Source organism: Telopea speciosissima, chromosome 2, assembly GCF_018873765.1.
Source record: "Telopea speciosissima isolate NSW1024214 ecotype Mountain lineage chromosome 2, Tspe_v1, whole genome shotgun sequence".
NCBI classification, from domain to species: Eukaryota; Viridiplantae; Streptophyta; class Magnoliopsida; order Proteales; family Proteaceae; genus Telopea; species Telopea speciosissima.
The window spans coordinates 47,548,636-47,620,724 of NC_057917.1; the positions used below are offsets into that span (position 1 = coordinate 47,548,636).

The 72,089-nt window shown below is 39.7% G+C and overlaps 1 protein-coding gene across 1 annotated transcript; it reads right to left on the reverse strand.

Moving 5' to 3' along the window:
- Nucleotides 1–9,511: 9,511 nt before the first annotated feature.
- Nucleotides 9,512–34,094, reverse strand: LOC122649569 (pyrroline-5-carboxylate reductase-like). The gene is made up of 7 exons (XM_043842767.1): nucleotides 33,855–34,094; nucleotides 32,969–33,017; nucleotides 24,802–24,893; nucleotides 19,151–19,223; nucleotides 10,385–10,505; nucleotides 10,033–10,138; nucleotides 9,512–9,864 (listed from the first exon to the last, which is right to left on the reverse strand). The coding sequence occupies exons 1-7, from the start codon at nucleotides 34,074–34,076 to the stop codon at nucleotides 9,676–9,678; spliced, it is 852 nt and encodes a 283-aa protein (XP_043698702.1). The 5' UTR covers nucleotides 34,077–34,094; the 3' UTR covers nucleotides 9,512–9,675.
- Between the last annotated feature and the right edge of the window lie 37,995 nt (nucleotides 34,095–72,089).

Genomic DNA, 72,089 nt, shown 5'->3' on the forward strand with positions numbered 1-72,089 from the left:
AATTTCACAACAAGCACGTCAATCCCAAACATGGGTTTGTAAGTATGGGCGCTAAGTTTATCAAGTTCTAAGTTGGCCCATAAATCAAGGACCGCATATTGGCAAAATGGGCCCAAGATGAGATTATGAATAATCAGGCCGATTAAGAATAAAGTCAACAAAGTGTCGGTTTGATTCTCAAACAATATTACAGTTCATGTGTTGTCACCTACATGTTGGGCTCTAAATCCTTACATGATGCATGTTGGTTTAAGGATACTAGAACATAAAAGTGTTCCCTTAGCAAGGTGCTCATATATACCTATCACCACTCCTACAAGTAAGATGATCAAATGGTACAGCGGTGCAAACCTCTTTAATATACCAAAAGGTACGGTGTTAAGAGTTGTGGTTTCACTACGGGTAAGTGTGAGGACAATGACATGGCGAGGGATCTCCATGTGCCCTCCACTTCATCCCTCATTGGGGAGAAGAGAGAGGTGAATGGAATGTTGGAAGTCGCCACCTAGAGGTGGGTCTAGGACCCAGGATTGTAATGTAATGACTCTCATAAAATGCCCTTTTGGGGACTGATCGATCCATTGGTCTGGGTACGGTTCAAGTTACGATCCAAGAAATGTATTAGGCACCCCAGTCCACCCAGATTTGCCGATTTTTCTATTGCTAGGCAAAATTGGGTAGGATTATAACATGATTTTGGAGATAAATAAAGTACAAGAAAACTATAGAAAAGTAAAATACAAGGATGAAGGGAAGAAGCACATACCTAGAGGTTTGGCTGTAGGGCAAGAGTTAGTATACCAGAAAGAAAAGAATAAAAAGCTCAAAGGCCTATACAACCTAAGCATGATTGACACTACTATAAACACAATGGTACGATAAGTATATAAAATTGAAAATAATGGTTTGATATATGTGTGTGATGAGGCATGGGATTTGAGAACAAAGCATAAAACATGCATATGCAAAAAAAGGATTAATACGTATGTATGCATCAGGGAATCTTATACTACAGGGGATGAAGATCATAAGAATATGTATGCATGGTATGTGATACAACATGAAAGTGATAACGACAACAAAGAGTATGTGTGATCACCATCTATAGAAATGGGATCACTTTCCTCTGGAGATGCAAAACGAGAGTTAAGCGAAAACACCGTAAGGAGTGAAGAAGAACCTACCTAATTGGATGAGGATTGAAACAATAGTGTGGAGGTTTCCCTTTCGTAACTCAGAAGATTTGTACGTTGAGCAAGCATTGCTGCTTATGGTGGCTTTTCTTGTCTCTTTGTATACGAATACTTCATTGTCAAGTCGAGATCACTGGGTGGATGTCTTGGAGCTTTGATCTTGAAGTTCAAAGTGGGATTGTGACACTCAAGAGGTGGGAGAAGTAATAGACTAATGCCATGTGAGGGGCCAAAGGCTAGAACTCAAAGTTGTTAAATAAGGGAACATTCTCTATGATCAGGGGCCAAGCAAGGTTCATATGAAGTGCATGTAACCCTCCTCAACGTGAGAGGGGGTGTATTTATAGATGTAAAGGGGTGTGTGTACTCCCAAATTCGTGTAGGGTCCCTCAGGTTAATCTGGATCGTCCAAAGTTGGGGTCTTTGCATCGACGATGGGTGTAGAATCAAGGTTATGCCAATGTGGGATAGGCAAGTGTTTAGTTGCCTTAGGAAACATTTTTGGGGCATAAGGGAGCCAAGATTGAGATCCAAAGTGCCAAAAATAGGCTTGATCATGAAAGGAATCGAGACCGAAGCTAAACATGGTTTGAAGGGTTTGGAGGCTTTGGTTTGGACTCCAGCAAGGGGAATCGACGATCAGTAAACAGATTCAGGCATTACACACTGATGCTACATCTATAGATACACCGGCTCTAGGCCTTAGATGGTGCTCATCACCATTATGGGAAACCTCTGGGGGAAAAACAAGATGAGGTATCTACAGTAAGCCGCATGTTTACACACCGAGCCCAGGGTTACGCCATGAGGTGTAAGAATGGGGTTAAACCATGCGTTGTTGGCATGACCAACGGTGTGTGTGATAGTGTATGCAATACATGATGCAAGTTAGTGCATGAAGTTAGCATCCAAAAGCACACAATAAAAGAAAAAAACATGTTATAACAATACATCATATATTCTAAATAGATCAAAAGTCTGACCTATTTTACAAAAATAAAAGGTATTCCCCAGTGGAGATGCCACTGTGAGAACAAATGACAATGGCGTGGAATCACCACGTGTCCTCCACCTCATCCCTCTTTGGGGGGAAAGAGAGAGGTAAAAGAATATGTGTAGGAGTCGCCACCTAGAGGAGGGTCTAGGACCCAAGATTGTAATGTAATGATTCACATGAAAGGCCCTTCTAGGGACTAAAGGTCTGTTAGTCTGGGTACGAGTCAAGTTACAGTCCGGGGAAGGTATTAGGCATCCCAATCTGCCCGGACTTGCTGGTCTTTCTATTACTTAGCAGAGTAGGGTTATAGCATGCTTTTGGGGAGATAATGTAAAATACAGAAATAAGAAAAAATAAAGATTAAAGGTACTATGGGAAGTAGAGGACATACCTGGAGGTTTGGTTGCAAGACAAGGGTTAGTATACAAGAAAGTAAAACAAAACCTATGACATGGAAAGCATACTGATAGCAACAACGGTGAGATGGAACTAAGCATGAAGAGCATGAGATGCATGGTGGAATAAAGGGATGGAAAAAAACTCTAAAGCAATTAAGTCCTAAACCACATACATGCTATGGGTTAAATTAAGATAAGGGAATATAGAAACTACACATACATAGCACAACGACAAATATACAAGAATTAAACCAAGGATGCATGAAAGGGGTATGCAAAGCACATAGGGATATATAGACTTATAACATTAACAAAATGAGGGAAGTCTTAGACTACGAGGGATGGGGATCATAGATTGATGCATGCATGTGGAATACAACAAGAGAGGGGATATGTGATCACCATCTAGGGAGACGGGATCACACTCTATTGGAGATGCAAAATGAAGGAGATGATAAAAATTTAATTAAAATGCAAAGGGGGTGTACCTAGTTGGAAGTAGATAAAAAAATAGAGGTATGGAGGTTTCCCTTTTGTGACTCAGGAGATTCATACATGGAGCAAGTATCACCGCTTATGATGGCTTCTCTTGTCTCCTTGTAAGCGACATTTCGTTGTCAAGCACCAAAATCACCAAGTAGATAACTCTTAGGCTATGATCTTGAAGTTTCAAGTGTAGGAATTCAAGTGGCAATAGCTATGAAGGCAATGGACTCAGGCCAACAGGAGGACTAAAGACCAAGGGCTCAAGATCAAGAACAATTGAACAATTGAGTAGGGGCCCTTCTCAACGTGAGAGGGGCTATATTTACAGATGTAGAGGAGTGTGTGCACTCCCGAATTCGTGTAAGGATGTTGGGTTTGATCCGGATCGTTGAAAAGGGTTGTCTTTGCATCGACGGTGGGGTGTTTAGTTAAGATAATGGCCAATGGGGTGTGGGCAAGTGATTTATTGCCAAAATATGAGTTTCTTGGTGCCTAAGCAAGCCAATATACGTATCCAAGTTGCCAAAATTGGGCTTGGTCGTGAAAGAAATCGAAATCAGAGCTAAACATAACAAGTTTGGGCTTCTTGGATTTGCACAAGGTCAACATTGAATTGGGGTCGAGTCGACATCCGAGGCTAGGTCGAAATCGAGTGATTGTCGATGAACAATACTCAACATCGAGGGAGAGGGTTCGGATGTCGGAGCAAATTTTTTGAATGTTGAAGCAGGATAGACAGTAGGAATACTCTGCTCAATAGTGAGTAGAGAGGGCTCGATGTCAATGTCGACTCGAGGTCTCTGACTGTTGACCTAGGCTTCGGTGTTGACAGGGATGAATTTGGGCTATTTGGACTAGGTTCTGTGCTGGGTCAGGCTGGTTCCAAGGGGTTTGAGTTAGGGCTAGCCTTTCCAGGGGATCTTGGAGGGCTTAGAGGCTCTGGTTTTGGGCTTCGATAAGGAGTATCGACAATCAGTAAACGGATTCGAGTAGTACGCACTGACGCTACATCTACAAATACAACGACTCTATGCCTTGAGGGTTCACATCATCGTCACGGGAAACCTTCGGGGGGAGAGACAAAATGAGGTGTGTACACACTCTCTCTCTCTCTCTCTCTCTCTCTCTCTCTCTCTCACACAAAGCCCTCCCCATTTATAGATTCCTAGCCTGCCCCTCCCATATGCCAGAATTAGTACTTGGGCCTCATGGGAAACCCTTCCCCATGATGATTACTTAACAAATAAATTTGGAAAAGGTGGATTTCCTTAATAGGCTTATGGTGGAATTCTAACGGGAAACTACTTAGAGGGACCCATTCAATGATGACTAAACGACAGGTCTATGCCATGGCTTTCTCTATTCTTCGATGTAGTATAACAGGACGAAGAGTCATTTGAAAATGCAATTTTGGGATAAAATACAAGCAAATTAGGGTGCTAGACACCAGCAACTAAGGACAAATGTATACATGCCATGGATGTTGCCATTCTTTTTTAGAGGCATACAATGCTTTGAATCTTTTGAAATTTAGAAAACTCATTGGGTATTTGAAGCAAGGTTTGTGGCAACATATCATAGTTACTTGTAAATTCCAAATTCTCATTGATGGGTTTTTAACTCAAATTGATAGAGCACTTGGAACACAAGCATGTGTCAAGCATGTTCCAAGGGGATGGTGGTTCGAATCCACTAAGACCATTTTTATGTAACAAGACAATTTTAAATTTAGCTCTAATTATGTTCAATAATATGTTTTGATTTTAGATTTATATACACTTTCTTAAACATAAAATTTCTTTAGTCGAAACCACCAAACATATAGGAAACACCCTCCCCAAAGTCATAGTTAATACCACCTCCTGAAGCTTCTCTCTTTATTTTCTAGTTGCTGAAGTTTAGAACTTGCCACTTGGACTGTGTAATAATTTTAATAGTAATTTAATACAAATGCCTATATTTTCCCCAATTGCAAAGGTGTAATGACATTTTCATAATTATTTTAGGAAAGGGGAATTTTTATGACGTTTTTTTAATTATTGGCTATAGTGTCTTGGATGGTAATGGCATTTACAAAATTATTTGGGTTAATTATGAAGGTAATTACATAGGGAAGCAAATGATCATTGCTCAACTTGTCTTTTAGCCATGCCATTCACCAGTTCTCATGGTATTACAATGGTAATGGCATTTCTGTAATATTTGATTATTTTGGTAAAAAAATGTTTTAGAACAGGTTTTACAAAACAAATCAGGAGATGTTTTTCTGTTCTGAAAATGTTTTTGGAACAAGTTTACCAAACACCATTTTAGAGGGAAAAAACGTGTTTTCAGAATAGAAACGGAAAAAAATGATAAAGGTAAAAAACAACGTTTCTAGAACAAAAGTGTTACCAGACGGACTCGAAGTGTTTATCTCTCTATCTTCTTTTTTTCCCCCCCTTAAGCCTTATTTTAAGGGAAAGTGTTTCTTGCTCGGGAGCAGCAAGAAACACCCACTCACAGTCCTCTATGGTATATATAAGGGGGGGGGGGGGGCATGGAGGTCATTACACAATCGGAGAGGAGATAGGAGAAATAGGGGTCAGGAGGCGTAAGGTATGCTCCTAGACAGAAAACATTATCCCTTATTTTAATTATGGGGAGGGTTCTTTCCGTCTGAGGCATTTCCAATGCCTATTGTTTATTCATTTTCTAAACAGAGAGAAAATAATAAAAAACATTTATGTGAGAGGGCGTAGGAAATGCCTTAGGCTCAAAGAGATTTTTCCTTTATTAATAACAAAAGTAACGTGTATATCCGCCATTCAACGGTCCTAAAAGTCGGTTAACCTTTTGGAATTGGTGTGTGGTTTGTGTGATTACACTTTCATTAAAAAAAAACAGAAGGCTGCTTTTGTTTCAGTATAAAATATTATACGGGAGTATAATTATTATTTAGGAAAATTTATGTCTACCACCCCTGTATTTTCAAACAATTCTCTCTACCATCTTTGGGATTTCAAAAATTGCATCCATACCCCTGAGTACTAATTTTGTTAGTTTTGGAAGGAAATGAAAATTTTGCCCTTTCTTATATATAAATAAACCTACCCCACCCAACCCTTGTTACAACGACCTTCCATTATTGTGCCGGCAACCACCTAATGCTCCGGCGGACATTGCAGGCATCTCCAAAGACTTCCTCTCTTCTTCTATTTTTTTCTCTTCTCCTCTCCTCTTTGTTCCGTCCATCCCCTCCTGATAAATACAATGATTGTTGGAGATCAACTCCAACTCTAGACCCCACTCTCAATCTTCAGCTCAAAAATCATCCAAATCCAAATTCAGAAACCACAAGAACAACAAAAACAACAACAACCAGAGCATACAACAGAAGGCTTCAACCAGGTAATCGACGATGAAAAGCTTTGAATCTAAGGGTTGGTGGTGGGAGAAGCAACTGAAGAGAAACAAGAAAATGACAAATTGGTAATTATGGAAGGCATGCAGTAGAAATTAGAACACGAAAGGTTGGAGACCAAAAGGATAGTTCGCATATGAAATCCAATTTCAGATACTCTATCCAACTCTAATGCTAATTGTCGATTCAAAATCCGAAAACCTAACCATAAACCTGAACCAACCATTTCAAGGGCTATGGCGTGATAAATCAGACCTTTCAATATTTGCTTGTAATTAAACTTTTGAAGCAAAAATCTGAATACATAATGGATTAAATCAGGATGGGTAAACCTTTCCTGTTTGTAGCAAAAGCATGTGCGAAGCTCTCGAATCCCAACTACTCTGAAATAATTCCTACCCATTTTGGTCTGATATATTCGTCCAAACAGCCGTGGTAAATATGTGCGCACCGTTATGTAGAGATCGTTCTTTACCATCTCTCCTTCAGTCTTCTATGCAACACACTACAGACACAGAGACGGAGAGAGAGAGAGAGAGAGAACGTGCTTACAGAGACCATCGGAGAAGCTCTTTGTGTTTGGCGATGGCGAGCTCTTTGTTTTGTGATGGGGTCGGCGATGGTGAGCTTTGTGTTCGGCTTTCCCTTTTGAGGCGATGGTGTTTCAAACAACTGGGGGTAAATATGTAAAAGCATCTCTATTAAAGATATTATGGGCATTTAGTTAATATTTGGGCGATGATATCATCACTTAACCGTTCTCATCTAACAGTAGGGTATGCTTATAAGAATCTTTCAAAATATAGGAGAGGTTTATGAAATAGATGAAATACCAGGGGTGGTAGACATAAATTTTCCTTTTATGTATTTTTGGTGGGGGGAGGAAAATCAACGCCTGCTATTGTGGGGAACTTAAACCCTTAAAGCTTTTTTGTTTCCTTAGGGTTGGAAAAGAATAAAAACCACTATATGAAAAGATAAGACTATACATCATTAGTTATAACATATTATTTTCTAGTTCTATCAAAAAAAGAAACATATTATTTTCTAGATTTTTAGAACTTCTAGCAGTTACAGCAAGATCATTTGCAACAAAAATAAAAGCCCAATCCTTCTTAGTAATACACACATTTTTAAATGTGTTTAAAATGGCTTGGATATTCCATAAAACAGTAAAAAATTCCCATGGCCACTGCAATCAGTCCAGATGTCAATATAAACATTTCCCAAGGCTCCTCCTATCCTTAAAAGTTTTTTTTTTTTTTTTTTTTTTTTTTTTTTTCTGATGATAAAGAAAATTTGTATTAAGAGGAAACCATGTACATAGACTTAGTTAAGCAAGCGGTTCCTTAAAGCTGTTACAGTATGATATCTTACTGTTCCACTAAACGGTGCCAATTATGAAGCTGAAGCTGACATTTTCACGCAATGCCACTAGATTTAATCAAACTAGAACCACCACAAATGATAATCAATCATGCAGAGACGCATCTCTCATTGTCGACGAGTATAAAATGAATCAGAAGCCAAGCTCAGGCAAGAAATTCCCGGGATCTGAACTGATAGAGGAGCAGAGCTAGGGGTTTAATAGAAACTCAAAAATGAAGTAAAAGAATATTGCAGCAAAATTATAAAGGATAAAGTAAAGAATGATCATATCAGAGCTGGTTTGGGAATAGGTCCAATATATTATAGGCTACGAGAAAGTCGTTTGAGATCACATGGTCATGATCAACAAAGGCATTTGGATGCTCTAGTACGGAAGAATGATTTAATGCAAATGAAGGAAAAAAGAGTTTGAGGCAGATCTAAAATATCTTTAGGAAGAGTGTTGAGGAAAGACATGCATTGCTTAAGCAGAATATAAAGAATGACCTCGAATAAAGCAGATTGGAGGGCAAGGTTGAGTTGTTTAAATATCATATAACCCAATAGCACTAAAAACCCTTTTCATCATATCCTACACCTTCTCACAATGATTTTTTATTCATTTTTGCAGGAAAAAAAGTCGCTCCATTGTGACCAAATGGTCACGGGTTTGGGTCTGAAAACAGCCTCTCTGTGAAAACAAAGGTAAGGATGCTTACATTATGAGCCTCCCCAGACCCCGCAATTGCCGGGGCCTCGTGCACTGGAACACCCTCTTTTTTTGAAGGAGAAAAAATAATAATAACAATTATGTGACCGGGCGTAGGGACAAAGCAAAAGCTGATAAACGTAAACTTGTGTTGTCTACAAGAAGGAAATTTGGTCTTAGTATAAGCAATAGGCCTAGAGGCTAACCATATTAATTTAAAACGTAGAATAGCAATGTTCAACCTAGTTAGAACCTATGGAGAACTCTGCTTGGAAGTCATTATTTCACAAGCACAACACCTGATGTGTAGAAAAGCTTTCCCAGTCAATTTTTTTTTTTAGGTAAGACTTCCTAGTCAATTCTTGCATGCGTATCTGACTACTTTCTTTTTTTTAATGATAAAAAACCAAAATATTACCAATCGAAACTTGTTGGCAGCTAGCTCTAGCAATAATTCCTTCAAAAATGAGATTTTTCATCTAAAAAGGCATAGAAGAATATACAAAAACATTGTTTGATTGTTGAACCATTTTGGCTAGGTTAGAAGCGGCCACCGAACAAAAAGGATCCTTCTTAAACCTGAAGTAACAGTTAGGCACATTATAAACTTTGTGTCAATAGAAGCAATGTAGACTACTTACTCATCCTGAAATCATTTTTCACTCGCTGTTTGCTATACGTTCAAAAACACTGGTGGGAGTTGGAACTGAAAAGTTGTGTAGCATGCAATGCTGCATGGAAGTAGGGGAGGATCACTTACAGAGAAGATAGGCTCGGAGTATAGTTTACTATGAAGCTGAAATGTGATAGATTCAGTCCATATCACTCATAATATGTCCTGCCAAAAGATGACTAAGCTCAATGAATTTGCCAATTACTTGCTGTAAAATCTAATGTCACAAACATGTTCTTCGCCTTGAATGACTACATAGGAGACACACTTCCAGATACTTCGGCTGACAGGTGACTATCATTTTATCCGATGATTACCTATAAATTTGTTTTTCACAAACAATACGACAAAACTAACCTTTAAATGATTTGTATTCCAAATAATCGATAGCTCTGTCCATATGATACCAGTAAAAAAAGGATGATCTACACTTAAAAAAAGAATATCATTAGTTCTGAGAAAGTTCTCGGCCACGTTTTGCAGCAGCTACAATGGCATTCATCAAGATCCCACGAAAGCCACCCTTCTCCAACTCGTGAATTCCAGCAATTGTGGTCCCCCCAGGTGATGCGACATCATCTTTTAGCTGACCTGGATGCTTACCTGTGTGGATGGCCATAGATGCTGCTCCCAGAACCTACAGAAACATACAGACCAATTGCCCTATACATTATAACATCATGAAATTATACAAATTCTGTCATGCAATTTTTTACCACAAGAAAAGGGAGGTGCTTTGAAGTCACAAGAGTAGAATGGTACATTGTTGAAAGGATAGACTCCTTGGGATACTAATTAAACTTACAGTCTGAGAAGCCAAACCCCGTGCCAGATCACGTGGTAGACCAGCAGCTACTCCTCCATCAGCCATAGCATCTATTGCTAGAAATATGTATGCTGGGCCACTACCACTGAAAATTTACAGTAACAATAATTTAATTAGCATATCCTTTTTTATATTCTCACATGAATACACACATGCATGCACGTCCACACGAACACACGGAAAAAATGCACAAACAAACACATGCAATACATATAAAGCTCCTTTACATCCAATCTCCAAAGAAAAATAAACAAACAAATGAACTAAAAGATATCCAGCAATCCAGTATGGACACTCAGTGATACTTCCAATGTACTATGGTGCCATATACCTCAAGCCAGTGATTGCATCAAACAATTTCTCATTGGCTGTCCATATCTTGCCAATTGCTCCAAACATAGTAGCAACTAGTTCTCCATCTTCTTTTGTTGCAGTTTCCCCTAAGCTCATAACTGAATAAATGCAAGTATTGTATCAGAGCTCCATTAAATTCTAGTAAAGTAGGGGTAGAAACAGAATAATTAAGAATGATGACCAAAAGATGCTACAAATTTATCATCAGATGTAAGCAAATGAAATGGTGAGGAACTTTTCAGCTGTGTTTGAGACACATTAGACTAAAACTCAAGCCAAACTGATGCAAATAAGTCACTTAGGAGTGCTTATTTTATTGGGAATAAGCCTTAGGTTGGGTTATATATGTGTTGAGCCTTGATCCCATGGGTTTATTTTGTAATTGGCCAATTTAATGAGCCTAAAATATGGGTAGAAAGTAGGAAAACGGGATTTACTTCATTAGTTTAGTTAGAGTCCTATTTTGAGTCTGTTTTCTTTATTATTTCACTTTCCTAGTCAATTTAGGATACCTTATTAGTTAGGGTAAAGTACACGTACCCCCCTAGAATGCACCCAATATTCCTCGTACCCCCCTAAGCGGCTCAATATTCCACGTACCACCCCTGCTTTACACCCCAAATGCCATTTAAGTCCACACCAGGTATTAAATGCTATAAAATGACCAAACTACCCTTTCTTCTATCTTTTCTAAAATTTAAAAAGACCTAATTGCCCTGACGTATTTGCTAAAATTTGAAAAGACTAAAATGCCCTCATCTTCCCCAAATCATCATCTTGTTTTACATACCCACCACCACCACCCCCACCCACCATTAACACCATCACCATCCCACCGTGAAGCCCCACCTTACTGTCTCTCCTCCCCTCCTCTACTTCCTCACCTCAAGCTCTCAATTTTCAGCGCTGACTCTTCCAACCTCAAGCTTGCCTGCTCGAGATCTCCTACCGCCTGCAACTCGCCATCGCCATCTAGGGTTAGTTATTTTGCTTTTTTCTGCTGCTTTTTCTTCTTTCTTTTTTTCACTGTATAATCCGTAATCTCTCAGAGGCATCTTCGAAATCCCTTAATTTGATTTTTTTTGGTAATTAAACCCGTTCTGGTTTTTGATTCATGGAAACAATAATCGATTAGAGTCGGAATCCGGGGGGGGTTTTCTCTGATCAGTGTTCTTTATGGCAGGAAATTATTTCATTCTTCTCTCACTTTTCACTCTGAGCTTGGGAGTCTCATGGTCGGCAGCGAGGGTCCCGATTATACCCGCAGGTGAATGGAGATCGATTCAAGCAAGGCAAAATCCGGTGGTGATGGAAGGAACGGAGAGAGAAGGCCCTATTTTCAGGGACCTAAGGCGCTATTACTGCGAGTATTGTGGCATTTGCGGGTCCAAAAAGTCGCTGATCACCTCGCATCACCTTTTTCTCCTTCTCTGCTCTTTAAGTTGAAAGCTCATGAAAATTTTACATTTTCTCCGTGTTGGTTGGTCTTGGGTTGGTTTATCCTTGTTACATTCCTGTGGTATGATTTGCTGCTGGGATTACTGTATTTGTGGTTAAGTTTCAATTCACTGTTCATTCTTGTTGGTGAAGAGGGTGTAATCAAGGGTTTTGATTGGGAATGGAAGTTCATAGCAGCTCTTATACTTCTCTCCAACTCAACGAGAGGTGAGGAAGTAGAGGAGGGGAGGAGAGACAGTGAGGTGGGGCTTCACGATGGGATGGTGATGGTGTTAATGGTGGGGGGTGGTGGTGGCGGTGGTGGTGGTGGGTATGTAAAACAAGATGATGATTTGGGGAAGATGAGGGCATTTTAGTCTTTTTAAATTTTAGCAAATAGGTCAGGACAATTAGTTCTTTTCAAATTTTAGAAAATATAGAAGAAAGGGTAGTTTGGTCATTTTATAGCATTTAATACCGGGTGTGGACTTAAATGGCATTTGGGGTGTAAAGCAGGGGTGGTACGTGGAATATTGAGGGGTGGTAGGTGGAATATTGAGCCGCTTAGAGGGGTACGAGGAATATTGGGTGCATTCTAGGGGGGTATGTGTACTTTACCCAATTAAAGGATTGGGTTAGGCCTTTCCTTTTTAGTGTCTAAGTCTATTTTTGAGTCTTCTATACAAGTTTGTAACGGAGACCAGCATTATACACGAATTTGAATGAATAGAAAAGTTGGTTATGCAAAGTTGAAATTCTGAGATAGGATAGGTGAGATGCCCATTCCCTTCCATCGGTTCTTGAATCCAAACCCTAATTTTGTTCAAATCGATCTCAAGAGTGCTACAAGCAACTGGGATTTTTTTCAACTGATTGTCACATCGATTTCTTAAAGATTACCACATCAAGATCATTGCTGCTTCAATAGGTTACAAATTTATGGGTTTTTATTTGTTACTTCAACTAAGGAAATTGTTCCCTCATTTGAGTTCCCATTGTTCTCTTGGTTCCCTCATATGATTTCTTGTTTATTGGAGGGTTTTCTATTTGATCCTTCCTGAGATTAGACCTATTTTGGTTCTAGTCTTACATTATTTAGTATCAGAGCCTATCGTGGCCAGCCACGAAGATGTTAAATTCAGTCATTGCGGGTATGGAAGCTAACCTCGATGTATAAATTTGCGAGCCTCAGGTCAATGATGATTGGGCAATCAATGCAGCCCTTGATGCTAACAATGATGATGACCTCTTGGATGATGATATTGAAGAGATCTATGAAGTCAATGTGGTGAATAGAATTTTGGTTACAAAAGCAAAATGTGAGGATTGGTGCCGACATTGTATTTTGTATACTTTAATGGTTAGTGGACCTTTGACATCACAGACGGATCGTGGATAGTAGAAGCTATGAAAATGTTGTATCTCAAACCTTTGTCATAGCAGGAAAGTTGAAAATAGAGGCTCATCCACAAACTTACAAAGTTTCTCTTCTCAACAACACTTAGGAGGTAAATCAACGATGTTCGACACTGCTGAAATTGAGAGAATATGAAGAAGATGTTTGGTGCGACATCATACCCATGGTATTGACTAATGTCTTACTTGGATGACCATGGATGTATGACAATAATGTGCTGGTGGGAGGTATCAAGAAACATTGTTTCTTTGCTTTCAAGGGAAAACCATTGGTATTTAATCCACTCAACATACCAGCCATGAAACTAAAATTGAAGGTTGCCAAAGCCAAGCGCCAACAACTGTTGAAGCCTATTCTTGAGAAGTAACCAGGAAAGGAGGAATGCAAAAGTTTAGCAGCAAACCAGTGCAATCACGAGTAAAGGACAGCATGTTGAAAAGATGTTACTAGTATTACCTTACACGGAGTTCTTCACAGCTAGTGAAGAATCAGATGTAGCACCTTTACAGAAAGAGTTCGAGTCTGAAGCTGAAATGGTTGCCGGCACATATGTGGATGATCCCATGGATACATTTGTGGCTGTTGAAGCTGAGCACGTGGAGTTTGTTATTCCCTCGAAATACCTTGAAGAACGCCCTCCTTGTCAATACGATTGCATTTGTATTATCAGGGAGCTGCCTGAATTTTGCTGTGGATTAAATACGGGTGTACCCCACGTGAAGATTAGTCCCCAACTAACCAAAACTCGTGGTCGAGTTTTTTTTAAGCAAGGGAGAATTGATGAATATAAGCCACTTAGAGGGGCTTATTTTATTGGAAATATAAGCCTTAAGTTGGGTTATGTATGTGTTGGGCCTTTGATCTCATGGGTTTATTTTGTAATTGGCCAATTTAATGAGCCTAAAATATGGATAGAAAGTAAGAAAACGGGACTTATTTCATTAGTTTAGTTAGAGTCTTATTTTGAGTCTGTTTTCTTTATTATTTCACTTTCCAAGTCAATTTAGGATACCTTATTAGTTAAGGATTGGGTTAGGCCTATCCTTTTTAGTGTCTAAGTCTATTTTTGAGTCTTCTATACAAGTTTGTAACGGAGACCAGCATTGTACACGAATTTGAATGAATAGAAAAGTTGTTTATGCAATGTTGAAATCCTGAGATAGGATAGGTGAGATGCCCATTCCATTCCATTCCCTCATTCCCTTCCATCGGTTCTTGAATCCAAACCCTAATTTTGTTCAAATCGATCTCAAGAGTGCTACAAGCTACTGGGATTTTTTTTCAACTGATTGTCACATCGATTTCTTGAAGATTACCACATCAAGATCATTGCTGCTTCAACAGGTTATATTTGTTATTTCAACCAAGGAAATTGTTCCCTCATTTGAGTTCCCATTGTTCTCTTGGTTCCCTCGTATGATTTCTTGTTTATTGGAGGCTTTTCTATTTGATCCTGCCTGGGATTAGACCTATTTTGGTTCTTGATGTAGATTCTAGCCAGAAGAAGAAACTTAAGAAGAACCAAGGTGGTTCGAGTCAGCTTCATGTGGACCAGCTTGGACCAGTTCAAACCAGCCAAGAAGACCATCTCGAGCCAGCCAGCTGACCTTCAAGAAGAGGCTTTTGTGGGCCACAATTTTGATAGGAGATCATCTCCAACTGCCTAGTTGCTAATTTATTTAGTTTCTATTTTAGTGTCTGTCCTTGTTTGTTTTAGAAGGCAGAGCTATAAAGCCTAGTAGTTTTTTATTCTAGTTTCCTTCTATTTCAGTTAGGGTTTAGTAGTTTCTATTTCCCTACTTGCTAATTTCAGATTAGTTTCTATTTTTATTGTAAGCTTGCCTACGCTAAATAGGCCCCTTATTGTAAGGAAGGAACAGATTTGGAGAATAAGAATTTGTGGCCAAACTTGCCATCAGTTATGGGAAAAATTCCATGTATCAACAGCTGAGATAGCTGTGAGTGAGAGACCCAGGCTGAGAGAGCCATTCCCCTACCCCCCCCCCCCTTTCTCTTCTATCTTCTCCTCCATTGCAATCGATCCCCTGTTGTGTTGCTGCTACCCTGTGATCAATACTAATGCTGTGAAGACTCAATCGAAGGTTGCAAACAACTCCACAATCCAAGGCTGTTGCTGCTACTGCCTCCTCCATTCGAGTGAAGACTGCTGCTGCTCCTGGACTTGAGTTCCTGCTGCAACTTCAAGGCTGCATGTCTCCACCTTCATCCATCGAAATCTGCTGGGTTTTGGAGCATAGAACCACACCACCAACCCCTTCATCCGATCCCCACTTCTAGCCCATTCCATTGGCTAGAATCCTCCATATTCACAGACCTTCTATTTTCATTCCCTCTTCATAACTTCACTTCGTCCATCAAAATTACACCAAATTTGCTGCAGATCATCTACTCCACAAGGCCTCCACTTGATCCTCATTGGAGCCCAAACAAAGTGCTGGTTTGTGAGATAACTCATAACCTTCTATTTTGGTGTTGCTGCCATATCTTCCAATTCAATCATCAGAATCAAGTGCGACTTTCAGCAGTGCTTCTACTCTATATAAGCACCACTCAACCTGAGTTTGGTTCTCTTCTAATGGCTGGTTTGGTTTTTATCCACTGATTTCTACTTTCTAATTTTGAGACCTGCTGATAACTTGTGATCTGGTCACCCTATTCTGTTCCTGTTTGGAGGGTTTGCTGAATACTCTTGGACCTGCACTCGACCTTGCTATCAGCCCTATTGAGTGGCTGGATTTTGGACTACAACCTAGGCTTACATCTGAGTTTAGGCCCTTGCTTAAACCCTGCTGTTGGGGTTATGTTAGTTGACTGCTGTGAATTATTGTGGGTGCCCTTGGAACCATAGTACTATATCTCGCGATATATCGGTATCTCGGGCCTACCGAGATATCGCGAAATATGACCGAGATATTGCATTTTTTCTGCAATATTTCGGGGGTCCATCTCGGGGGGTATTTGGCCATATCTAGGCCTGAAACTTCATGGACAGCCTTATTTAAGCTTAATAAACACATTTAAACCATAAAATTGTAAAAATGTGAATTCAAATTGGTGTTTTGGACTTGCACCCTTGATTGACATACGGTCGCCGACCCTAATGTATAAATAGTTAAATACACATAGATTAGGCAGTTAATATTTAATAATAGTATTTAACTTCATCACATATCAAGTTAAAGCCAATACACATTGATGAGTGCCATGATTCTCATAAACTCCATAATATTCAATAACTCGCTTAAAGCCTTAAAGGCAATACACTAAGTGTCAAAGTTAGTAAGTCACAAGACTCGCAACTCGCAAGTCACAACTCACAAGTTCATAGATCAATGAAATCACAACTTAAGTTACAAATTACAAGTGCTAAACTGCTAATAGTAGTTGCTGTGCCTCCCTGGATCAATCCCACTCATGCCTCGCTGGAGTCGACGTCCATTGCTCTCTGTTTGAAAGACATATGTGGACCACGGTATAGAATCGGAGAAGAAACGAGTGTAATCATCCACAAGTGTCACGTAAATGGAATCATCAACATACTGTAGGTAACCTATCCTAGGATATAAACTAGGGTTACCAATCGATCCAGTCCGTGAAGAAGATGATCCACTGTGATATGATGTTGGCGCCGGCGCAAGAGGCGATGGCATTGGCTGCATGTATGGCTGGTGAGGTTGGTAGCTAGGTCCGCTAGGGTATGCAAAAATGTTATCTACAAAAGATGATCCAGTATGTCCCTCGGACTAGGACTGGTAGTCATAGTCCCCTACCCCACTAAACTGCCCATATGATGATGATCCATATCCATATCCACCGTAAGGTTGTGATGCACCATAATCCGATGCCAATGGAGTGGTATGTGCGAAAATTAAAATAATTATTTAAGAGCAGAAAAATAAATCCGACACCGTGAAGCTGTAGATCGGCCATTGGTGTCTAACATATATTTAATTCATTACCATCTAAGTCATATTACCCCTAATTATTTCCTATTTTAATTGTAGGAAAATGAATTTTTAAAACCAGAAAATTAAAAAAAAAAAATACATATGGAAAAAAAATTTCGACGCCGTGAGGCTATAGATCGGCCTCCGGTGTCTAACATATATTAATATCATCACTATCCAACAAAATTTGTACATAGTCTTTTCAAAAAAATAGTTTTAGAGGAATAGAATTTACCTTAAATAGTGGAAAAAGGCTTGGATGATGAGCTTAGATGACCCTCCGATGAGTTTACCGGCGAAAATCCGACAACAATGTGCTTGAACAATGGCTAGAGTGTTGGATGAGAGCTTGGAAGAGTGGAAAATAGGCAAAAGACTGAAATTCCTTAGCAAATGCAGCTCTCGGTCGAAATATGGACCGAAATCTGCGAAATATTGTATTAAAGCCCCCCTTCACGTGACACTTTAAGCCAAAATACCATATTTCGTCGATATCTCGTGAGATATCGAGATATCGTCGATATCTCACGATATCTCATGAGATATCGATGAAATATGGTATTTTTTCATTTCGACCTGATTTCGCATCTCGGTAAGCTCGAGATATACGAAATTAAGCGATATTTCGGCGAAATATCGCGAGATTTTGAACCATGCTTGGAACTAATTTAGGTAATTTAGTCTTACAGTACAAACCCTATCCCAACTACTTGGGCACAGCTTACATGAATCCTACTCTGCAATTTCCCTCAATGGAACCATTTGTTAAATCGTAACCCCATAATAAGACAGCTAGAAGCCATGCTCTATGGGACCTAATTAGGTCAAGAAACTTGAAGGACAGCCTATTTTAGGTTCTATAAAACTGGTGGAACCCTTGTTTTTTAAAAATCACACCCAAAATGGTAGTTTGACCCTAGTTGGTAGTGTACTCTGTATATATATACTGATATGACCAATTCCATAGAATCTTTAGCATTCAAACACATATAATTCAAGTAAAACAGCTTAAATAAGCAATAGGAATGAATTTCCATACTTCAAGTAAAACCCTTTGCTTGTTAAAAATCCACTTATTCCAAGCCTGGTTGTGTAAGATTTGGTCAAAAAAATCAGCATTTGGGAGGTTTTTGTGCATTCACAGTTGAAACTTGTAACCCACAGAGACAGACGAGACTGGTTGAAATTTCGACCAAGTCTCGCCAGGTTGAGCCTTTTATATCAAGTGGATGGTAACAGTTTTGACCGATGCGAGATGTCAAAATTTTGACCAAAACCTTGTTGATTCCCTAGCTCGCTTGTGGTTTCGACTCGGAAACACACAAAATAAAAAAAAGAGATAAAAACCGAGATCCCGGCGAGACCTGGAACCATGGTTGCAGTTGATTCAAAATAAATGTATTCAAGGGATCCTAGGAAGAGCAACAATAGGTGTCCTTGTACTTAGATTAGGTTTCTAAGTCTTAGTCCTAGTTTTTAGCTGTAATTCTATTATGATTCCTAGTTGTAATTGGAGTTATTGGTTGTAAGTTAAACCTATAAATAAAGCTATGGGACAGCAGGCTGATCAATTCAATCATAAGTTTTCTCTCCTGTCCCTCTTCTCCATTCTCCTTCTCCATCTCCACTCTTCACTCTCTCGGTTCTGGAATTCTAGGGCTCTGCCCTGCTACATTAATCATATTAAAATTTTCACTTCTCTAATAATAAAAATGAAAAGTAATGTCCAGGTTAATCATGAGAGTATCATATTTTTTATGTGCAATACAATTGAGAAATCAGTGAATATTAAACTAAAAGAAAGAAATTCAATAATAGCCCAATATTCTGCTAGTCAGTTATGTTAATTAAGAAACTGAAGATTGCAGAATGCTTGAAATCAAATGACAAGTCAGAGATGTATTCACAAGAAAACTGTTACCTGATGCTGCCTCACCAACAGCAGCAGGAGTATTTGGCATCACCCTAATAAATCGACTACAACCAGCCCATTCCTAGATGAAACACAGCCAATTTTCTTTGATAAGATGAATACTAATAGGTTAAGTTCTAAGAAACATAAACAGGATAATCTAAAATTAGAATTCTAAACAAAAGGCAATGGAATGACATAAAGCAAATGAGTGATGTGAGGAGAGAAATTAGATGGGACAAAAAGAAAAAAAGAAATTTCACAAAGGGGTATTGAAAGTCCATGAAGAGCTTACATATTCTCACATATAATACCTAAAACTGAAAAGTATTCCGACAGTGAACATTTTCATTTTTTTAAATAAATAAAAAATATTGCACCCCCATCGGCAAATGTCAAGATACACAAATATGAAGGATATGTTTGGTTATCAACAAAGTGCAAGTGTGAAAAAATGGGGAAAGAAAAGTTTTTTCCGACGTTCTCACATTTTCCACGTGTGGGGTTGTTTGGAGAATTTATGCGTTGATATTTGAACTTAACAACATTGTCTTACATTATCTCAAATGTTTCTGTCATAAAATAAGAAAGAAATGGTCAAACTTTAAAAAAAAGAGATTGTGAAAGTCAAGAAGGAATCGGTCATTGTGATGCAGTTGCATTAGACAATAATGGAGGCCTACGTGCAAGCCCGCGAGGCTCATAATGAGCTTATGGCAGTCCAATGGGCTGAAATTGACCTTTAGGTAATTATATTGTAGGTTGGGCCTAAATTATATGCCCACAAAGTGGAGATAAAGTTAATTCAAGGGATTAGAAGTTAAGTGTTTCAATTATATTAGAATACTTAATAGATAAATAGAGTTTTGTTTTGAGTTTATTTATTTAATTGAGTGTATTAGAGTGATTATGAGTCCGTTTGAGTCAATTTAGGAATTTTAGAAGGTCTTTATATACGCAACACACACACACACACACACACACACACACACACACACACACACACCATAAAATAGAGATGATTTGAGTAAAGAATATGAGTTTTTTATTTAAGAGTATTGCTGTTGTTGAGCATTGATTACTGGATTGGCATCCCAAACCTGATTTCTTTCTCTTCTCTTTTGTTCTGTTCTCATCTCTTCTTCCACCCAAAAAGATCGATCTCATCTCTTTTTCCTCCCCTTCCATTGATCTGATTTCTTCAAGTAACAACGTAACTGTTTCTTTTATCTCAAAGCTGATCATAAATTTGATCATTGAGTCTGCTCGCATATTACATAATTTGGTATCAGAGCAAACCTAGCCATGGATTCTTTTGTGTTCAAGATTAGACCTCTCTTGCCCAATGGAAAGCTTGCTATTTACTCATTAATGAAAGGGCAAAGTGACAATTTCGTCTCGCGGTATATGGTGGACATGTTATTAAAGGCCAACAAAATTATCATTGACTTTGAAGATGATGTTTCTATTGAAATTTCAATTTCTCCATATTTTAATGGTTCTTATTGCGAGGTATTTGATTCTTCGAAACACATCATCAGAGTTGGTCGACAATGTTTGGACGATTGACAGGGTGTTCTCGATCCTGAAGCAAATTTATGTATGTTAAAGCCCTCTGATGTAGATCACAAGTCCAAATGTATACCCGCAGGAATAAGCCCCAAAAACCAGCCCAGCAAGTTTGTGGATTGACTGCTGTGAGAGGCAGGCAGGTCAAATGATGTGGCAAGTTTTTGTTTGTTTGATGGAGCATCACCTAAGGCAGCCCCAGCCCAGAGAGAATCATGAAGAAGATAAGAGACCAAGAGGTCCAAGACAGAAATTTTATCAAAAAAAAATCTGTTCACATGAACAGTACCCGAGTAACTGTTCACGTGAACAGTGATTTAAGGGCACATATGGACAGCTTTGTTCCTATATTTTGTTTAGCTATGTTAGTTTACCTTGTTTCTATTTTCCAGTTTGGTTGTAATAGGAGATTAGATAATTTCTAAATTCAGTTTTAGCAAGTTAGTACTAGTTTCTAATTTCAGATTTATAAAATAGGCTTAGCTTTTATTTAGAAGTCTTTACTTTCTTAAGTTTCTATTTCAGTTCTTTGTTTCCTTTTAGTTAGATTTAGTTTCTATTTTCATTTGGTTTCTATTTTTGAGACTTTCTATTTGTGAAGCTTAGGCCAAGCTATAAATAGGCCCCATCAGTTGTACTTGAATCAGAATTGAATAATAGAATTTTGAGGCCAGGCTTGTCATCGGTTATTGGAGAACATTCCCTGTTCAAGAGCTGGGATGCTGTGGGTGAGAGACCCAGGGCTGAGATAGCCCATCCCCTACCCCCTTCTTCTATCTCCTTTCTTTGTATCCCTTTATGTTCTCTATTCATATGTAATAGAAAAAAAAACAACAAAAAAAAAAAAAGAGTTTTAGTTATTTAATTCGTTCCTTATCATGTCGATTTCTGCATTACCCTCCCATGTACAACGCAATTTCGTTTTGAAAGGGTTGCAACATGATAACTTCTTAAAACTAATCGATTATGGTGTGAAAGGGTCGCAACATGATAACTCCTTAAAACTAATCGAAGTGGTACCAATAATGCAACCACAGGAAGAGGTCCATGCAAGAGGAAAACCGCTCTGATGTGGAACAACAAGAAACGGTCAAGGGAGACGAGACGGTTACTGTGGGTAAGGGAACAACAAACTCTACTACAGCAACGGCCGTTCATATTGAGTTTGCTATCCTCCACATATTTCAAGACAGAGATTCAACATCAAAACTTCATAGTTTGGATTTCGTTCAAGTTGCTGACAAGGAGCAGCAAGCCCCCCTTAGAGTGCTTTTTATTTCTGTCCTACAAAACACAAGGGTGAGTTTTGCTCAATACTAAGGGAGTTAATGCAGTTGCATTAGAAATTAATCCCGTATGGAGGCCTATGCACAAGCTTGGGAGACTCATATGGTCCTTGGGCAGTCCAATGGGCTGAAATTGACCTTTGGGTAGTTATATTATAAGTTGGGCCTTTTATATTTTTGGGTTTCATTGTAATGAGTCTAATTTATAAGCCGATAAAGTTAGTACAAGGTTTTAGCAGTTAAGTACAATGTTTGAGATAGATTAGAATACTTAATAGCTAGATAAAGCTTTGATTTGATTTTAAATACTTTATTGAGTGAATTAGAGTGATTAGGAGCCCTTTATGAGTCAAATTAGGAATTTGCCACCTTTCCTTTATTACAACTTTTTAGCACAAGCAAACATCAAAATTGGAAAATACCTAGTTTTCTTCCATTTTACTTCATTTCTTTATACTCTCCTACACTTTCATTGCCTCACACTCTCTAATGTTGTCTTGACAATCAAATACAGCCTAAGAGAAAATGTCATCAAATCTTGTTGGAAACTTTATGGTTTCATAGCAATATAAGCATATATGCACTAAAATCGATAGTCTGTATTTCACATACAATGTGTTAAAGAAGTTTTTTTTTTTTTTTTTTTTTTGGGGGGGGGATGTTTTTCCCCTTTCTTTGGTGGAGGGGGAAACATTAAGGTAGATGCAAAGAGCAGACAGTCCATAGGTAGTAAAAATATTATCTGTTTCAACAGCAATACCTTTAGACCAACTAAGATATTCCAGAGCATATCTTTGGGCTACTCGTGACTCTTAAAAAACATATTGTAGCAACAAGATACATCAACAGAAAGATAAAGTATCGACCCGTCCATATTCAGCTATTTTGAGGTTGCTATAGTGAACTACATTTAATGACTCATGAAAATGGCACATAAATTAGCGGAGAAAAAAAGGTCATAGTCTGATGAGCTATGTGGGCAAGGCATGAACAATGGCCTTGAAAGTGAAATTGAAGGTGCATGATAACCAAATAACCAATTATCCATAATAAAAATTTTAAAAAAAAAAATTCACGATGTTGCATGTGGAAGACTAGATTATCAAGCCAGACAATACCTATGGTTGATGGACACTCATATGGGTAAAACTAAGTTATGGGTGAACTGATGTGGAAGTTCTGATCTAAATTAGTATACCCATGTTTTTTTTTTAAACTTAATACTTGTTAGTATACCCATGATTCGCTGCTTTATTATCAATTTCTTATCCATTCAACAATTGGTTATTGTTTATATTAAGTTTTTCATTCATGATGTGTCTGACACTTCAGTAATCAACTAGAAACTTGATCAAAGGATTAGTAGTTTAAGGTTTGACAATGGGATCTGCACAGCAAGCTGGAAGATAGAAATGGTATGTATTAAGGCGGGTGAGGTAATCATCTGACCTCTTACTAACATTCTGCTGCTTGGGATTTTAATATTTCTTGTTAGTAGGGTAATTATTAAGCAACGGAAAAAGAGTAGTAGTTAGCATTTGGATCATTGATTTGGATTCTTGTTCATTTTTCAGAAGGAAAAGTTAGTTGCTGAATAGAAATGATAAGTTAATCGTAGTATGATGAAACCTACTTGCATAAAAACAGAATTTGACGCTACAATTTAAGTACCACTAAATATAAATATATAACTGTTAAAAAAACTCTGATACCCTATTACCGGGAAGAAAAAAAATTTTGATGCCCTCATATAATAGGATTGGATAAAGAAAACCTAAGATCCTCAAGTCATTTGGGATGAACAAAGAAGAGAACCCTCTGGCTTTCTATTGTTTGCAGAGGAGGAAGGTGCACTCTCTCGTGACACGTCACCCCTATAAAGTATTTCATACCCCTAACTTTTTGCCCTTATTCTTTTTTCTCCAGCACCATGTTGTGGGTTTCTATTTTGCAATTTTAATATTTTCCCAGTAATTTTAAAAGTGAAAGCATCCTATATGTACCGAGGTCATTCTGACATGTATATCTGTAACTTAAAAAAAAGGGCGTACCCAGTGCACGAGGCTCCCGCCACTGCAGGGTCTGGGGAGGGTCATAATGTACGTAAACCTTACCCCTGCTTTCGCAGAGAGGCTGTTTCCAGAGTCAAACCCGTGACCACTTGGTCACAATCGAGCAACCTTTACCGTTGCACCAAGGCCCACCCTCTATACATGCATATCTGTAACTACAAGAAGAAAAAGAGAGAACAAGTATAGGTATAAACAAAAAAAATCTTGTTATTTTAATGTAAGTTTATTCCTTTACCAGAAAGTTCAATACCATCAGTACAGGTTTTTCTCACTGTTAGATAGAATGCAACTCAAGAAACTTAACTAATCCTAACCCCAACTACCTGCGATTGGCTACGCTTCTGTTCCACAACCCCAATCTATTAAGGGAAACCTCAAAAGGAGAAAAGCATAAAACTAATGGCACTAAAGGTGGATGATTCATAGAGCAATCAAATTTCCAACATAGTGATACTGAAATCCTCCATGTAAGAGAATGAAGCTTTCACAAATACATAAATATAGCATATCCACTCTCATCTACAGAAATAAGGTTTGAGATACCAATTAAAACCATGGAGACATATCTTTTCTGACATTTAATATGGTGTCCTCATGGCATATGTAAGAAACCCTTCTACTATTTGAACAAGGGGCACAGAAAGGGTTTACAGGAAAGTTAAATAGGGTACCAATTATCACAGTACTTTGAAAATCCTCATAAACAAGAAAAAAAAAATCATGCCATGCACACCTGCAAATCGCTCAGGGTGGTTCCTGCAGCAACTGAAACCAAAAGTTTCTTCTTTGAAAGCGCCGGCTTCAACTGTAAAACCACATCCTTAACTGCAATTGCAAAAAAACTCATACTATAAGTAGGCAAAAGAAAGGTCAAAATAGTGCTCTATAGGACATTTTCACCTAATTGGTTATTATAAAATTTAATACCAATTCCTTATCATTTCTGGTCTGAATTGGCATATTCTGGGAAGTATCATCTAATAATGGCTATATCATTCCACTAGGGAAATGAGGAAGATTCTTTGGAGGCTAATGTTCTGGCCAGGTTGGGGTTTATTGGGAGGAAAGGAATCAAGTTTTTTAGGACACAAGAAGTGCAAAACAGGAATTGACAGATCTAATCATTACCCAAGCTGCTTATGTGGTAAGTCTTTTGAAGATCTCAAAGGCATCAGAGGTGATGAGATCACTAAAATGCTTCATGGAGATTGTGAATATATGGTCCCCTCTGATGCAGGTTTCCAGCAGAAAGTAGAGGAAGAAAATATTTTCCCTCAATTTGGTTTGGTTCACCTGGTTCAATCCCTCACGAGTCACGATTCAAGATTGATTCAAGTTAGACTCAATTTTAACATAAGTATTTTTGGTTATCTATAAGCCTGAATATGAGGGATTTGAGTCTTATACAAGATTAGGTGTTAATTTCTATTTTATCAAGTTTCTATTTCCTGATTCTGAGTCTGTCCAAGGGCGTACCCAGTGCACAAGGCTCCCACCACTGCGGGGTCTGGGGAGGGTCATATGTATGCAGCCTTACCCCTGTTTTCACAGAGAGGCTGTTTCCAGACTCAAACCCGTGACCACTTGGTCACAATGGAGCAACCTTTACCGTTGCACCAAGGCCTGCCCTCCCTGAGTCTGTCCAAGGCAAGGTTATAAACACATGTACAAGGCTAGGCCCTCACACACGATTTGAGTAATGAAAGTTGGCTTTTGCCTTTAGTTCTGTGGTGGTTCAGACCTCCCTGCTATGGTGATTCAGTAGGATCTTGGTGGTGATTCCTGAACACATATATCCTTCTTGTCTTATCTTTTCTTCTTTCTTTTTCTACTAATCTTTCACTGGTTCAGATCAGTTTTTGTGTTCTTCTCCGTCCTGCGAATGTCTGCTTCTTATACTTGCTAATTCTGATTCGTCTTCATGGTCACCAACCTGTTAACCAAGTCTTTTGTTTCATTGTTCCTTAGTTTCTAATCTGGTGTACTGTTTCTAGTCTCAGGTTCAGCCATTGATTTCAGGTAAGACCATTGCTGTTCTGTTTTCTGAAGTCCTGACTGAAACTGATTGATCTTCCAATTCTGTTTCTACAGCTGTTTCAGTTTCTATTTTATGTTCTTCATTAGTTTCTGTTAGAAGTTGTCATAATAAGGGGGAGGGAAGTCCCTCGGGGGTGTTTTGGTCTTTTGGTGTATGCCCTATTGCCTATTGTCAATCGTATTATTTATTTGAATGAATAGGGGCTGTCATAGGTACGGCTGTGACCCCCATCAAGTTACAGTAATTCTCTCCTCTTCCTTCTCTCTTCTTCTTCCTCTCTTCTTCTTCTTTCTTCTTATGTTACTACATGGTATCAGAGCTGGATCGATAGGGACTGGTTTACACTTACAAAGATCAGTCATTCTCTGTTTGATCAAGGCTCTACAATGGCTGTAATCTGCTTCGACAAGTTGATTGGTTTGTAGGTCTTTTCAGGCTCTCGTTGGAAGGGGTGCAGCACCCTATGCTGTTTTTGATGCGTGCCTAGAGACTAGTTCGAGTTTATATGAAGAACTAGGTCTGATTTGTTTGTGGTTTTGATGAAGAATATTGAGCAGTGATTTTCTATGGTGAGTTGGTTTATGGTTTTTTAGAGGTGAGTCACGATTTTTTTTTTAATTGGTGACCTATTTGTTGGCTGTCCCTGTGGTTTGTGAGAATGGTTGAAACCAAGACTACCGTGGCTGACATCTCAGCTTCTCATCGTATTATTGATCGCAAATTAGAAGGAATATCAAATTTCCAGCAATGGAAGAAGGTTGTTCGATTAGCTTTGATTGGCCGTGATCAACAGGATCATTTAACTAAACCAAAACCTGATGGAGATACCACATGGGGCACTATTGATGCAAGGATTTTGAGCCAGATGCTAAATTCAATGGAAAATCAGATTGCAGATTTGGTGACTCATATTGATATAGTTAAGGAACTATGGGAATATTTGAATGTCCTATACTCTGGACAAGTTAACCTGTCTCGTATATATGATTTGTCACAGGCGTTCTATAAAGTGGATCAAAAGAATCTCAATGTTACCCAATATTTTGCTGACTTCAAACGCTTGTAGGAGCTCAATTCTGTCCTTCCTATTTCATCGGATGTGCAAGCAATGCAAAACCAGTGAGAACAGCTTGCGGTTATGGTATTTTTGGGAGGCCTTCGTAAGGAGTTTGAATCAGTGAGGTCTCAGATTCTCGGTGGGGATAAGGTCACCACTCTTTCTGAAACTTTTTCTCGAGTTTTACGTACTTCTCGTGAGAGCAGCCAAGAGCCCACCAATGCTGAAAATTCTGCTCTCGCTTCTTTTCCACCAAACCGTGGTCCTACAGGAGGGTCAAGCAATAGTGGTGGTGGTGGTCGGGGTCGTGGGACTGGTACTAGTAAGGCTCCTACGACTGGTGCTTTGGAGACTTCAGGACAGGTGAGGACCTGTCATCATTGTGGTAAACCTAGCAACATTCAGCGCTTTTGTTGGAAACTAAGTGGTAAGCCACCTCAATTTGCCAACTCGGTCAGTAGTGATTCGGGTGTTTCTTCTCCTTCCAAGCCCGAGGGTAAGACTGTGACGATGTATGATGAAGATTATGAGCACTTTACTCAATTTCAGAATTCCCAGTCTTCTCAGTTCTCCGCTGCTACTCTTGTTCAGACAGGTAATGCTACTGCATGCCTCTCATCCACTTCTCGTCCCTGGATCATTGATTCAAGTGCTTCGGACCATATGACTGGGGTTCCAGGTATTTTTCCTCATTTCGTGAGTCTTCTTCCAATGTTGTGTTAGCTGATGGGTCTTTAGCTCAGGTTCGGGGTACAAGCACTGTGCATGCTACCTCAACTTTGTCATTATCCTCTGTTTCTTATTTGCCTAAGTTTCCATATAATTTGTTATCTGTTCACAAGTTTACCAAAGCTCATAACTGTTCTGTCACTTTTTTCCCTGGCTATTGTGTATTTCAGGATCTCAAGTCGAAGAAGACGATTGGTAGAGGCCGTGAATCTGGGGGGCTATATCTGCTTGAAGACACATCCTCTGTGGCATGTTCGAGTGTGGCGCTTCCTCATCAGATTCATTGTCGTTTTGGTCATCCATCCTTGGAGAGTTTGAAACATTTGGATCATCGTTTTAAGTCTTTGTCTAGTCTTGATTGTGAGTCATGTCAGTTTGGGAAACTTCACCGTGTAAGTTATCCCCCTAGAGTCAATAAACGGGCTGCCCACTTTTTTGCTCTTGTTCATTCTGATGTATAGGGCCCTTGTCCGGGTGTTTCTCAGTTAGGCTTTCGTTATTTTGTTACATTTGTTGATGATTATTCAAGAGTTACCTGGATTTATTTAATGAAGAATCGTTCTGAGTTATTCTCCCTTTTTTGTGCTTTTGTTCTTGAAATTTAGAATCAGTTTAATACTTCGTTAAAAGTTCTTCGTAGTGATAATGTTAAAGAATATTTTTCTGCTCCTTTCACTTCATTTATGGTTCAGCATGGCATTATTCATCAGTCCTCTTGTGCGGACACACCACAACAAAATGATGTGGCCGAAAGGAAAAACAGGCATTTAATGGAAATCACTCGATCTCTTTTGTTTGAGATGAAAGTGGCTAAAAGTTTTTGGGATGATGCAGTATTGACAGCGTGTTATCTTATTAACCGTTTGCCGTCTTCAGTTTTGTGTGGGGGTATTCCATATTCTTTATTGTTTCCTTCGCAACCTTTGTTTGCTTTACGCCCACGTATTTTTGGGTGTGTTTGTTTTATTCAGGATCATCGTCCTGGTCGTTCTAAGTTGGATCCTAGAGCTCTTAAATGTCTTTTTGTGGGGTATTCTAAAACTCAAAAGGGTTATCGTTGTTACTCTTTTGATTTAAAGAAATACTTTGTTACTGTCGATGTCAAATTCTTTGAGTCCACTCCATTTGTGGAGTCTTTGTTACCCTCTTCTGACTTGGACAATGATCTGCCCCTGTATGTTGTCGAGCAATCTTCCCCTTTGCAGGATCCTTTGCCAGCAGCGCCACCTCAGGCTCCGCCACCTGTTGTGTTTCACCGTCGCTCACATGATGAGCCGACACCTCGCATTTCAGCCCTTGACAAATATAGCAAACGGTTCGCTACCTCTACCACGTCTTCTTCGCCTCCAGATCCGGGTCCTCCAATAGGTAATTCCTCTTCGCCACCTGCTCCAGTTATTTCTAATTTAGATGTTCCTATTGCTTTTCGTAAGGGTGTTCGGAGTTGTACCCAGCCCCCTATCTCTAACTTTATGTCCTATTCTGGTTTGTCCTCTAATTTTGTTGCTTGTCTATCCACTATTGAGAGTCATCCTATTCCTAAGTCTATTACAAAAGCCTTGTCTGACCCTGGGTGGAGGACTGCTATGACTAAGGAATTATCTGCGCTGAAGGAAATCAGATATGGGAACTTGTTTCTTTACCCTTTGGTAATTCTGCAATTGGCTGCCAGTGGATTTTTGTGGTGAAGGTTAATGCTAATGGCTCTGTGGCTCGGTTGAAGGCCCGTCTTGTTGCTAAGGGATATGCACAGGTCTATGGTATAGACTATTTGGATACTTTTTCCCCTGTTGCGAAACTTACTTCGGTTCGCATTTTTCTTTCTTTGGCTGCTACACACCATTGGCCTTTATTTCAGTTGGACGTCAAGAATGCTTTCTTGCATGGTGATCTCCATGAGGAGGTGTATATGGAGCAACCCCTTGGATGTTGCTCAGGGGGAGTCTGGTAAGGTGTGTAGGCTGAAGAAATCCTTGTATGGGCTGAAACAGTCGCCAAGGGCATGGTTTGGCCGGTTTACTAAAGTTGTATTGGAGTTTGGTCTGACTCGATCTGAGAGTGATCATTCGGTGTTCTTCCGGTGTTCTGATGCAGGGAGGATATTTTGGGTGGTTTATGTAGATGCCATTGTTATTACAGGAGATGATTCTTCAGATATTGAGAGCTTGAAGACACATTTGGGATAGTAATTTCAGACTAAGGATCTGGGACGTTTAAAATATTTCTTGGGTATTGAGGTAGCTCAATCACGGAAAGGAATTTCTCTCTCACAGAGAAAGTATGTTCTTGACTTGCTTACAGAGACAGGGTTACTGGGATCTAAACCTTTGGATACTCCTATGGATCCTAGTGTGAAACTAGTGGCAGATGGTGGTGATATCCTTGATGATCCAGAGAAGTATCGAAGGCTGGTAGGGAAACTCAACTATTTGATTGTGACTAGGTCTGACATCTCCTTTCCTGTCAGTGTACTGAGTCAGTTTATGTCCTCTCCTAGGACGTCTCATTGGGATGCAGTTATACGGGTTTTGCGATATATCAAGAAAGCGTCGGGACGTGGTCTTCTATATTCTGATCATGGTCATGGGAGGATTGAAGGCTTTACTGATGCTGACTGGGCAGGGTCTCCAGTTGATCGAAGATCCACTTCAGGTTACTGTGTGTTTGTTGGAGGAAATCTTATTTCATGGAAGAGCAAGAAACAGACCGTTGTAGCTCGGTCCAGTGCAGAGTCAGAGTATCGTGCTATGGCACATGGCACTTGTGAACTGATGTGGATTAAACAGTTGATGACAGAACTTCGGTTTGATGGTGATTCTCCTATGTTACTATGGTGTGATAATCAGGCTGCCATTCATACCTCTACTAATCCTGTGTTTCATGAGAGAACGAAACACATTGAAGTTGACTGTCATTTTGTTCGTGAAAAACTGCAACAAGGGATTATCTCTCCTCGTCATGTTCGAACTGGGGAGCAACTTGCTGATTTATTTACAAAGTCTTTGGGGAGTGTGAGAGTAGATTATATTTGTAACAAGCTGGGCATGATTAACATATATGCTCCAGCTTGAGGGGGAGTGTTAGAAGTTGTCGTAATAAGGGGGCGGGAAGTCATGAATTAGCGCTAGAGCTAATTCACGATTCCTTCCCTCAAGGGTGTTTTGGTCTTTTGGTGTATGCCCTATTGCCTATTGTCAATCTTATTATTTACTTGAATGAATAGGGGCTGTCATAGGTACGGCTGTGACCCCCATCAAGTTACAGTAATTCTCTCCTCTTCCTTCTCTCTTCTTCTTCCTCTCTTCTTCTTCTTTCTTCTTATTTTACTACATTTCTAAATCAACTTTTTAGTTCTGGAAGTTTCTGCTAATCTTTAATTTCCAAATCTGATAGTTACTATTTGGGTAGTCTTCGATTTTTAGTAGTTTCTATTTTAGTAATTAATAATTTTGGAAGTTACTAATTCCATATCTGGTTTCTAATTTGGGAACTTTCTTAAAGAAGGGTTTCATAACTTTGAATCCGACCGTGAATTCAAGAAGGGTTTCATATCTTTGAACCCGATCATCCGATTTCTTTTAAGCCTTTGATGGTTTGTTCTCTTTGACAAAGACCATTCGAACAAGGTTATCTGCCCATCTGAACCATCTTTATTTTGCTATTGAATTTCTTCAAATTCTGATTTTGTTTCTAATCCCTGCAATTCTAGATTTACATGAGGTTTTCTAACCCTAATCCTCAGGTGATCTAGAAAACCATTACCCACCAGATAGGAACACAACCAATTAAATTTTGGCAGTTGTGCTTTTGGCAAATCAAACTATGAGAGACAGGAGAAGCATTGAGCCATACTTCAAATTCTATTGTGCCTGACTTTTCTTCTCCTACCAGAATTGCAGATTTAGTGATGGCCAAACCAAAGGCATTAGTATTTTGGTTAAAATGGACCAATGCTAATGACTTTATTTTGAGCAATGAAAAGCTTGTTCTGTCTAACGATTTGCTAGACCAAAAAATCAATAAAAATAGGTCTATATTGTTTGATTTCCCTGAGAGAGAGAGAGAGAGAGAGAGAGAGAGAGCTGTTCTGTCGATCAATCTAGGGACTGAGTTTCATGATTGATCAATATTAAAAAAAAAAAAAACTAAGAGCAGGATCTTGGTCTTCTGGGAGCTTGTGCAATCCAGAGCTAATGAAAACTAGAAGAGAATCTGAATTTTCATAATTTGGCCATTCTAACTGGCCCTTGCTAAAAACTTCAGCATTATTATGGTCAGATTGGATTTAGAAGAATGCAAAGTCCAAATAGGGAATCCCTCAAGCAGTTTTAGTTTAGTGCCTATTGCATAAAAATTAAAAATAAAAACAGTGATTCCAAAAATAGTAGACTTCAAAAGAGACAATTAACCAACAGTGAACCTTGCCATACCAAGCTGGAAAACTCAACTCTTGCAATACTAACTGCCTAACCAACTTACGAACAAATCATCAAAAAATGAACTACAAAGTGATTGTTAGTCGCACACTATTACTGACTACTAAGTGTTCAGAAACGGGAGAAAAATTTATCAATACATCTTCAGTCATCAGCATGTACATGCCAATCATCTAATCCATTCTATGACATGCAAACCGTAATGCAACATTTGTGCTGAAGAACCACATAGATCAAAGAAACAGATCCATGACAAAATTATGATGTTTTATTTTATCCCCTTGTTTTTAGCATTAAAATCATAAATAAGATACTCAATACAAATGTTTTATACCCTCAATTTTAGCATTAAAATCATAAATAAGACCTGCAATAGGATACCAACAGCTGCCTAGTGCAGTTGGTGAGCTGTGGTGCGCTTCATGCCCATGCTCACCAGGAGGTCTCGAGTTCGAGTCTCCTGGCTGGTAACTTTCCCCCTCCCTACTCCCCCTCCCCTAAAAAAAACAAAAACAAAAACAAAAAAAGGCCCGCAATCGGATGTTTTGACACCAATTCTAGGGTAGCAAGCAGCTCCATGTAGATAATCAAGGAAACTAAATGGCTATTTGATGAGCAAAGGTTTTTTGTAGAGGAGTACCAACTTGAGGTTTCACAGAGAAAACAATCACATTGCTTTCTTCAACTACCTGCATGGTTAAAACACATAGAAGTTATATGGCTAGCAAGTCATGAAACAGCATGAACAATTTACTGTCGAAACTCTACGATCTTTAACAATATTAATTAAATTTGAATTTAAAAACTGAAATGCACGGAAAAGTAAAGTCCAACATCCGCCCCAAAAAAAAAAGAGAATCAAGAGAGAAGTCATAAATAATCCATTCAAAAGTAGTTCTTATCTCAATAGTATAAAGAAATTAGAATAAGGCAGAAATGATACGCATTTAGAGCACACTAGAGCACAAGCTTAGACGTGCTTAAACAAACCAGAAAGACAGAAGAAAATGCTAGGTATTAATAAATTTCTCGAATTAACTATTCAGCATCATCATATCATCTTCAAACAGAATATCAGATATATCCGAGAAGACAACCTCCAGTTATCAATAGAGGCGGGACTGGGAGTAAAAAGGAACTGAATTGAAACTAAAATAATGCTTGCAATTAAGCAAGTCCATTGGCTAAAGAAAAACGCGTAATAAAGGAATTAAACTAAGTAAAGGGTGTAATTAAGCAAGTCCATTGGCTAAAGAAAAACGCGTAATAAAGGAATTAAACTAAGTAAAGGGAATGCAATTGTTGAATAAGAATGAAAATGAGAAGGAAGGATCTGAAAGGTATACCAAATCAGAAAACAGAAACATACAGAGAATGAACGATCAACATAAAGACGATAAACAGACGCAAAGCACCAAGATATATGAAAAAAAAAAAAATAAACCAGAGACACGACCAAAAGCTCGACTATCAGCAAGAGAGAGAAAGAGACAGAGGGAAGATTTAAGAGTAGAATCAAATTATACCTCCTGATTGGTATCGTAGACTTTGACCCCGAGCGAAGAAAAGGCCTCCCTGCGACTAGCATCCTTATGAACAGCAGTTCGAATTCTGGAAGCAGGCAAGATGCCAGACTTCACCATTCCTTTAGCGATACTCTCCGCCATTTTCCCAGCTCCAATGAATCCCAAGTTGAATGTATCGAGAGGAATCGGAGTCGCCATGGCTGTAGTTTCTTGAGACTGCATTACCAAACTAATTCAATCTCAAGAGCACTTTCTCTCTCTCTCTATAAGGGCAGCAAGTAAATAGGATTTTCCCAACAAGCAAAGCCCTAGTAAGTGGCGGAGGACTAGAAACAAACGACGATCCTTTTTGGAGGGAAAATGGCAGTTTCGTCAGATCGGAAAATTCTGTTGTTTCGTTTCTTTCTCGTTTCGGAGGTGCTCCGGATCCCCGATTTGCGGGAGTACTACTGCTACTCTATACTGATTTGGCGAGTGTTGATTGGTCGTTAAAACTAAACTTCCATGTTCGTGACTTGATTTTTTATCGTATAAAAAAATGGAGAAGATTTTTTCTATAAACCCATAAGATTTTTCACAATTTTTTTTTTTTTTTTTTTTTTGGTGAAGAAGTACTATTAATTAAAACATACGCAAAGCATTGTCCTCCATACAATCTGAAGAAAACAAATTCACCCTAGCAAATCTAGCAATCTTATCCAGAGGTTCAATGTAAGTTCTAGGTTGTTTGAGAAATATTACAGACCCAAAATTAGTGAGTGGCTGAGAAATATCATATAACCAAGTATAAAACTGAAATGGCCAAGGGTGTTTCTCTGGACTGGTGATCCAATCCGCGATCTCTTGCGAATCCGTCCACACAGTCAGTTGATGTCCTGCCAGTGAAAGTGCTTTCTGGAGTCCTTTTTGTATCCCTCGCAATTCTGCTTCTTACGCGGTTACTACACAACCATGATTCATAGAGGAGGCCACAAAGTTTTTGTTATTGATAATCAGGTACCCCTAGCCCCCATAAGAAGTTGAGGGGCAATTGCTGCCATCCAAAACCATGTAACAAGTCTCATTTGAAAATAGGCTCAGATAGGAGAGCCTTGTCAACGGAGAGCAAAGTGGAGAACAATGGGGGGGTGGTTCATTGAAGTCCTCAAAGGAGAATAATTTGAGGTCAGACACCCATCGAAGAATATTATTTAGCACCATATATGGATTTGATTTTTTGCCTTGAAAAACCACCTGATTACGATGTGTCCAAATGAAGTAAAAGGTAAGTGTGAATATGGGCTTTTGAGGTAGCCCCCATTGTGACCAGATTTGTTATAGCCTCACAAAAAGTGTCTCTCACAAGATTTTCAGCCCTGATGCTCAGAGGGGTAGTAGTCCAGATTTTTTTACTGAAATCACAAGACCAAAATAGGTGCCAAGGAGTTTCAAGTGTCAAATTACAAAGTGGACACAAAGGATTTGTATAATTTGTGAAAAATAGTTTAGACTTGGTGGGGATACCATCGTGAAGTAATTTCCACAAGAAGAGTTGGAATCGTGGTGGGATCTTCAATTCCCAAATGCGTTTCCAAAGGGAGAGCTGTGGAACCTGAAGATTATCAAAACAAGGATATTTTAGGACAGAGGCTATGTGTTTGGTTGTCAGTTTCCCTATCTTTGAGGCAGGTGAGAAGATGTGGTCACAAGGGGTGAATGGAAAGTGGGATAGAGGTAATGATGTACACAATGGAGGAAGGTAGGATTGAGTGCAGCAAGCGTACATTCCAAGATCTATTGGATAAAAGTTCATTAACATTGGTAAAGAGTGGATTCCATGGTACCACTTGGTTTAAGGTAGTAAAGGTGGATGATGGGATCCATGGGTCATCCCATATGTTGGTTGTGGAACCAGACCCAATCTGCCAGCGAACCATTTTTCGAAAGGTTGGCAGAACAGTACGAATACTATTCCAAGTCCATGAGCCTAGTCTAAGAGGTTTTGTAGAGTTGAGAAAGGAGTGATTGGGGAAATATTTGCCCTTAAGCAGTTGAGCCCAGAGAGACTGGGCTCAGTAAGTAGTCTCCATGATAATTTCAAAATAAGAGCCCGATTATGGTCCCAGTGAGTTCTCAGGCCCAGACCCCCTTTGCTTTTTTGTTGACACATAGAGTCCCAAGAAATCAGAGATAACCCTTTACATGGCTTGGCTTTACCCTTCCAAAAAGCAGAACATAGGAAATCAAGGTTAGAGCAGATTGTTTTAGGAAAGAGGAGGTAAGACATATGGTAGGTGGGGATGGACTGCAGGACTGATTTAATGAGTGTAAGTCGGCCGGCCTAAGATAAAACCTTGGATTTCCAGTCAGCCAGTTTGGATTATACGCAGGATAGAATGGGGGCCAGGCAGCGGGCTTTTGATCTTGTAGGGAAAAGAGCAGTGCCCAGATAAGTAGAATCAGCCCCCATTACTTTCATCTCCAAAGCATTGCAAATATCCTGTTGAACAGCAGAAGGGGTGTTTTTGCTAAAGAAAATGCTACTCTTTTGCAGATTAAGTTGTTGACCAGTGAGGGATTCAAACAGGTTGATGATGGCCTTGAGGGTATGGATATCCTTGAGGTTTGCCCGACAGAAGAGAAGGGCATCATCAGCAAAGAAAAGGTGGGTAATCTCAGGGCCTTGGCGTGATATTTTAATACCCTTGAATAAATCCATTTGCTATAAGTGTGCAAAAGCCTAGAGAGGCATTCCATGGTTAGGAGAAATAGGTAAGGGCTGAGTGGGCAGCCTTGTCGCAGGCCCCTAGAAGGTTGAAAATAATCAAAAGCACTCCCATTCATTTTAATGGAGAAGGAACATTGTAGTAAAGTGGAGAGTAGTTTAGTCCAATGTTGGTCAAAGCCCAGGTATTCAAAAAATTTAAATAGGAAGCTCCATTCAACTCTATCATAGGCCTTTGACATATCAAGTTTTAGTGCAATAAAACCAGTTTTGCCGTGTTTCTTCTTTTTCATGAAATGAAAAATTTCTTGGGCAATGATGATGTTATCAGTAATTTGGCGACCTTTCACAAATGCAGATTGGTTGGGGGAGATAAAGAGGGGGAGGATAGGCCTTAAACGAGTGGCAAGGATTTTAGTGAGAATTTTATATAAAACATTACAGAGACTGATGGGCCTGTAGCCTTCCACCCGCTAAGAAGAATTGTTCTTGGGTATTAAGGCTAGCAGGGTATGGTTGACACCCACGGGAAGGTGGTAATTAGAAAAGAAATCATGTACAAAGCTAAGTATATCAGATTCGATAAAGTCCCAACAGTGATGATAGAAACCGGTCCAAAGGCCATCAAAACCTAGTGCTTTAAAGGCACCAATATTAAAAACTGCGACCTTGATTTCTTCAATAACTGGAGGCATACCCAGAGATGCAAGTGAGGTGGTATTGGGTAGGGAAGGAAACAGGCATTCCACAAATGATGGATCCAGTGGAAGAGAAGAAGTCATGATAGAAGAGAAATGGGAAGCAAAGAGATGTGTCATTTCAGGGGGGTTTGAGATAACCCGGCCTGAGGGATCAGTTATGGAAACAACCCGATTAGATCTAAATCTGTGTTTGGCCATGGCATAAAAAAACTTGGTGTTACGGTCACTGTGAGTAATGGATTTCTCCCTAGACTTTTGAAACCAGAAAGTTTCTTCTGCATCGAGAATCCTTGTTAATTGGGTGTAGGCATCACTTAACAAATTAGATTGGGTTCCAGATGGAGGGCTAGCTTCAAGAAGAGAAATTTTTTTAGTCATTTCAGACTTTAGAGAGTCAATTCGACCAAAAACCTCCAAATTTCATTTTTTCATCTGATGGGTAAAACTATTTATCTTAACCATTAAGTTGGTAGAAGATGCAAGATCCCATGCAACAGAAGCAAAGGAATTAAAATTAGGGTGACCAAGCCAGGCAGCTTGGAAATGAAACAATTTTTTTAAGGACCAATAGGGAGGAGTGGAATCCAAAAGTAAGGGATTATGGTCCGAGCCCAAGGCAGGTAAAATTTGAAGGGAAACAAGGGGCCAAATAGAGAGCCATGTTTTATTTACAAGGCATCTATCAAGGTGTTCCATGATACAATGTGGGGGTTTTTGTTTGTTTCTCTAGGTGTACCAATGACATAAGGGATTAATCTCTTCCAAACAATGATCATGGAGAATGGTTATGAGAGCTTGAGCAGAATGGGAGGGGTGAAGGAAAGTAGATCCTCCAAATTTATCCTCCTGAGACAGAATCTCATTGAAGTCCCCCATAATTAAATAAGGGCAAGAGAGGGTGGGAAGAAAGGACCCCAGAGAAGTCCAGGTTTGAGTGCGAGGGTTCGGTTAAGGGGGGGCATAGAGACAAATAAGGCACCAGTAACAATCCAAGGTGGAATCCGAGAAGTGCAGGGCTAGAAACCTATCAAAAACTTGGGTTTTAGAAGGGGGAAGATCAGGTCTACCGAGAACCCACAGCCCCCCCCCCCCCCCCCCCGAGACCCCGATTGCCAGAACCACTGATAAACCCCAGGGTGTGGTAGGGATGTAAAGCCCGAGGTAAACAAGAGTAGTCAGGGGTCAACATTTTAGTTTCACACAAAAATAAAATATCAGGTTTGTGCTTAAGATAAAAGTGCTTAAGGAAAGTAGACTTAGATTTAGACTTCAAACCCCTAATGTTCCAGCTACATATCTTCATTATGTACAGATCTAGAGCTTAAGGTGAACAAAGACACACAAAGTGACAGCAAAATGGTAGTAAACACAATAATAAACAATGAAAGAGCTTGAAAAGGGTTAAAACGTATTACCGAGGTGGATGGGATATCAGATGACTCACGAGTCTGGTGATGCATTGTCTGGTGTCCAAGAGGAGATGCTTTAGAGATTAAAATAGAGCACTTCTTTTGGGTAGTAGCATGGAAGTCCTTGTCCGTCTTGAGCTTACACAACTAGCCCTTCAGTTTCTTGGATAGAGCCTCAGGAGAGTCCACCATCTTGAGTATGTCAGAGGAAAAATTTTGAAGGATATCAATTTCAGCCTGATCCTTTGAACCAATAAAATCAAACCCAGATTCTTGCCTCTTTCTTTTACTTCTACTCGATCTTGCATGTTGCTTCCCTTTGGCCTTGGACCTTTTACGGCGGCTTTGGGTAGAGCCAGAAGAGGTAGAGGAGCTATCCAGTCATAGATGAAGAAGTGGTGGGACTAGGAGCAGATGACTTGAGACCTTGTACAGAAGACCCCCCGGTTGGAGAATTGCCTCCCCCAAGAGTAGCAGATTCCAAAAAAGAAGAGGTAGGGGGGATATGGCCACAGAGAATTTGGGGATTTTTACCTTTGTGGGGCTGTAACATGTACAACACCTGTTGCAACACTTATAAATTTTGTCAACAACCGGCTTAGGCTGAGAAGGTGTAGGAATTTCAGAAGCAATCTGAGAGATGGGAGGGGATGGTATATTAAATGAAGCAGGTGAGGGGGAGGCAAGTGAAGGGTTGTAGAAGGTGCGAAGGTGGTCGTGGGTGTGAAAAAGTAGGTTAGTGAAGGAGAAGGGGTTGGAGTGTAAAGTAGGGTTGGGAAAGGAAATTTGCACTCTTGCCGTAAAGGGAGGAAATTTTCACAATTTGTTTTAACATGAATTGTTAAAACAAAAAAAATAAGCATTGAAAAATGGAATGGTTTTCCTTCCGCCATTGAAAAACGGAACGGGGCTTCTAGTAGCGTAACTCACTGCTCCATCTGCTTTGGGCTTGAGGTTTTTTTTTTTGATGAAAATAAAAAGAGTACTTATATATATTTTGATAGAATACATATTGTTTGTCTTGCGCATAGGTCGCAAGGTTAAGAGCCACTTCTAAGCATAAGTTATCTTTAAACATAGAAAAGGTAATGTCTAAAGATCTATTACTTATATACATTAGATCCTTTATATGTAGCCACGGCCATGGAGAGTTAGTAGGGGATGGAAGAGCATAGGCGATCATTTGGTTTGAGCACCAAACCTCCTTGATTTCCAAACCTATATGAGCTTTGGGCTTGAGCTGTTTTGCAAGTATGGATGTCCTCATGTCCAAGAGGACTAAGACTCATCCATTGGGTTGGGCCTCGTAAGTCACCATTTTGTTTTATGATACGATTGAAGATCAATAGAATTTAGCTCATCTCCAGGGAGGCATTCGTATGCCTAGGGATGTGTGCGGCATAGCCCAATGGTTGGCAGCACCCTGGGCGTTCCTTGTTCCCTAGAGACGATCCTGATCCGGATCAATATCCACTATTGGGTGAATTGGAATGGTCCCTATTGCGTAAAGAGTTCTTTTATTTTTTCTTTTTTGTGTGAAGGTGGCCCACCACTATGGTGATGTCAAGGGGGATTGGATTCCCAATGGGACCTTAGTGTATTCACCTGTTTTTGTCATTCCCCTTGGAGGTTTTCCGTGACGATGATGATTGATGAGCATCTTCCAAGGCGTAGAGTCGATGTATCTGTAGATATTGCGCAAGTGTACATTGTAAAATCCATCTATAAATTGTTCACCCTCAATATCCCTCAGAGGAAAAAAAAAAACTCGTAAATCCCTAGTAGAGTCCAAAAAAAAACCCTAAGCCGTGTTTGGTTGCTTAAATCTGTGGGAGTATGTATCGATCTTGAATGGTATTTTCAAGATGGACATTTTGTGGATTCGTATTTCTGAAAAATAAACTGTTTGGTTATCATCATTCTGTGACGTGAATCTTTCTGAAAAACTGTTTGGTTACCCTGATTCTGTGACCTGATTCTTCCTAAAAAACTGTTTGGTTACCCTGAGTCTGTCAGGTGGATTCATCCTGAATCTATCTGAAAAACTATTTGGTTACCCTACTTCTGTCAGTTGCCAAATCTTAAATTTAAAAGTACAAGGCACTTTAACCAATAATTAAAAAATAATGTCATTACCATATTAATATACCCAAATAATTAATCGTGTTCAATTACCACCCAACCTAATATAACCTAGAATTACAAATATGCCATTGCTTGCCATTTTGATGTCTCCTTTTAAGGCAATTTAATGAATTATGTACACCTTCTTTATTGTGGCATTTCATTCCCCAATGTAGCAGTACTATTCCATGTTGCTGAATTATACAACAAATATTTAAATTATTTGTGTGCTCAAAAGCCACTCATTTCTTGCTGAACTAAGGGTTTTCTTCATATGAATACATGTGATGTTCATGACTTGAAAACCTATTCAATTTTTTATCTCATTTATTTGTAAATGTGCATCTCCACAACAAGATTATTGGCTCAATGAACTAGCATGGAGCAACTTACAATGTGTTAATTTGCATCTTTGCATCCAAACAATGTGTTAATTTGCATACCTCTCTTTGAATGGACTTTTATCCTTTAAAATAAAAGGGAAATGCAACCACTCTAAGAAGGCAAAAGAAAAAAAAAATGTCATCATCTCTCACAACATGGAACAATGTATGAATCCTGATGGACTCGAACCATCATACCCTAGCTAAATTCCAGGTGCTCTTCCATTTTGAGCTAAGGATTCACCTTAAAAAAAAACAAGTAACCTAGAAATATGGTTTTCATGTGTCTAGAATCATCTGAACCTAAACAATTTATGGTTTCTAATTATCTAACTAGATTTTGCATAATTTATCTTTTAGTATAGTTTGTGGGTATCTGTACCGGTCGGATCTGAGGTATCCAGGGTGTTGTGTTGGTTTTGTAACTGCCGATCGATGATTGGATTCCGATCTCTATAATAATCTTGTTAGAGTAAATCCCATCACCCTTGTTCCTTTACCAATGAATCTGCTATTTTTTGGTGATCTTGGTTTCCAAATGAACAAGATGCTTCTTTGGAAACACAAATGTCTTTCCCATTTGATTAGATATGGAAGTCACTAAGGGATGGCTTACTTCCAGATCATTCATCTTATAACCAAGTCAAAATCCCCTTGAATCATCAAGTTGGACCACTCTTGGAGTTGAATAGATAGATCATTCCAGAATCAATTACTTCATTTCTGCTGTCTTAAAGCCTGCCATACCCAGTGGGAATTTATGGAACGTAGGGAATATTGGTTAAGAATATAGCAAGTCCAAAGATTAGACAATAAGAGTATTTAACCTCAGCAAACAACTCAACCTAGCTTGGACTAAGTTGCACTACTGGATCCAAGATTCCCATAAAAACCAAAACAGAGACATGACATACACAAGACTTACATGTCTACCGATGAACTAAGCCCACACTGAACAGCCAAGCAACTATAGGTAGGAGAGAAAGAGGGAGGGAGATCAACAAGGGGCAGTAGAACTAAACAGTTTCACCCCCAAATAAATATGGAATGGTTTATAAATGGTAGTGAAATCCTGAGGTTTATAGAAAATAGCTATAGAATTGACCTTGACCTCCTCTTATAACAGTAGGTTCCCACAAGGCAATTACAAGAAGCATGATAGGTAAATCTACCCCATGGGAAGCAATTCAATTTGAGCAGAATGACTAAATCTACTTTGTCAAGGAGTCCACTAACTCAATTTACAAACAATCATTATCAAGGAGTTCAGAGAGAAGAAAGAACATGTTCATTTTGGAACCAAAATGCTGAAAATCTAAATCAGAAAGGGATACAAAGAAGCGGGAATTAGAGAAGGGGGTTTTAAACCTTAGGTCACTAAACGTAAGAATGCACTATTTCAGAATAATAATAAGAAGAAGAACAAGAAGGGAGACATTTCCTGCGTTGAAGGAGATGCAGACCTCTAAAATGTAGAAAATGAGTTGAAGGAGATTACGCCTTTGGAAGGGATACAAAGAAGCGGGACTCAAAGAGGGGGTTTTAAACCCGAGATCACTAAGGCTGTATGAATGCATTATTTCAGAATAATAAGAAAGAGATGAAGGAGATGCAGACCTCTAAAATGTAGAAGATGAGTTAAGGAGACGCAGATGCGTAGTAGATGGTAACGTTAGGCTTGGAAGACAATGGAGATGCATATCGCTTTTCCCTTCGTTCTAACAAAGGTAGCAGGTGGTAGAGCTTCTAGCGATAGAAGATGACGGAGATTGGAGCCTTGCTTCTCTTCTTGGGGAGGAAACACTAGTTGCAGGACGAAAATCCTGCAAAAATCAACAGATTTGAGAGAGATAGAGAGACGGACAGAGAGAGTAGAGAGAAACGATTATAGGGAGATAGAGAGATTGAGAGCGAGAAAGAGGAAGGAAGTACCTACAGAAGATCTTCGAACGGAGCTATTCAGGTCTCTTTGAACGAAGCTCTTCCATGTCTCTTCGAACACAGCTCTTCTAGGTCTCAAGAACGCAGTTTTTTTTTCCCCGATTTTTTTTTATTCTTAAGATTCATGCCCTTTTATACCCTATCTCAAAATTTTTGTTTCAATATGGATTTCACCTCATGAGGTGAAATCTCAAGATTTCATTTTTTACCCTAAAATGATGAATCTTAAGATTTTGTAAATCTTTGGGAGGTAATTCACTTTTTCAACCAAACGGTTTTTTTAAATCAGATTCATGTATCTAGAAAATTACATCCCAAAGAATTAGGCAACCAAACACGGTAGCATTCCAAGATCCCCTGGAAAAGCTAGTCCTGACCCATACTCCTTTGGAACCAACTTGGCCCAACACAGAATTAGCCCAAATAGCCTAAAACTTTTCTATCGACACCCATACCTAGAGCCAACATCCAAAGGCCCTGAGTCGACATTGACCCTACCTTCCATCGACATCAACCGATCCTGGTTTAATGTCGAACAGAACCGTCTTTATTGTCTATCTTATATCAACATTTAGAACATTCACACCGATACTCGGAGCATTTCCACCGATGTCGACAAATATTCATCGATAGCAGCTCGATGTCGACGTACCTCCTTTTCAATGTCAGCTCGACCACAGTTAACTGTCAACCCTGTGCAAATCCGAGAGACTCAAACTTGTCATGTTTAGCTCTGATTTCACTTCCTTTCACGCCCAAGCTTATATTTGGCAACTTGGATGCGAATTTTGGCTTCCTTAGGGCCCAAGTAACTCCCCCTTTGACAATAACCATTTGTCCATATTTCATTGGCCATAACATTGACCAAACACCCACCGTCGATGAAAAGACACTCATAGTCTAACTACGGTCTAGACTATAGCAATGCAACAATGCTCAATCTAGAGTTCTACCAAAACTCAAGAGGATAAATAATCATAATTTATGAAATAAATTATTATCTAACAAGGAATGTGGCCTAATTTCTTATATAAGTATTCAATGATATGAATGACAATGAATGCACTTTGAAGTAGCTCCTTAATGCTCTCTTGATGTAGTGCTTTCATGAGAGAGGAGAATTGAATACATTAGTCTTTGTTGAAGAAGATGATAAGAGTATTTTTTGGCTTCAAGGACAAAAAAAAAAACTTCACTTTTGATGATTTGATTCTTCACAGTAAAGCTCTACTTTGGATGGTAATTGGTTGAAGTTACTGTGTAAAAAATTTTATTTTATAACCTTACATAAAGGTCCAAAAGGTAGGTGAAGTGAATAGTCTAACGGCTATATTTTTTTATTTTTTGATCGACCAGCCAATATAATCGTTGGAGACAAAAAGAGTCGTTGGAATCTGTCAATTGTTTATCGGTCATCCAAAACTGCGACCGGTGAATTACTGGTCGACCGATATTTTATCGGTATCAACCGTCAAAGTTTATGTTGTTGCAGGTTGAATATTATCTGTCTTCCCGATCGACTGGAAACTACAAGCATCAGATAATTTACTCTGTTTTCTTAACTAACTTTTGAGCATTTGTTCATTAGTCCATGTCCATTGTTTTGAGACATATTTGTGGCATATTTAGCACCACCTAAGGTCAATCTAAGTGTAGACACTAAAATTTTGCCACCACCTCTGGCGATGATGACAATGGGACATGGACAATGGACATCACACCATTTCCCTCCTTTTAAGACCAATAAAACAGGGCCCATAGGCCCAGACACACCCAAAACATCAAAAGGCCCATTTGAGGCTCAAAAAGTAGGAGGGGGACCACACTGTCCACGACACCGTGGACAGTGCCCCACGGCCCCGTGGAGGCCTCCCACGGTAGTATGGTAAAAAACACGCCGCTATGGGGGGCTGCGCTGCGATGTCAGTAAGCTAACGTCATCCACGGCGTCATGGAGGACCTACTCAGGGCCGTGGGTGTGGGACACTCCCTATAAATAGGAGGGTTCCCATCCCCTCATTTCAAGTATTTTTAGGGTAAGGAGACCCTCCTAGCCAGTTTCCAACCCCTTTTTCTCCCCATTCCTTCTCTTGTGAGTGCCTGTTTAAGTGAGATTCCAAAGTGTGGGCAGATCCGTCGATTGCCCACTCAAGAGAGGAGCTATCTCATCCCCACCAAGTCGTTATTCCGTTTGTATACGGATAACGAAAATTCCCTTCTCAACCATTATTCTGTCCATTTACAGATAACAAAAGACTCATCCAAAGAGCCGTTACTCTGTTCAAAGAAGCCGGTTTTGGTCCATTCGTCCATCTCCCCCTGAGCCAGGGGATCGCCAAGATCCAAGGAATAATCATCTAGAGGTATATTTACTGCATTTCCATTATTACAATGTAGTCTCTCGTGTTTTTATCATTTTGATGTACACAGTGTAAATACGGATATAATGTACATTACATAGCCCCATTGTCATAGAGAGAGAATATTCACCATTCCAGCATCTATAATGGAAAGACCGGTTTTCTTGTCGGGCAAGATGGGTGCCTAACACCTTTCCATGCTTGTAATCTGACCCCTTACCCGAATCTCTGACCAGACTATATGGAATCTTGTAGCCCATTTCCATTCGTAATGAATGGGGCTACATCCATTGGGTCCTAGGCCATAACCCTAGGTGGCGACTCCTCTTTTTTTTGTGAAGCATGACCCCTACCCCATGATGATGTGTCAAAATGATACCCCCCATAATTACCGACCAATAACCTGTCGCCAATAAGGCTGAGGAAACCTCATCACCAAGGACCATGGTACTTACACTAAGTCATTGATATATATATATGAATGAGATGCAATGATTATATTATGCATAGTGTATACTATCCTAGAATTAAGTGTTTTGCTCCGCTCCTCTTTTCTTGACTTGGTCCTTGAGATATTCAATCTTTTTTGTATTCTTCTTTGCATTCTTGATCATCATGTGAGCATATATGCTTTTCATCTTCTTTGCTTGATCAAGTGTTCTTTTGGTAAGTTCTTCAATCTTTATACATGCTTTGATAATCACGATTCTTTAAACTATTCTTGATCTTTATTGATTTCCAAGGCTTGGACTTGACTAGTTCAATAATCATTCACTTAAAACATATAATCAGTACTTTTCATGTGTTTGTTATCATCAAAACCAATTCATAGAGAAGGTCATATCCCAACACCAACCCTTCCAATCCATCCACCCTACCATTTATTTATTATGGAAATGAATCTTTAGAAAACAAGTTTAGGCAAATCAGTAGACGCCTAGGGCTACCCTTACCTTCTTTATCAACCTAGTTGGCTCGGCTGGAGGTCTTTCAATTCTGTTCTCTGGGATCACTACACCAAGATTGAAATTCTATCTACAGATGCTCGCATTATTGATACAAAGGTAACCCATGAATCTGAACACCCCCTTTTTCTCTCTTTTTCATATGGAGACCTTGTATGTGCTCTACATCATCAGGTTTGGGAAAGACTGATCTCAATTGGTAGCACTCGCAATGAAAATTGGGCTTGTATTGAGGATTTCAATTCCCATTTGATATGATACAAGAAAAGGAGCAGCAAGGCCGGAGGCTCCAGGGATGTTCTCTATGTCATCAGGTTTGGGAAAGACTGATCTCAATTGGTAGCACTCGCAATAAAAATTGGGCTTGTATTAGGGATTTCGATTCCCATTTGATGTGGTACAAGAAAAGGAGCATCAAGGCCGGAGGATCTAGGGATGTTCATCATTTTTCGTGATATGCTCGATGCTTGTTACTTGATGGATATCCCATGGCCCAACTTTCACATGGTCGAATAGAAGACAAGGGACCAATTTAAAAATTAATCTCGATTGAGTTCTCTCCAATGAGACCTAGCGAAGAACTTTCGCAGATGTTATAGTCACGGTTCGAACAACCATAGGTTCATATCATCTCCCCATCTTTATTAATACTGAAGGAGGAAGGTCCACTAGTGTTCGCCCTTCAGATTCAAATCCATGTGGTTTTCCCACCCGGATTACAAAATGACTGCTATGAACGCATGGTCATTATCAGTGCCTCCCCAACTAGGCCATAAGATTCACGTAAAAACTTTAAACTGCAAAAAAGTCTTTACTTCTTGAAACAAGGACTCCTTTGGGCATGTGCAGAAAAAGATTGAGGCCTATCTGAAGGAACTCGAATTACTTCAAGATTCCCCTTCCACCTCCATAAATCAAGCTCAGGAATCTACTCTCCAAGAACTTCTTAAGGTGGAACTCAACCATGAGGAAATGATGTGGCATCAAAAGTCACAATATATGTGGCTCTCCTATGGAGATCGTAATACCAAGTTCTTCCATGCTTTGACCCTCCAACGTAGGCATAGAAATAAGATTCAAAAATTAAATCTCAACTCCGGTCGATGGTCACAGTCGGAAGGATAGGTCTCCAAGGAATTCCTCTCTCATTATAACACTATTTTTTCCTCGAAAGGGTTAGATAACAAAGCTCTGGAGTATGTTCTGCATGCCATTCAACCCTAGATTGATTTCTAAATGAATGAAGACATGTGTATATTGCTAGATATGGAGGAAATCATAATTGCCTTCTTTGCAATGGCCCCCTTGAAGTCCCCTGGCCTAGATGACCTTCCACCAACCTTCTATCAACAGTATTGGGATATTGTGAACCAAGATTTATGCAACTTTGTGCAAGACTTCTTCGTCAATTGATCTTTGTCTTTGGTAATAAACTCTACTCTTCTATGTTGTTAAGGTTGTTACTAAGGTATTGGCTAGCCGATTGATGAATATGTTAGATACTATCATCTCACCTAGTCAACCAGCCTTTACACCTAACCAGGTAATTTCAGATAATATACTTCTAGCTCATCAGGCTTTCCATTACATAAAGCACAAGAAGAAGGGGAAGAAATTGTTTTTAGCACTCAAGCTTGATATGAAAAATACGTATGATCGCACGGAATGGGTATTCATTGAAAAGGTCCTATTATGTATGGGCTTTAATGTGAAGCTGGTCTCTCTGATTATGTCATGCATAACCTCTATCTCTTACAACCTTCTTATCAATGAGTTGTTTGTGGTTCTGTTACTCCCTCTAGTGAATACGACAAGGTGATCCCCTTTCCCCTGCCCTTTTTGTGATTTGCTCACAAGCTTTGAGCTTTATTTTATCAGACACAAGATATGGGTTATATTCATGGGCTTAAGTTTTGCAATAGAACAACTCCCTTGTCACACCTTCTCTTTGTGGACAATAGCCTTATCTTCTCGAAGATCAATGCCAATGAAGCCCTCAATCTCAAAGGATGTCTTGATATCTATTATAAGGCAAGCCGCCAATAAATAAATCTCAAGAAATCTATGATCACCTTCAATCCTAATACAACATCAAGATTCCAAAGATGGTTTTCTAGGCTTCTTAAGATTCCAAATGGCAAGGGCCACAAAAAGTGCCTCGTCTACCAACTGAATTTGCAGTATCAATGGTGGATCGCTTCAAGGACATCAAGGAGAAAACTTCAAGGATAATACAAGGGTGGAAAATCCAGCTATTATCACACCCAGAAAAGGAAGTAATCATTAAATCGGTGGGTCTCTTAATGAACACCTATGCAGTTTACTGCCCCCAACTCGGACTTTCTCCATGCAAGATTAGGGTCCAACCCTTTATGGGCATGACATAGTGTAATGGACGGTGGAAAGCTGTTGATGGATGTCCTAGTGTGGACTGTTGGATCAAGGGCGACATTAAGGTATGGGAGGACGCATGGTTTCCTTCCTCCCTACTTTAACCCTCCAACATCCCTTATATAAAGACCAAAGAGGTATGTATGTGGCAAAGGTCATAGATCAGCATAACAGAAATTGGAAAATCGATCTTATAAATGAACTCTCATCCTGTTGATAAAGATGCTATCTTAAAAATCCAGTTGGGCTTGTTTCCTACCCAAGATTACCAGGTGTGGGCGGGGAAAAGGATGGCCTTTACACTGCCAAATCTTCCTATCACTTTCTTTGTGATCAAGCAGAGCTAAACAAGGGTACTCTATTCTACTGCAAGGCAAGGGAGGCATCTTAATATATCTGAGGTTTTGTGGAAACATATATGGAAGTGTTATACTATTCCTAAGGTTAGAAACTTCTCATGGAGGGCATGAGCAAATGGTTTGACTATCGATGATGATCTCGCCCGTCGTTAGTGTTCCACAAATTTTGACTGCTTGTATTGTGGAGCTGCAAATGAATCAATCGACCATATCACTCTTGACTGCCCCTTCGCCCGTGTCGTACGGTTTGCATCCAACTTATCTTATGTTCCTCCTACCCATAATCCTTCTCTACCTAAAGTCATCCAAAGTTGGAGTAAACTACCTTCATCAAAGACTCAACCAAGTAAGGAGGTAATTGGTTTTGCAGTTGTTCTTCATTAGAATCTGTGAAAAACCTACAATGAATTGGTTTTCAAGGGTAAGAAGTAGTCTCCAATTGAGGTTGTTATCCAAGCAGGCATGGAGTATAACGAATTTAATCAACTAAAAACTCCTTAGCCTCCCCAACATCAACATCCTAGTCCTATAAGCACTCTGATAGTGGTTCACTGGGCTCCTCCTCCACAAGGCTCTTACAAACTCAATTCGGATGCTTCTTTGCAAAAGGAAAAAGGAGTCCTCGGGTTACATTATAAGGAATCATTAGGGCATTCCTCTCCATGTCATTTCCGAGCCAGAAACCTTTACATCTATCATCCAATGTGAAGCCTTGGCCATAAAGGCAGGCCTTCTTCAAAGTATTGTTGATTGGGGATCACCTAGTAGTGGAAACTGTCCATCAGGCAGTGACACTGTTGCTGAATCCAGCACGAGGGATTAAAATCACTCTTGAAGTCTCCACTACAGTTAAAGATATACAACATCTGTCATCTTTCTACTTGTCCTGTTCCTTTCATCATGTTCTTGGGGAGATTAACAACACTGCTGACTCCCTAACTAGGAGGGCATTGTACTATACGTGTTGGACTTTGTGGCCCATGTCCACCACTTGGTTGTCTAACTTGTGTAACTCGGAAACCTTGAGATTTTCATGCAATAACAATATATAGTCCTTTTCTTTCACAAAAAAAGGCAATCGCTACATTAATCACCTCTTCATTGAGGATCTCCCATTGCAATACTAGAGTTTCAACTACATATACCCCATCGCAACCCTTGATGAATACAATCTTTACAGCTTTACTTCACCAACTGCGCCCAAGAGAGCCAATTCACCATCGCCATAAGCAACGAGATCTAAAACACTAACAACAGGGGGTTGTGAGAGATCATTGTGGGGGGGGGGGGCTATATGGTTTGCCAGGTTCTACAGAGTTGTTGGGGAGAGAGAGAGAGAGAGGATCAAATCAACCAGATCCTTAGTATTACAAAATACTAAGGATCACTTCTTGGTCTATGACACTGATCAAATGTCAGTGATGGGGTATACAGACTCAAACTTTCAAACCGATAAGGATGATCGAAAGTCTACTTTCAACATGATATTTAAGTTGGAAGGAGGATCAATCAGCTGGAAGAGCGCAAAGCAAAAATCTACGGCCGATTCTACCACTGAAGCTAAGTATATAGCACAACCAGTGAAGAAGCCAAATAAAGTGTATGGTTGAGAAAGTTTCTGACTAACTTGAGTGTTGTTCCTAATCTTTTAAAATGGTCAATACCGTTATACTGTGATAACAAGGGGGTTATTGCATAACCAAAAGAGCCTAGGGTCTATTAGAGAAACAAACATGTGCAAAGGAAATACCATCTGATTAGAGAGATCATTTTGAATTGTGATGTTGCAGTTATGAAGGTAGCCTCAGAACACAATGTATCAGATCCCATGACTAAGGGCTTATCGCCTATAGTGTTTGAGAAAAATGTAGAGAGTGTGGGTGTAAAACATATGGAAAATTAGCTTTGATGTACAAATAGAAATTGTTGGAGTGTGTCCACCAAACCCAAATTATTTTGGAATAAATAAATTAAATTTATTTTTATATGAATTTTTAATTACGGGCTAATAAGTTTAATACATGGATTTTCACCCAAAACAGTTCTCGACTGGGGATAGGACTGGGCATCCTATTCATATAGTCGTTATATTTTGTCACTAGAAAAGTTGTTTTTAGGACATAAATGTAAGTACACATTGTGTTACACCCGCACCCGAAATATATCCTAATACCCCAGGGTCAATTTAGACTTTTACTAATGGGTGATGCCACGATGACAGTGGTCAACACCTGCGACCTTGAACTTAAAATTTTTATTATACGTATCCCCTCGAAGCTCTGAAAGTACGGGTCAAAGCCCCACAACTTTCCTTGAGGTTTGGGCCTTGACAGCAGCAACGAAGTTGCAAACAGACTCACTAGACTGGTTCCGTTTGTGGATCTATTCGTACTATTTCTTGCCTTTTGAAGTATTTTTGTGTGGGACCCATGCCCCAGTGTCCCAGACACCATAACTAGACCTTCAGACAAGATGGACTCCCACCCTTACCTTCAATTGGCTAGTTGGGCCATGAAGGAGGCCCCATAAGACTTAGAAAGAAGAAGAAGAAGTAAGGAAGAGGAATGGGAGGGGAAAGGAAGAAGATGGAAGGCATGCCAAAGGGGTTTGGCTGCCCTACCTCTCCTCCTCTTGCTGTCTGGGAAAGGATTGAAGAAAAGAAGAAAAATGGAAGAAGGAGAAAGGAGGAGGTGGGTCTTCAAGGCTGGCTAGGGCTGGGATTGGAGCTCCACTCACCAAGGTATGCTCTATCTCTTGGTACCTCCCTCTTCTCCATTTACACTCTTGATTGAAGTAGATTCCTTGAGTTTGAGCTAACCTAGGGCTCCATTTGGGACTCAAGGTGAGGCTTAGCCCTTAGATGAGACTTTAATTGAAGACCAAGCTCTATTGAAGGCTTCTATCAGTTGCCTTGCAGCTTCAGTTGGTAATCCCCTGGTTTTTAAACCCTAAACCTTATGTTGGACCAAAGTAGGATTTAGATCCTTATGTGATCTTGGATCCAAGAGGTAAGCCTAGGTTCTAGTGACCCTAGGGAGACCTAGGACACCCCTCCATGACCCTGAGTGCCATGTGAACTCGAGGCTCCAAGATGGAGGGGAAAACCTTAAGAAATCTCAAAAAGAACTCCGATGGACGCACAAACGGAGTCACCATCGTGGTTTCATCCATAAGTCCATCCAGTGTATCCTAGTAACTGGTTTGAACGGATGCAGGAACGGATTTACTCTGTTGCCTCCATCCGCGGTTCCGTTCCCTCTCGGGAATGTCTCAAGGATCAAATGGATGCAGGGACGGATTCATGAAGAGGTTCCGTCCGTGGTTTCGTTCGCTCTCGAGTAGGTCTCAGGGTTAGAACAGATGCAGGAACGGATCCTGGTGGAAGTTCCGTTCGTGGATCCGTCCCTCAAGTTTTGACCTGTTGACCTCAACGAAGTCAGGGAAGGACTCACCCTGTTGCTTCCGTTCGTGTTGTCTTAGTTGAAACTCAATTTTAACTTTGGGGGCATAACATGGGACCCCTCTATACATCTTTTGACATTTGCTCTTGCATTCTTAGGTTACCCAACTAGATGGATAGAAGGTGCACCGGTAAGATTCATGTCAACCACGCCGGGTGATACCCAAGTTAGGTGAGTGGGTTTTGGGTGATTTATTTGGGCTTGAATATCTATTAAGCAATCATTATTATGCTATTATATGAGTATAAGCATCTTGTGCATTGCATTATTGATCTTGATTGTGAACGGTTGCTAATGTGATGTGGTAATATTCTCATTATGGTATTGGGTCAAAGGTACCGGGAGTACCAGTACCGAAACCCCAGAATTAATTATGAAAGTTGTTAACTGTCATCCTGATCTGTATGCGCCGTGCCGTGCTGTTACCCGGGTACTAGATGGAATGGGACATTGATGCACCCGAAATACCTCTTGGGATAGTAGGACTTGTATGTAGTATATCTGTAGTTAGGATTCTTGCTCCCTTATGCTATGACCTTTACCAACAGGGGTTTATGTGTTGGATAGCCTGAGCACCTGTTGCCTATGGGGTAGTGATGGTTATCGGGGTTTGCCACTGGGTGGTCTGATGGCTTCTATCGGTGTAGGCTCCCTCGTGATAGCTGAGGTTTCATTGTGGTGATGAGTCAAGTGACCCACAGTGTCTCCCGAATTATCACAGTAGCATACACTTGACTTAGAATTTGTGTGCTAGGTGAAAAATAAATCTAACATTAGCATGCATCATGGACTGTTTGAAATTGTATGTTTGTGTGTATATCCATTCTCCTTTGCTCTCTCACTAGCTTGTGGAACTAACCCCGTTGCGCAACCTCTTTTAGTTGATGTGCAGGTAATTTCTTGATGAGCACCTATGGATGCGAAGATGCTCATCAAGTGGAGTCGGTGGCTTGGACTTGGATGTCGATGTACACCCAAGAAGGGTTCCCTTGTGGCGTGATTTAATTATTTATTTTTTTATTCATCTTCATTCATGTATAAACTTTATGTATAATGTATAAAATGTACTGGATGGATACGGGGTATTGTAACTGTATTCTGTGTAATCATTAGAGAACCGATGCTCTATATTTATATGATTTGAATGATTTACGCTTCCGCTAACTCTGTAATTAGAATGCTTTATTTCATTTGGATACATCCCCTGACATTATCATGCATTGATAATTGGGTAGACTGTGGCGAGGGACACTGTATCTGTGATCCTGGTAGTATTGGGATGACACCTGTCGTCCCAGTCACCCCCTTTTTCTTGTACAATATCCTTTATTGGGATGGAGGCGTGACACATCATTTGTGTGGATAGAAAAGAATCTGGTACAAATTCTCACATGTATTACTGCCTGTTATATTAAGGAGAGATGCGTACCCGTCACCAGTGATCTTTGACCTGAGAGATCCTTATCATTACGGTGTTACATTATGGGTTTTGGTACAACAATGGCTGATGTCATGTGGACTATATATCAGTGTGTTGGATTTGTGATGACACATCGTGACCGAAAGAGATGTTCAACATGGAATCCACTGCCTTTGATTAGGGAATATCAAGTAGAGAGAATGCATGAGGTCAATTGGACTAGAATTTGGATCTAGTGGCATTTTTGTAAATTATTTATAAAACTTATTTTCTATTAAACATATTATTATATTATTTCAAATAATATTTAATCACATTTTTTAGTCATCTGATTGTGATCACATGATCTCTGATTAAATACATGTACGATGGATTGTGGTTTGACCATATTTAATTTAATGCCTTATAGTCCATATGAGATATTGTTTAGTGGAGGGTTCTATTTGCAAATTAAAGAGTTTAATTATACATAACATTTAATTGGGAAAATAAAATAAGTTGTTGGTCTTTTAATTATAGTATTATTTTATTTAATAAAATATTGACTATTATCAAAGGGACCACCAAAATCCCTTTTGGATTCTACCTCTTCATTCTTTAGAAGCAAATTGGATTGGAAACCAAGTTACTTCACCAACAAGTCTCCAAATTACTTCTTAGGAAAGTGAGAGTTGGGATTCCATTCAACCCTACATGGGTTAGATTATATATAGGAGCACCAAAAGGGGAGGGGGCACTTAATGCTGGCCAGATTTTTCAGAGCCCCCCTCCTTGGCCGAATCTCTCTCTCTCTTGTCAAAAGTGATTGTGGTGTTGGTGCTTTGAGGTTTTGAATCTCAAACTTGTGGTGATAGTTCGAGTTGACTGTTTGCTTTGATTTGGAGATTCAAGAGTTGATCTTCTTTAAATCTTGTCATTGCTCAAGTGTGGAATAGCAATTATCTGGAGGAGGAACTACACTTGCGGTTTTTAGGTACTATGTTTCCCATTAAATCTTACAAAAAAAAAAAAAAAAAAATTTGTTTCCCATTAAATTTTTGTTAATCTCAAATTAGAATACAAAGGTAAGTATCTGATCCGATTCCGCTATGCATTCGGGTAAACCGATGTTCCCAACATTACTTACCTTCATCGTCTTCTATAGAAAAAAGGCAAACCATCACCAAATGGATAACAACTAAAATAATGCCACATCCACCTCAACCAATTAGTAAGAAAGGGGGCACACTAGGATCAGAAACTCTCCAATGGGTGGTTGCCCCTATGGGGTTCACAATTCACATATTATAGATAAAACTACCCTCAACAATGTTCACAATTCACATATTATAGACAAAACTACCCTCAACAATATGGATCCAGATCTTTTATGGCGCAGCTGCCCTAGCGGAGCAGACACAGCCGTGAGCACAATGACCATCTTACCCTCCGCTCGGGCAGGGATAAGGCAGTCATTGCGCGCAGCTGTGTCTGCGCCACTCAAGCCGCTAGGGCAGCTACGCCATAGAGGATCTGTTTCCCAATAATAGCCCCTCTCTCATCCTCGGATCCAGATCCTCTACTGCTGAGCTGCCCGGCAGGACCGTGCTGCCTAAACACGGTGAGGAGCGCAATGACCACCTTATCCCCACTCGAGCATGGCGTTTGGGCAGGGGTGAGGTACTCATTGTGTGCCTCGCTGTGTCTGGGTAGCATGATCCAGCCAGGCAGCTCGGCAATAGAGGATCCAAATTGCTCATCCTCCTCCGCGCCACATTGAGAGTAATTACTCTTTGCATCAAGCAAAATATTGTAAGTACATTTAAAACGTGAGAACATTAATAACAAATAATGTTAGAATATTAATACATTAACTATTAGTTATACTTAAATCTTAATTATTAGGGCAAATTTCACGGACACCCCCTCTAAGTATTCAATATGTCACGGACTTACCAAACTTGGTCAAAATGGCAACCTTTCCCCTCACGTTAAGCAGGGTTACCACCCAAAGTTAAAATGTCGATTTTGCCCTCTTAGTTATTTAAATAAAAAATGGGTAAATGACACTTAAGGTACCTAATGTTTGATGAAATTATAAGTTAGGTATCCAATGTTTGACAAATTCCGTTTAAGGTACTAAACCATCACCATTCACCACTGTCGCCGCCACCACCACACCGTTGTCTTCCCGCACGACCACCACTACCCCACCACCACTGCAACGGCCCGCCCCCTGGACTACTTGTGATGCCTACCCAACCAAAATTGTCGTGTCCATGATTGGTTTATTCGTTTCCATAAAGCTGCTCTACGATTCCATCCCTTCGATGCTTCAATTCGTTTCAGTAATCCAAAGAGTTAACAGAGATTGTCGTGTCCATGAAATTCCAGACATTCACCCCTTGAATTCCTCAAAATCAATTTAAAATCATCATAGTCCATTGCAAGAAATAACCTCCAATGCCCAAATTTCACCTGATTTTTCCCACTGGAAACTGTTGGAAGACCTAGTGTTTGGATTTCATACAATTTGCAAATTGATCCGATCAGATAACGTTAAGAAAAAAAAAATGAGGTCGTTAACATCATTTAACCTACAAAAACCAGGAAAAGAAGTGGTGGCAGGGGTTTTGAGTTGGGGTAAAGAATGAAGTGAGGAAGATGGGTTTCGTTTTGGGGGTTTTGGAAAGGGAGTGGGTAACGATGATGATGGAAATTTGGTTAATAGAAGCGAAATAGAGATGAATTTTGAAGTTCAGTGGAGAGATGGGTTCAGATATGGTGTTATGGAGAATAATAAGAATAAGAAGAAGAAGAAGGGGAAAGAGAGGGTGGTTGGACGGCGACTGTGAACAGGTAAACAAAAAAATAAAATGGTCTTCAATATTGCTTCATTCTTATCTCTAATAATCTGTTTGATTTCTGATCTAAACTTGAAGAATTCAAAAGCAACAAATAAAATTGCACAATATGGGTACCTTTGGTTGTGGAGGGAGTAGACTTGGTCAGGACGAACATTAGCGAGCACACTGTTGAATGCCATGTGATACGAACAATTTCTCATTATTCAATCGTATGAAGACACATGGCAAGAAGAAATCGAAAGGCAAGTGGTGAAAAGAAGGTTGAGGAAAAAGATCTACTGTAACCCGATCCACGTGAACCCAAGAGTCGAAAATCAAGATTCTGGAAGGGGTATTCTTGGAAATACAATAAGATAACTGGGACCTGTGAAAAAGCAATAAATAGGAGGAGCGGGATTGAAAGAAAGGATTGCTTTTTTGCTCTCTCAAGAACTCTCTCGCCTGAAACTGAATTGGATCTCACTTCTCTTCTTTCATTCTTTTTCTTGTATTCTGGTTTGAATCAGAACCGATTGAATTGATTGAGATCTTTGGATCTCCAATCCTCGAATTGATGTGTAATTGAAGAACTCCTACAATTTTTTTTGCTTAACATTTTTGGCACCGTCTGTGGAAACTCCAAGATTCAAATCCACGAAGATCCACGATGACAAACACACGAAATCAATTAAAGACCACGAAGGTGATCAATGCTGCTGTCACACCAGCAATCGCGCAAGATCTGTCGATCGAGAGAGTTCATGAAGAGCGAGAAGATGATGTAATCTCAGAGGAGCATAATCCAGCGAAAGGAAATTCGCAGAGAAGAACCATCGGTGATCCACCACGTTATGTCACGGTGGAGTAGTTTGAGGCGATGCAAATAAGATGGAAAGATCAGATGGAGGAAATGATGAACTTACAGCGTGCTATTTTACAAGGAATTCCTCCGAAGATTCCTCCACCAGAACTGGAGCAAGAACGGATCGCGTCTTTGGAGCATAGTGAAAATCACAGCAAGGCTAACTATGTACGCGATCCAGCAAAAGATATACGAGGTGACAACAAGAAACCTGGATCACAGATGACAAAAGGAGAGCAGGCTCTGAATGAGAAAGTAATAGAACTGTAGGAACAAATACAGGAAGTTCTACAGAAAGGCTCTAAGCCAAATCAGGAGATACATTTCACAACAGATCTAGCCTTCATAGATCAGATCAGGTTAGAGCGATTGCCGAAAGGTTTCAAAATGCCACCGATAGAGCAATATGATGGAATGACGGATCCAAAAGATCACTTGGAAACTTTTAAATCATTGATGTATCTACAGGGAGCTTCTGATGCAATCATGTGCAGAGCATTTCCATCTACTCTAAAAGGATCAGCGAGGCAATGGTTCTCACACCTTAAGCCTCGATCGCTGACTAGTTTCATAGATCTAGAAAGAGCTTTCTTAGCTAATTGCAGTAGGATCCACAAAAAGACTGTAGCAAACCTGTTAGCCATTAGGCAACAACCAGGAGAATCAATCAGGGAGTTTCTCACCAGATTCAATAAAGAGGCTTTGGAAGTACAAGACCTGGATCCCATGGTAGAATTCCAAGCTCTCAGAAGTGGAATCAGAGACAGAAAATTGAAGGAGTCTCTGATCATGGAAGAACCAACTGACATGTATAACCTCTATTCACGGTGTGAAAAGCATATCAACCTGGCGGAGGTCCTTGCTGCAAAACAACAAAAGGAGTTAAAAAGCAAGAAGAAGGGACTAGACAGAGAGGAACATCCGACCAGCGATAATAGATTAGTAGAGAATAGAGAGCATAGCATGGGAAAAAGGAAAAGGAAAGAATGTGCATGGGTGCCGAGAAGTGATCTGAAGCTAGAATCATCTTACATACCCCTCACACATAGACGAGCTTATATACTAAACGAAATCAAAGATCGGCTGACTTTACATTGGCCGACCAAGATGGTCAAGCCTGCTAGTGAACACAATAAAAATAAATATTGTAGGTTTCATCAGGACCATGGGCACGATACCAAAAGGTGGAGGATAAAGGAAAGATGTCTGCTCAGGGAGAAGGAAGTCCTAGCATTTAAGTACGACATTCAGAGAATCAACCTCTTCATCTTTGGAGGTTCTGGGTTAGGAGGAGAATCCTCAAACTCAAGGAAAAATCATGCACGAATGGTGGGCCTGACATAGATAGCAAGTAAGAAAAGAAAGGCAGAGCATTAGATCACCTTTTCAGATGAAGATCTGGTCGACATCTAGTCACCACATGACGATGCATTGGTGGTGAAGATGATCATCGTGAATTGTTCAATGGCTCGCATATTAGTGGATAACGGGAGTTCTGTGAACATCTTGTATTACGATGCATTCTTGAAGATGTAGTTAACTCCTAAGATGTTGAAAAAGATACAATCCCCCCCCTATATGGATTCAATGGAGCTCTGGTGCAGGTGGAAGGTTCTACTGAACTTCTAGTCACCGCGGGAATGGAACCCCAACTATCCACGATAATGATGAATTTTCTGGTGGTGAAATTTAATTCTAAATATAATGGAATTCTCGGTAGACTAGGTCTGAATGCTTTGCAAGCCATAGTCTCCACTCCACATCTCGTAATGAAATTCTGTATCGAGAATGGTGTGGGAGAATGCAGAGGAAGCCAGAAGGTGTCACGTAAGTGTTACGAGGCATACCTAAGGGTCAAGGGGAAGAGTCCACAAACATTCAATGTTACTTTGGAGGATGTTCGGGAGAATACCGATCAAAAAAGATCGGAGCCTGCGGAAGAATTAGTCTCGGTAGAGATTTGTGAAGGCGATCCGAGCAGAACCATGCAGATTGGAGCCAAACTATCTGGCGAACCAAAGGAAAGGATGATAAGCTTCTTGAGGGCGAATGCAAACGTGTTTGCATGGTCGGCTACGGATATGCCTAGAATAGATAGGGAGCTGGTAGAACACAGGCTGTACGTCTACCCCAGTGCCAAGCCCGTATTTCAAAAGAAGAGGAATTTCGCTCCAGAGCGACAAATAAAGATGGCTGAAGAGGCGGACAAGATGTTGGAGGCAGTATTCATTAAGGAATGGATATATCCAGAATGGCTTTCCAATGTAGTAATGGTGCCTAAGAATAATGGCAAGTGGCGCATGTGTATTGATTTTATAGATCTGAATAAAGCATGCCCTAAAGACTACTTACCCTTTACCTCATATTGATTTGTTGATAGATGCCACAACAGGCCATGAAATGCTAAGTCTCATGGATGCTTATTCTGGATATAATCAAATTAAAATGTATAAACCAGATATCCCAAAAACTTCCTTCATGGTCGGAAGAGATAACTATTGTTATAAAAGGATGTCATTTGGCTTGAAGAATGCTGGAGCCACCTATCAACGTCTCATGAACCTCATCTTTCGAGAACAAATTGATCGTAACATGGAGGTTAATGTAGACGATATGCTAATGAAGAGCATCAAGGCATCTGACCATGTTTCTAATCTCCAGGAAGCTTTTTATGTTTTGAGAAGGACCATAATAATGCTCAACCCTGCGAAATGTGCTTTTGGGGTGACAGCGGGAAAATTCCTGGGTTTTATGGTCTCCATGAGGGGCATAGAGGCAAATCCAGTTAGGATTAAAGCTATACTAGACATGTAACCACCAGGAAGGGTAAAAGAGGTATAGGAGTTAACAAGAAGGGTAGAGGCCTTGGGAAGATTCATTTCAACATCTGGTGATCGGTGTCTACCATTTTTTAAAACCCTCAAAAACCAAGCAAGGGAGCGGCAGACCAAAGGAGTCAAGTTGACTTTTGAATGGATAGAAGAATGCCAGAAGACTTTTGTTGATCTGAAAAGATATCTGACTAACCCACCTTTACTAGCAAAGCCGAAACCAGGGGATATACTCCAACTTTACTTGGCAATTGCCACAAAGGCTGTAAGTCTTGGTAAAGGGTGATGGTCGGATTCAGAAGCCGATATACTATGTGAGCAAGGTATTGGTGGATGCAGAGACAAGGTACAGTAATATTGAGAAATAAGCCTTTGCATTGGTACTGGAAGCAAGGAAGTTAAGACTGTATTTCCAGGCTTACACCATTGACGTGTTGACAAATCAGCCCTTGAAAAAGATATTAGCGAAACCCGATCATTCAGATTGGAAGGTGGCATGGTCGATTGAATTGGGTGAATTTGATTTGCACTATAAGCTGCGTATAGCGATAAAGGCCCAGTCATTGGCGGATTTTATAATAGAAGGAGCACTACCGGGAGACACCATGCCCATAGAAAATGAAGAAAATTGAGCATCCAAGGATCTATGGATGTTGTTCATAGACGGATCCTCAATTAGAGCAGGGTGTGGAGCAGGGCTGATGTTGTTCAGTCCAAGAGGTTTCATGATACAAAGCATTTTGAGATTTGAGTTTCAGACAACTAACAATGGAGCAGAATATGAATCATTAATAGTAGGGTTGAATCTGGTGAAGTGCCTCATGATAACGAATCTCGTTGTGCATAGTGACTCTTAGTTGATCGTTAATCAGGTGAAGGGGGAGTACGAAGCCAAAGAAGAGCACATGGCTGAATATTTGGAAAAGGTGCGCCAACTGATCACAGAGATCATATCTTTTCAGATACACAAAATTCCCCGATCAGAAAATACCACGGTCGATGAGCTATCACGATTAGCTACGTCAGATTTCCAAGATCTGAACCGAGCGGTATACATAGATATTCTCCGAACACCGAGCATAGAAGAAAATGAAGATTTGATGCCCATTGATCATGAACCCTACTGGATGGATCCCATTATGGCGTATTTGTCCCAAGAAACGCTGTCAGAAGACAAGTATGAGGCCAGGAAGATCAGGATGAGAGCAGCTCAATACACCATGATTGAAGGAGTATTATATAAGAAGGTATATTCAATGCCTTATTTGAAATGTCTCCGACCATTAGAAGTTGACTATATCCTCAGAGAAATTCATACTGGAATTTGTGGGCAACACTTAGGTGGAGGGGCATTGGCACATAAAATCATTAGGCAAGGATACTTTTGGCCACATTTACACAAAGAAGCGATGGACTTCGTACGTAAATGTGTGAAATGCCAAACCTTCGCCCTGATCACTCGCCAGCTAGCAATAGAGTTGACCAGTATCTCAAGTCCATTATCATTTGTTCAATGGGGTATGGATATCCTGGACCCATTTTCGAAAGCATCTAGAGGAAGGCAGTTTGTAGTAGTGGCGGTGGATTATTTTATTAAATGGGTTGAAGCAGAGGCCCTAGCTACGATCACGGCAGCGAATGTATGGAAATTTTTCCTACATTCAGTCATTTATAGATATGGATACCGAGGATTCTCATTACAGACAATGGGAAGCAATTTGAACATAAGTTTAAAGAATTTAGTGATCAGTTTGAGATCGAGCTGTGCAAAACCTCGGTAGCACACCCACAATCCAATGGCCTCACAAAAGCAACAAATAAATCTTGTTGGATGGAATCAGGAAGAAGTTGGATGCAGCGAAAGGGTTATGGGCAGAAGAATTACCAAATATACTTTGGGCCTATAGGACCACCACCAGATTGGCAATAGGGGAAACGCCTTTTAGGTTAACATATGGGACAGAGGTAGTCATCCCAGTGGAGATAGAGGAAACTTCCCTTAGAGTACAGCTGTACAACCCAGATACCAATGATGAGGAGTTAAGGGAAAATTTAGACTTATTGGATGAAATCAGGGAAACAGCACAAGTGAGGAATGCAGTTCATAAGCAGCGAACAACTCGCTATTTCAACACAAGAGTAAAAGTAAGGGCTTATCATCCTGGGGATCTAGTGCTGAGGAAAATGGAAGCATCTGACCCTAGAGGTATGGGGAAGTTAACACCCAATTGGGAAGGACCATACAGAATCTCCAAACATGTTGCTTCAGGAACCTACCATTTGGAGACTTTGGAGGGAGTACCTATACCCAGATCATGGAACTCAGAAAATTTGAGGAAGTTTTATCAATAAAGATTAGCTTTTCTTAAGAGTTGGTTGTCCTCAATTTTATCATGATCATGAAATCAATAAAGGCAAGGCATCTCTTGCATTGCGAGCATACGAAATGTTTCCCCTAAAGAGAACTCATGGTCATCCGACCATAGGGGCACTTCCCTAACGAAGAATCATGGTCATCCGACCATAGGGGCGCTTCCCCAATGAAAAATAATGGTCTTCAGACCATAGGGGCACTTCCCTAATGAAGAATCATGGTCTTCAGACCATAATGGTGAATTGCACCATAGGGGGGCTTCCCCAATGAAGAATCATGGTCTTCAGATCATAATGGTGAGTTGCACCATAGGGGCACTTCCCCAATGAAGAATCATGGTCTTCAGACCATAATGGTGAGTTGCACCATAGGGGCACTTCCCCAATGAAAAATCATGGTCTTTAGACCATAATGGTGAGTTGCACCATAGGGGCGCTTTCCGAATGAAAATTCATGGTCATCCGACCATAAGGGCGCTTCCCCAATGAAGAATCATGGTGTTCAGCCTATAATGGTGAGTTGCACCATAGGGGCGCATCCCCAACGAAGAATCATGGTCTTGAGACCAAGTTGCACCATAGGGGCGCTTCCCCAATGAAGAATCATGGTCTTCAGACCATAATGGTGAGCAGCAACAGGATGAAATATCCACATGAAGAATATTATGGTCTTCAAAACTTAGTAGCAGCTCTACATGAAGAATACGGGTCTTCAAATCATGCTCTCTAGAACTTAGGGACTTTCTCATCTCAACTCTATTGGGCTCATGCACTAAGTTCCATATTGGAGTCAACACTACAGAAGAGATGATGAAGATGAACACAACAGAGGCATTGATGTTCAGAAGATATCGACGTCAATCATCAACCAATCTTCAATAAAGAAACTTCATACAAAAATGAAAGAAAGACATACAGCTGAATGAAAAAGAACATTTTATTCATCTTGATGATCAGATTTTACAACGTGGAAATGGGATACATATAAAATGCTCGGCAGAGACAGATACAACGTCTGCAACATGGAAATGGGATACACAACAAAAACATGTTCCCTGGGCTAATATACAAAGGCGCCTAGTTTCCTTCGAGCATCTTGCAACCTTCCCTCCCTCGCATCACAGAAACAAAATAGTAGCGAACTCAGCCTAACCCACAAGCTCAGAAAGTAGCAACTGGATTCACCGTGATCAGAGAACTGGGTACCATGAGAGGGGAAACCCGGAGGTCTTGCATGAGAGTAGCCATAGATGAGATGTCGGGCTGATCAAGATCAACACGAGCATAAATGGCTACTCCAACAGCAGCATCCTGCAGTTCTGGAGAATCTCGGAGGGATTCTTCACCAACTACGAGCCCCCTCACTAGTGCCACTCTACTCCTCTGAAGATAGAATGAGTGTACCAAGGGGCCCGAACCACCGTAAGAGAAGAAGAAGAAGTGGCAATAGAGCAAGGCGCCAGAGTATCACCGGCAGCAGGCTTACCCAAAGAACCTCCACATCCTCGAATTCTGAGGGGATTTGGAGCAGAGGGGAATAACCACCTCAAGGTCCTCCATCAGTTCACTCCAACATAAGGGAGGTAAAAGGTGGGCCTGGTCATGTGGAGCAAACTGAGGGTTTGCAGCCTATAGAAATGAATGACACAGCGTGTCAACTGAGAAGCAAGGTTGCAACCCTATTGTCAGCTGAAAAGCAGGGGTTGAGAAGATGGAATAAGGAGTCCAATAAGGTTTCCAGATGTATGAGACGATCTCCAAAATAGTAAAGCTGAAACCGCGGCAAAGATAATGCCATAGAAGAAGAAGGAAGAAAAGGCTGAAGCAAGAAGGCCGGAACACAGGGAAATCCATGTTTAGAGTAGGCAAAGGAGAACGAAGGTTAGAGAAGAAAGATGACCTATTTATAAAGGAGGATGTGACTAGGGTTGAAAGGGAGGTTGGAATTCCCAAACACCAGGACTTCCAAAGGATAAAATCTCAAAGAGCCAAGTCATAAAAGATCATGAAGAGCCAAGTGGCAGCACCTTATTGCTCAAGAGATAAGTGGAGAATGTTAAAAGATTAAGTAAATCAACAATCACCACGTGTTTATCAGTTATTGCTGAAGTAGTAACTGACAATAGATTTTTTGGGAAGAAGCGACGATTCAGTTCAAAATCTAAATCCTAATGACAACACAATAAACGAAGCGTCCGTTGGTTGGAAAGTTAATGACAATATGAGAAGTCCAAGAGTTACTTTGACCAAACTGTGCATGAAAGGAAGAAAATTCCCAATCATAGAGGATGATACTGAAGCTGTGCAGAATACAAGCAGTGCATGAGTATAAGACAAAAAGCAAATAAAGCGAAAAATGACCGAGGACAAAAAGCTTCACAAAGGAAGAAAAATCAATATGTTCGGGGTAAAATAAGGATCCATACATTACAAAAATAAACTTGGAATTATAGAGTCATATAGGACAAGTCAATATTTATTAATCCATAAATACAGGGAGTGGGGAAATTAGGGGAGGCCGACCAGGGGGACTCTCAAAGTGAGGAGCTGAGAGCCAAGAAGCTTCTAAAATTGGTGGAGTCCACGGTTTGCTCGAAATGAAATCCAATTTTACCTTTCCCCATTGGAAGTGGGGGGCAACAACTTTTATCTGGTCATATATCTTTCTAGCACCCTTGATGAGCACATTTATGTGTGAAATCTTAGGCCATAAAGCATACATTTTATCACATTGGACAGAGTTACTTCGGTGCTTTTTTGTGCTTTTTAGGTTTGAGGTGAATTCTTGTGAAAATGGAGCAAAAGATGCTAAGAATAGCCGGAAGCGCCCAGGAGTCGAGAAAATCAAATTTGGATTGAGCACTGAAAGAATCATGCCAATGAATCAAATTTGAAGGTGATTACAGTGGGCCCCTTAGCATAATTTTGAGGTGTTAATAGTATGGATGCGTAGCCCGTCAAGTCAGCTTCGCAACGGTTCAAACGACACTTGATTCTGAATTGAAACGAAGAAGTTACGGCCATTTCTGTGGATAGGGGTTTAGTTATAATTATTGACAGTCGATCGGGGACAGAGTAAAGCGAAAGTTTGGATTCCAGGGGCCTTAGCACAATTATTAGAAATCATCTTTCTGTCAGCTGAAATATTCCACTTGGAAGGCTCTAGAGCAATCCAACTTCAACTTGAGATATCTTGGGCTCCCGAAATCCAAATTGGACGAAATTTGGATCTATTTTGGGTGATTTTTCGTAAGGAATACAGCAGTGAGGCCCATATAACCATCCCATGCTCTACGTTTTTTGAAGGACAGATTTGACATTTCATTAATTGTGAGTGGAATCCTAGTCATCACCCTTGCTCTCTCTCTCCTCCAACTTTTCAAGGGCACTTTTGGGATTTGACTATGGATAGATTTAATTTAAAAAATATTCTCTCATCTATGGAAGGTTGAAAAAGTCAAAGATGCCTTGATCTCATTGCTTGGAGAAGACACCTACAAAGAAAAGGAAGCACAAGTTAGAATTAAAAAGTTACTTTTTAATAAATAGAAGGTTTATGTATCTAGGATTCTTTTCTCTCCCTCTTTCTATTTTTTTCTTTTTTCTTGAGATTCAAGACAATGTAAAGGAGGAAGGAGAAGAGAATATTCTCTTTTCTTAGGGAATATTTCTCTTACCACTTCCCTCTTCTCTCTTCTCCCTTTCCCCTATAAATACCCCTTGCCCGTTGGGTTGTAACAAGTTAGTTTTTAGTTCAGTTTTTAATTAGTTTCTAGTTCAATTTTAATTCAGTTTTTAGTGTAGTTTTTAGTTCAATTAATTAGTGAAATTTCTTCTCTTCTTTTCCTTCTAAATTGTGATTTTTGGCTTTCTAGTTTTTAGTTTTGATTTCATAAGAGTAGTACTTTCAAGTTCTTAGTTTTGATTTCATAAGTCTAGTTTAATGGTAGTAGTAGTTTTAGTTTAAAGCTTCATAGTCTAAGTTCCTATATTGATGACAAGACTTGGAGATTTAGAAGAGGAAGCCATGGTAAGTTTATTCAAGCACATCAAGGTATCTTATTCTCTAAACCCTTAATCATATTCTCCCTCTCGTCTATCTCTCTATCTTTTTCTTATTCTCCCTCTATTTCTTTTATTTTTTTATATGGTTGTGGTTTGTGGATGCACTTTTATCCTCTTATTCATTTTTATGTGGTTATTATGTGTGGCTGTAATTTTATTCCTTTCAATTCGCTTTAGTTTGATAGGTTAGATGCTCATCTGTTAGGAAGCCAATTTATTCCCTTAATTTTGTTAGATGCTTATGAGTTAGGATGCATTAATTTTCATTAGTTTAATTAGTTTAATTTAACACTTTAATTTGGTTCACTTTGCATTACTTTTAAGTTAGTTAAATAGAGTGGCGTATATCTCCTCGTGTTTGACCCGTAGCTACGATTGACTCGTACGCTTGCGGTAATTTTTAAACTCAAACAAGTTTTTGGCGCCGTTGTCGGGGAGATTATTGTCCACTTTATTTTTTTGATTTTTAAATAATTTGAAGTGCTTTATTTTATTTTATTTTACCTTTTCTTCTATAAAAAAATTAAAAAAGCAATTTTTGCAAATCTCATCTTGTTTCTCTTTTGTTTCAAAGACTGTGTGCCCAATCTAAAGTCCTTCTTATGCTCAAACCCAACCTCTTTTGGTGTCCCTCATAGGATTTGGTTACCTATGACGCTGCATCTTGACTTTGTTGGGTGGAATGGCATATGACTTATCTTTGGAGGTGACCAACTTTGATAACAAGAAAGCGACATAGTGAGTGCCTTGGAAACAGAAACGTATAGTAGTCTTCCACTCTACATTAGAATCCAATTGGAGTCGCCCGTAGGTGGCTCTTGAAGACTATACGGGTTCCTTTGCTGGAAACCTATATGGCAACCTTACAGCTTTGGAATCATTGTTTCGATTTTTTAGGGCAATGCACCAACTGTCTATTTATTCCCTCATATTTTTGGTGAGTTTTTTTTAGTCTTTTATTTTTCTTTAATTTTTCTAAGGGAGACCTCAATTTGGGATAGGTGGTTAGTTTAGAATAATGGGAGATACACTTCCACATATGACTTTGGGGGAAAGATGGAACTATGCTAAGGCAACCATGACTTTGGAGGAAATGTTTAAACAAGCTAGGGAAGCCAAAAAAAAGTAAGATAGAGAACAATTTTGCACCACCCCAGTACAATTTTGCTCTCCAACCCAACTATGGGCTTTCGGAAAATTTTGATTGGTCACATCCCCAGACAATCCATGTTATGGAAGGATGCCCTAATCTTTATGGGGGTAGCTATGGTGATGAGAATGTGAGTCCTCTATTTCAGTACAATTCTTTTGGCACTTACAATCAGGGGTGGTGTGAACATCCCAATTTCTTGTGGGATCAATGGAATAACCAAGCTAGACCACCCAATTTTCAATATCATGGTCAGTTTGGTCCTCCAATGCCCAACCCTCCATTGAATCTCAATGGGCCACCTCTCCTTGAACCATATCACCAACCCCCTGAGTTTCAGAAAATGGGTGAGGAGGCCAGAATGAGTGAGCTTGAGAGGAACGTTGCCCTTTTCATAGAAAGAAGTAATAACATGGAGAAGCAACTCTCTCAACTGATCACCATGTTACAAGAGGAGGAAATGGGTACATTACCTAGTCAGCTTGAACCTAGTCCATGTTACCAGATTCTTGTTCAGAATGAACCACCCCATCTCCAGTTTAATGATGTTGAAAATCCACCACGCCGGTTTGAGCTTAATGAGAGTCACTCCCAACAAGATGCTTTTCATGATGATTTATTTGTTGAGATTGAGTCTCCTGAAGATATTAGTGAAGCGAGGTTTGATGAGCTACCTGGGGAAGTCCACCCTTTGCCTGAAATTTCTGATTTTAGTGAGCCTAGTGTTTTTATTGATTTGGAATCTGATTTTCATGATAGCATAGAAACCCAAGAAATTTGATCTCCCCCTCTCTCTTTGAAAAACTCAAATAATTATCATTTTGAGGATTCCATTGTCTCACATGTTGATTTATCCAAACCTCCTAGATTTGATGATTTTATTGAGGAGGACAATGTTAGTCATGATGCTTTTGAAGCATATTTCCATGATCCTTATTTGGCAAACCAAGCTATGCAAAAGGCGGATAGTTGTATTGCTAGGATTGATTTAAGTAAATCTCCCATTTTTTATAATTATTTTAATGAGATTACTGATATTTATGATCCTTTTGATGCTTATTGTGATTCAATTTTGGTTGCTTTTTCAAAGAATGATAGGTGTTCTACATTACAAACGGGAGAGAAGGGACGGATTTATGGTCTGAATTTTAATACCTTCATTTTCCACTGTCCCATGATGACAGATTTTTCTATTGGATATTTCTCAATTGCGCTTAACTTCCATATTATTTCTCGCTTTACTAAAATTCATGGTCGAGTGTTTTCTAGTTCTGAAGCTATTTCTCCATTTGCTAGCCATGGATTGAGATTTCTGTTGCTGCTCTTAGCACTTTTTGTAGAGCTCATGACTCTTCATGATCCTCTTTGTTGATTATATCTGGTAAGCCCCTTCATCTCCTCCCTTGTCCTTATTCTTTCTTTTATGCATGCATTGAGGACACTGCATAAATTAAGTGTTGGGGGGATGTTGGGCTTAATTGGTTAATTTTGATTGTGGTAGTAGTTTGGTGTTGTGCATACGTTTTTTGATTGTGAAGCAAGAGAAAGAGGGAATTAGGTATCCTAGCATGTGAAATAATAAAAAATCCCTTTTCAAGGATGGTAGTTGATTTGTATCCGGTGATGGGGATTGAGTTTGAAAATATGAGCATTATTTCATTTGATGGCTAGATTTCCCTATGTGTTTTATGGACCCTTTGATCTTTTGGCTAGTAGTTGAGACCAATTTGTTTGTGGCAAGGCAAGGCATGAAAGTGAAAGTGAAATAAAAAAAGAAAAAAAGAAAAGTGGAATTCATTGGGACTAGACAGGGCACTGTGCCTCATGAAGCAGGGTGACTTGGTCGAAATTCCTTGGAAGGAAACTCAAAAAAAAAAATCTTGCATCAATGTCTCAATGTCTTATGGATATATGCAAAAAGCGAAGCTACCAAGTATTTGGGTGTCTGGTGTATGCTCCACCATGTCATTCAGAGAACAATAGTGGAGTAGAAATAGAGTTTGTGGTTGAGAAAGAAAAAAAAAAAAAAAGCTTTTGCCTTAACGCCTGAAAAAAGAAAGTATGGTCAACAATACTCAGTGCCTAAGTCTTTGGTTCCATTGATATTATAAGTAGTTTACTTGAAGATGAGTAGTGTTCAGAAAATATGAGGAGATCCCTTAATCTTGATGCATGCTTGTTACTTGAATTGGTGTGGGGTGATAAAATTCAAGTGTGGGGGAACCTTTGGCTCCTTGATCTTTAGTTGAGCACTTTTTGGGATTATGTGCACTGCCTACTTATGCCAAGATTAAAATTTGCAGCATTCATTTACAATTGAATTTTGGGTGTATATTCACTGCAAACACCCACGAGACAAAACTCGTCCACTAGGGGTAACCTAGGGGTTCAAAGGTTTGTTGCACATGCTAAGTGCAACCGTGATTCCTACAAAAGTGAGTTCGGATTTTTTGCATTCTAGATTAGTTTTTCTTTTGCTTTACTCGAGGACAAGTAACGTTCAAGTGTGGGGGAATTTGATGAGCATATTTATGTGTGAAATCTTAGGCCATAAAGCATACATTTTACCACATTGGACAAAGTTACTTCGGTGCTTTCTTGTGCTTTTCAGGTTTGAGGTGAATTCTTGTGAAAATGGAGCAAAAGATGCTAAGAAAGTGAGTTCGGATTTTTTGCATTCTAGATTAGTTTTTCTTTTGCTTTACTTGAGGACAAGTAACGTTCAAGTGTGGGGGAATTTGATGAGCATATTTATGTGTGAAATCTTAGGCCATAAAGCATACATTTTACCACATTGGACAAAGTTACTTCGGTGCTTTCTTGTGCTTTTCAGGTTTGAGGTGAATTCTTGTGAAAATGGAGCAAAAGATGCTAAGAATAGTCGGAAGCACCTAGGAGTCGAGAAAATCAAGTTTGGATTGAGCATTGAAAGAATCACGTCAATCAATCAAATTCAAAGGTGATTACAGTGGGCCCCTTAGCATAATTTTGAGGTGTTAATAGTATGGATGCGTAGCCTGTCGAGTCAGCTTCGTAATGGTTCACACGACACTTGATTCCGAATTGAAAGGAAAAAGTTACGACCGTTTCCGTGGATAGGGGTTTATTTATAATTATTGACAGTCGGCCAAGGACAAAGTAAAGCAAAAATTCAAATTTCAGGGGCCTTAGCGCAATTATCAGAAGTTATCTTTCTGTCAGCCGAAAGATTTCACTTGGAAGGCTCTGGAGCAGTCCAACTTCAACTTGAGATATCTTGGGCTCCCGAAATCCAAATTGGACGAAATTTGGATCTATTTTCGGTGATTTTTCGTAAGGAATACAGCAATGAGGCTCATATAAGCATCCCATGCTCCATATTTTTTGAAGGACAGATTTGACATTTCATTAATTGTGAGTGGAATCCTAGTCATCACCCTTGCTCTCTCTCCCCTCTAACTTTCCAAGGGCACTTTTGGGATTTGACTATGGATAGATTTAATTTGGAAAATATTCTCTCATCTATGGAAGGTTGAAAAGTCAAAGATGCCTTGATCTCATTGCTTGGAGAAGACACCTACAAAGAAAAGGAAGCACAAGTTAGAATTAGAAAGTTACTTTTTAATAAACAGAAGGTTTATGTATCTAGGATTCTTTTCTCTTCCTCTTTCTATTTTTTTCTTTTTTCTTAGGATTCAAGGCAACGTAAAGGAGGAAGGAGAAGAGAATATTCTCTTTTCTTAAGGAATATTTCTCCTACCACTTCCCTCTTCTCTCTTCTCCCTTCCCCTTATAAATACCCCTTGCCCTTTGGGTTGTAACAAGTTAGTTTTTAGTTCAATTTTTAGTTAGTTTCTAGTTCAATTTTAATTCAGTTTTTAGTGTAGTTTTTAGTTCAATTAATTAGTGAAATTTCTTCGCTTCTTTTCCTT

Bases quoted from the DNA above. Each gene is read 5' to 3' on its own strand.
- LOC122649569 (XM_043842767.1), bottom strand. From the start codon at position 34,076: ATGCAGTCTCAAGAAACTACAGCCATGGCGACTCCGATTCCTCTCGAT. The intron at 19,224-24,801 runs GTGTGCATGGCA...TGTTTCATCTAG, and splicing joins CCACCCTGAGCGATTTGCAG to GAATGGGCTGGTTGTAGTCG. The intron at 10,506-19,150 runs GTAACAGTTTTC...GCATTTATTCAG, and splicing joins TGTTGGTGAGGCAGCATCAG to TTATGAGCTTAGGGGAAACT.